General features: G+C 48.8%; 1 protein-coding gene across 1 annotated transcript; it reads left to right on the forward strand.

Moving 5' to 3' along the window:
• The first annotated feature begins 20,096 nt into the window (after positions 1 to 20,096).
• LOC103637620 (carotene epsilon-monooxygenase, chloroplastic) lies at positions 20,097 to 31,060 on the forward strand. Its single transcript, XM_008659899.4, has 10 exons — positions 20,097 to 20,782; positions 25,185 to 25,481; positions 25,604 to 25,801; positions 27,086 to 27,187; positions 27,304 to 27,444; positions 27,516 to 27,623; positions 28,117 to 28,199; positions 28,331 to 28,493; positions 30,100 to 30,158; positions 30,439 to 31,060. The coding sequence occupies exons 1-10, from the start codon at positions 20,276 to 20,278 to the stop codon at positions 30,449 to 30,451; spliced, it is 1,671 nt and encodes a 556-aa protein (XP_008658121.1). The 5' UTR covers positions 20,097 to 20,275; the 3' UTR covers positions 30,452 to 31,060.
• The last annotated feature ends 41,029 nt before the right edge of the window (positions 31,061 to 72,089 follow it).

Raw genomic sequence — 72,089 nt, forward strand, 5'->3', positions numbered from 1 at the left:
GGCATGCACTACATCCCTTGAAGAAAATGTCAAGAACTTGAGGATTGCCAAGAGGAAGAAACGAAAGATGAAAATCAACACCTCTTCCAACAGCCTCAACTATGCCTCCATGCAAGGTAACATCCAAGGTAATGATCAAGCCACACTTCACATTAAGAAAAATAAGAGGTGTAGTGAATTCTTTGAAAAGGGGCACTTGATTAGGTCATGTCCCTACATTAAAAATGGCTTGATTATTAACAAGAATGATAGACTTTGTTTTAAATGCTCAATGAATGGACACTTAATCAAATCTTGTCCCCATTTGAAACAAAGAGGCATAGGGTTAGAAAAGAAAGTTTTTACTAACCATGTAGCAAGCAACAAACAAGGAAAGAAGAAAGCTTCAAAACTTGAAAAACTCCTATGCTACACATGCCGAAAGAAGGGACATCAATGCAAGGACTGTCCCATTGGTAACAATCCCACTCCTAGCTTGTCAATTAATTCTCATGACACTAGGCAACCCAAAATTGCAACTTGTGCTAGAAAGGTAATGAGTTTACCTAATGCTAACACAAAGGACATTTGGGTTCCTAGATCTTTGTTGACTAACCTTGATGGATCCATCAAGCGATGGGTACCAAAACATGCTTGACAAGACTTGTAGGAGAAGGAGATGATATGAAGCTTTGGGGTGCTTGAGAGATTTAATTCAATTCTTATTAACTCAAGCTATCAATCTCCAATGATCTACATATTCAAGATTGACCCAAGGTTATTTCAAATTGTTATATCTAAAATTCATATCATCTCGGGAAGATATTGATGTTGTAGGAAATAAAGAATTGATCCTATGCCGAAAAGTCAAGACCTACAACATGGAGGAAAATGATGGTAACAATTATGCTTTTAAGTGCAAATGTTTTAAATTATCATTTCTTATATGTCTTGTGTAGTTACATAGAAAAGGAAGCACTTAAAATGTTCTTAAAATGATGTCACCATTCTTTGAAGATATTCCTCCCATATGGTAGATTGTATATTCTTCATTCCTATTCTATGGCAATCTACATGTTTTAAATTATCCATGGCATGTTTTACACTTATTATCATTATTGCCATGATTCTAGATATAGAGAGATATTCCAAGTTCCTAAAAGAATAAGGTGTCATGTAAGGAATTCAAATCCCTACGACACCTGCAAAAGGAAGATTCTCTCTATAACTAGAAAAGTGAAACTAATGCATTTATCTAAGTAACCCATATAGTCTCACTTGTAGAGAATATGTTTCTCTTTGGAGATGCATAATTTATCATAAAAAGGAAAAGTCAATCCAATGTTTTATGTTGTTTTGCATCTTGCTTATATTGGATATGACTCTTCTACATTTATCGCTCTCCATGTTATGAATTAGATTTATTCCCGTAATCTTAAAAGAACTAACTATGCTTGTTCCATAAGTTAAAACTAAGCATACTTCAAAGATTAATCTAGTTCATATTATAAAGTTTCCATGCTTTAGTAATCCACTTTTCATTTTTTATCAAAAATGATTACAAAATGGGAAACTAGTGCTTGTATTGCCATTAACATTTCTCTTAAGCTTCAAATGAAAATCTACAAGAAAGTAAGTGCAAGCTTAATGCCACAAGCCTCAAAGGGTTGATCTTCACCCAAAGGAAGAAAGGTAAAAAGCAAAGGTATGGGAACTCATCTTCTTAATCAATATAGTTCCCATCAATGGTTGTTTACTTTAATATATCATATTCTACCTATGTAATGGATGGATTCTTTATTGGACCAAAGTCGGATAAATGTGCATTCAATCTCATTCTAATAATATGCACTCATCCATTAGAATCTATTTCATGCCTTTGCTATATTTGTTCTCATATTGATTTGCTTCCAAGTAATGATTAATAAATTCAATATGAAGAAGTAAATTTCCTGTGATTGATCAAAATGTTTAAAGAGTGTATATTTCTTTTAATGTGCACTAATGTTAAGAAGTTTACTTCATGTATATGTGACTTATGGATGATGAATTGTTCTTATTTTCTATCTAAAGAAATCATCATTCATCATTTACTCCCTTGTGCTATTAACATCTTTTTGAGTATTTTCAATAAGTTTGGAAGGAAAAAGAAACAACTACAAAGGGAGGACACTAACATGAAAGAGAAAGACATTAAGTGAAACAACACCTACTTGGACAATAAGTTTGTCAAAAGCATCAATGGTGTGGTTGTGAGTATTCTAAATCTTTTTTCATTGTGAGAATACAAGGCTTAAGTTGTTTATTGCAAATCTTATAAGCCTTGATCAAAGATAAATAGTGCTTCTCCCTATTTGCCTTTAAAAAATGAGTGCATCCACCCAATTTTTTCATTCTTGATGCATATCTTTAAGGGGGGGGCTATTTCTATATCTTGATTATATTGAGACTAGCATGCTTTCTTAGTAATCTCATATAAGTCTCTTGTATGAGAACAAGTTTCTCATAAGGCATGCTACTACATTTCAATCCATCTTGGTAAAATAATGTCACCTTTATCAAGGATTGTAGCTTTCAATGTTAAAGTAGCATATTTATCGGATTCTCCTATTAATGAGCATGTTTGAAAATCTAATGCCTATGTTGTTCGTTTGATCGCATCTGTTGTATGATCATTGAATAACTTCAATTATCACTTATGCTTCTTAGTGCTTCATGCAATTTCAATTTGATTTCAATTGGTAATCGACATCTATCTTGATATGCACTAAGTTAAAAGGAAAATTCATGATTCATTTATGCAATTTGTGATCCATTTTGATATATGCTAAATAATGACTTAGAAAAGGATCACTAGTTGTAGAACTCTCTCTTGTGCAAAATACTTCCATACATTGTCTTGAGTACAGGTCTTAGGCAAATTCAATAAGACCAAAGACAAAGCACCATGAAGAGAGCATCACTATGTAAAGGTACATAAAGGGTAAAACTATTCAAGCTTATTCATACATGTACCTAAATCTTCCTACATTCCTTGCATATCTTGTATAAAAGGAAGAGAAAGCATGTTCATACATTAACCCTGCTTCATACCTAGGTTAACTTCTCAAACATTCATTCTTACATCTTTGTTTAAGCTGGGTGAAGTAATTTTATTGTCAAAGTGCTTAAAGCTTAACCTTGTAACGAGGATAAGCTGCCTTTGTTCCAAAGGTGGATGGTCCTTAAGCCTCTTTGAAATCCTTAAGGGTAAATGCTTGAGATATTTATAACATGCTTTCATAAGTGCATAAACTGTCATGAGCATCACACCTATACTATGACACAATGCACTTCACATTCTATATGATGTAGATATGTTCTCATTAACCTAAGTATGTGCAATTGGCATTTAAGGTCAAAATATGTATTCATCTCCATGCACATATTTAGGAGGAGCAATCTATATTGTATAGAACAATGATCATGCTTAATTGATATATCTTATGATCATATCTCTTTTCTGTCTATGACTAATGTGTTTTCAAGTGTATTCTCATGCTTAGTCATAGAATTGAAAGGGAAATGGAGTATTCGGCAAAGACGACGCTTCCACTCAACTCCATTGGTATTTGCCAGTATTCCGCATAGTCCTCCACTTCAGTATAATCTTCACTCATATATTATTTGCCCAAGGGGGAAAGAAAGTAACAAGGGCTTACATTTCACTCTAAGTATCCGTTTTTGGCAATTCATGCCAAAGGGGGAGAAAGTATTAGGCCCAAAGCAAAAGGACCACACCGCACCACCACCCTAATTTTACAACTAATGATTTTCACTTGGTAAATTTCAAATTGGTATCTTATTGTGTTCAAAAGGGGGAGAAAGTAGTATTTTCAAAATTGATATCTTAAAACCCTCTTGAACACTAAGAGGAGGATTTCATTGAGGGGGAGTTTTGTTTAGTCAAAGGAAAAGCATTTGAAACAGGGGGAGAAAATTTCAAATCTTGAAAATGCTTCTCAAAAATCTTATTCATTTACCTTTGACTATTTTGCAAAACACTTTGAAAAGAATTTCCAAAAGAGTTTGCAAAAACAAAACAATTGGTGCAAGCATGGTCTAAAACATTAAATATAAAGAAAGCATCCATGCATATCTCATGAAATGATAGATTGGTTTAATTCCAAGCAACCTTTGCACATATATTATGCAAACTAGTTCAATTATGCACTTATATATTTGCTTTGGTTTGTGTTGGCATCAATCACCAAAAAGGGGGAGATTGAAAGGGAAATAGGGTCAAACCTTTTCCTATTTAATTTTGGTGGTTGAATTGCCCAACACAAATAATTGGACTAACTAGTTTGTTCAAGATTATATTCTACAGGTGCAAAAGGTTCAACATAAACCAATCAAAAGAACAAGTTAGGTCTCAAGAGAAAGGAGCAAGAAGGAAACCGGAGGCTGCCCTGGTCTGGCGCACCGGACTGTCCGGTATGCCACCGGACAGTGTCCGGTGCACCACCGGACAATGTCCGGTGCACCAGGGTGCTTTAGCTCGAACTCTTCACCTTCGGGTTTCCCAGGCGCCGCTCCGCTATAATTCATCGGACATGTCCGGTGTAGCAGCGGAGCAACGGCTATCTGCGCTCAACGGTTGACTCTGCAAAGTGAACAATGCAAATCAGATGTCAGAGCAGACGGCCAGAGGGGCACCGGACTGTCCGGTGTCGCACCGGACTGTCCGGTGCCACATGAGGACAAAGCCTCCAACGGTCGACCAGCTCCAAGACCTAACGGGGGGATGACGTGGCGGCGCACCGGACACTGTCCGGTGGCGCACCGGACTGTCCGGTGCGCCCTTCGCCAGGAGACTTCATCAACGGCTAGTTTTTGGATGGTGGCTATAAATACCACCCCAACCGGCCACTTCAAGGAGAGGGAGCCCAAGCAACATTCCAAGTCATCTAGTTGACATACTCAAGCACTCCCAACCACATATATTCATTGATCCATCCTATGCACAAGATTTAGACCACTACAACCAACACAAGTGCCACAAAAGAGAGAGCAAGCAATTGAGAGCTACTCAATTGAGTTTAGCCCTAATGCCTTGTGAGATTCCTTGAGAGATAGTGTGTGCTACATCTTTGTGTTCATTTGCGCGTGGAGTATTGACTCCCATCCAACTTCCTCCAAAGTTTTGGAGACTTGTAAAAGCTAGCAAGAGACACCAAAGAGTGTGGTGATCCTTGCGGGATCGAGAGAGATCCTTGAAAAGAAGAAGAGCACGCCGATCCTTTGGTGATCGGTGGAGAGAGGGAAAGGGTTGAAAAAGACCCGTCCTTAAGTGGACTCCTCAACGGGGACTAGGCCTTCGAGGGCCGAACCTCGGTAAAACAAATCACCCGTGTCATTTGTGTTTATTGCTTGTGATTTGTTTGCTTTCCTTTATTCTAAGTTTTCTTGCCCTATTCTTTGACAATATCATTTGGTGTTGCTTCAAGTTAAATTCTCATTTAGTGAAGCAACACTTCGCAAGAAAGAACTTGACTTATTGCTCTTCCCATCTAAGCCTAGTTGCTTTATTATTCATACATTCATTAGTTGTATTGATTATTAATTCCACATTATTTTAAAGCAACATTCATTACAAGCAAAGGACTTAGTTTTTGTACTCCAATATTTATATATCTTGTTCTAACCACTAATCAAGGGATCTAGTTGGGGGATAAAGTTTTAATTTTCAGGTTTCGCCTATCCACCCCCCTCTAGGCGACTTTCAACCGCATTACCGATGATGCCAGGGCTAGGCTACCCCCAGCTTCTAGTGGGGTCGGCCAGAACCTGGCTGCAGCAGCGATACTACTCCGAGCGATGTCGGAACCATCCACCACCGAGGGGCGGCGAATCCAGGGAGAGCTCAAGAATCTCCTGGAAGATGTCGCGGTCCGACGGGCCGAAAGCTCTGCCTCCCGAAGGCAAGGGTACCCCCCGGAGGATCGCGCCGCGACTTCCCGATTCATGCGGGAAGCCTCGGTCCACACCGGGCGCACGCGGGACACAGCGCCTGCGGCCCCGGGACACCTCGGCAACGAGCACCACCGCCGCGACCGTCGAACCCACCTCGACGAAAAGGTGCGCCGAGGCTACCACCCCAGGCGTGGGGGACGCTACGACAGCGAGGAGGATCGGAGCCCCTCGCCCAAACCGCCCGGTCCGCAAGCTTTCAGCCGGGTCATACGACGGGCGTCGTTCCCGACCCGGTTCCGAACCCCGACTACCATCACCAAGTACTCGGGGGAGTCAAAGCCGGAACTGTGGCTCGCTGACTACCGGCTGGCCTGCCAGCTGGGTGGGACGGACGATGACAACCTCATCATCCGCAACCTTTCCCTGTTCCTCTCCGACGCCGCCCGAGCCTGGCTGGAGCATCTGCCTCCTGCGTAAATCTCCAACTGGGACGACCTGGTCAAAGCCTTTGCCGGCAACTTCTAGGGCACATACGTGCACCCTGGGAACTCCTGGGATCTCCGAAGCTGCCGCCAGCAGCCGGGAGAGTCCCTGCGGGACTACATCCGGCGATTTTCGAAGGAGCGCACCGAGCTGCCCAACATCACCGACTTGGATGTCATCAGCGCGTTCCTCGCCGGCACCACTTGCCGCAACCTGGTGAGCAAGCTGGGTCGCAAGACTCCCACCAGGGCGAGCGAGCTGATGGACATCGCCACCAAGTTCGCCTCTAGTCAGGAGGCGGTCGAGGCCATCTTCCGAAAGGACAAGCAGCCTCAGGGGCACCAGCCGGAAGACGTCCCCCAGGCGTCCGCTCAGCGCGGCGCGAGGAAGAAGGGCAAGAAGAAGTCGCAAGCGAAACGCGACGCTGCCGATGCAGACCTTGTCGCCGCCGCCGAGCACAGGAACCCTCGGAAGCCTCCCGGAGGCGCCAACCTGTTCGACAAGATGCTCAAGGAGTCGTGCCCCTACCATCAGGGTCCCGTCAAGCACACCCTTGAGGAGTGCGTCATGCTTCGGCGTTACTTCCACAAGGCCGGGCCACCGGCGGAAGGTGGCAGAGCCCATAACAACGACAAGAAGGAGGATCACAAGGCAGAGGAGTTCCCCAAGGTCCACGACTACTTCATGCTCTACGGTGGGCAAGTGGCGAACGCCTCGGCTCAGCACCGCAAGCAAGAGCGCTGGGAGGTCTGCTCAGTAAAGGTGGCGGCGCCAGTCTACCTAGACTGGTCCGACAAGCCCATCACCTTCGACCAGGGCGACCACCCCGACCGCGTGCCGAGCCCAGGAAAGTACCCGCTCGTTGTCGATCCCGTCATCGGCAACATCAGGCTTACCAAGGTCCTCATGGACGGAGGCAGCAGCCTCAACATCATCTACACCGAGACCCTCGGGCTCCTGCAGATCGATCTGTCCTCGATCCGGGCTGGCGCGACGCCCTTTCACGAGATCCCTGGGAAACGTGTCTAACCCCTTGGGCAACTCGATCTGCCCGTCTGCTTCGGGACTCCCTCCAACTTCCGAAAGGAAACCCTCACGTTCGAGGTGGTCGGGTTCCGGGGAACCTACCACGCAGTGCTGGGGAGACCATGCTACGCTAAGTTCATGGTCGTCCTGAACTACACCTACCTCAAGCTCAAGATGTCGGGCCCCAACGGGGTCATCACTGTCGGCTCCACGTACCGACACGCGTACGAATGCGACGTGGAGTGCGTGGAGTACGCCGAGGCCCTCGCTGAATCCGAGGCCCTCATCACCGACCTAGAGAGCCTCTCCAAGGAGGCACCAGATGTGAAGCGCCACGCTGGCAACTTTGAGCCAGCTGAGACGGTTAAGTCCGTCCCTCTCGACCCCAGCAACGACGCCTCCAAGCAGATCCGGATCGACTCCGAGCTCGACCCCAAATAGGAAGCAGTGCTCGTCGACTTTCTCCGCGCGAACATCGAAGTTTTTGCGTGGAGTCCCTCGGACATGCCTGACATACTGAGGGATGTCGCCGAGCACTCGCTGGATATCCGAGCTAGAGCCCGACCCGTGAAGCAGCCTCTTCGCCGATCCGACGAAGAAAAGCGCAGAGCCATAGGCGTGGAGATCCACAAGCTGATGGCTGCAAGGTTCATCAAAGAGGTATTCCATCCTGAATGGCTTGCCAACCCTGTTCTTGTGAGAAAGAAAGGAGGGAAATGGCGGATGTGTGTAGACTACACTGGTCTAAACAAAGCATGTCCGAAAGTTCCCTACCCTCTGCCTCGCATCGATCAAATCGTGGATTCCACTGCTAGGTGTGAAACCCTGTCTTTCCTCGATGCCTACTCAGGGTATCACCAAATCAGGATGAAAGAGTCTGACCAGCTCGCGACTTCTTTTGTCAGACCCTTTGGCATGTACTGCTACGTTACTATGCCATTCGGTTTGAGGAATGCGGGTGCGACTTACCAAAGGTGCATGAACCACGTGTTCGGAGAGCACATTGGTCGAACGGTCGAGGCTTATGTCGATGACATCGTAGTCAAGACGAGAAAGGCCTCCGACCTCCTCTCCGACCTTGAAACGACATTCAAGTGTCTCAAGGCGAAAGGCGTAAAACTCAATCCCAAGAAGTGTGTCTTCGGGGTCCCCCGAGGCATGCTCCTGGGATTCATCGTCTCCGAGCGGGGCATCGAGGCCAATCCGGAGAAAATCGCGGCCATCACCAACATGGGGCCCATCAAGGACTTGAAAGGAGTACAGAGGGTCATGGGATGCCTTGCGGCTCTGAGCCGCTTCATCTCGCGCCTCGGCGAAAGAGGCCTACCTCTGTACCGCCTCTTAAGGAAGACCGAGCACTTCACTTGGACCTCCGAGGCCGAGGAAGCCCTCGGGAACCTAAAGGCGCTCCTTACAAGCGCGCCCATCCTGGTGCCCCCCGCTGCCGGAGAAGCCCTCTTGATCTACGTCGCCGCTACCACTCAGGTGGTTAGCGCCGCGATCGTGGTCGAGAGACGAGAAGAGGGGCTCGCATTGCCCGTCCAGAGGCCGGTCTACTTCATCAGTGAGGTATTGTCCGAAACCAAAATCCGCTACCCGCAAATTCAGAAGCTACTATACGCGGTAATTCTGACGCGGCGAAAGTTGCGACACTACTTCGAGTCTCATCCGGTGACTGTGGTGTCATCCTTCCCCTGGGAGAGATCATCCAGTGCCGAGAGGCCTCGAGTAGGATTGCAAAGTGGGCGGTGGAGATCATGGGCAAGACAATCTCGTTCGCTCCTCGGAAGGCCATCAAGTCCCAAGTCTTGGCGGACTTTGTGGCTGAATGGGTCGACACCCAGCTTCCAGCAGCTCCGATCCAACCGGAACTCTGGACCATGTTTTTCAACGGGTCGTTGATGAAAACAGGAGCGGGCGCGGGCCTGCTCTTCATCTCACCCCTCGGGAAGCACCTCCGCTACGTACTGCGCCTTCATTTCCCGGCGTCCAACAACGTGGCCGAGTACGAGGCTCTGGTTAACGGGTTGCGCATCGCCATCGAGCTAGGGGTCCGACGCCTCGACGCTCGTGGCGACTCGCAGCTTGTCATCGACCAAGTCATGAAGAACTCCCATTGCCGCGACCTGAAGATGGAAGCCTACTGCGATGAGGTTCGGCGCCTGGAGGACAAGTTCTACGGGCTCGAGCTTAACCACATCGCCCGACGATACAACGAGACTGCGGACGAGCTGGCTAAGATAGCCTCGGGGTGGACAACGGTCCCTCCGGACGTCTTCTCCCGAGACCCACATCAACCCTCAGTCAAGACCGACGACACGCCCGAGCCCGAGAAGGTATCGGCCCTGCCCGAGGCGCCCTCGGCTTAGCCCGAGGCACCCTCAGCTCAACCCGAGGCACCCTCGGCCCTCGAGGGTGAGACACTGCGTGTCGAGGAAGAGCGGAATGGGGTCCCGCCTAATCGAAACTGGTAGACCCCATACCTGCAATATCCCCACCGAGGGGAGCTACCCCTCGATAGAGCCGAAGCTCGGCGACTGGCGCGGCGCGCCAAGTCGTTCGTCTTGCTGGGTGACGGAAAGGAGCTCTACCACCACAGCCCCTCAGGCATCCTCCAGCGATGCATATCCATCGCCGAAGGTCAGGAACTATTGCAAGAAATACACTCGGGGGCTTGCGGTCATCACGCAGCGCCTCGAGCCCTTGTTGGAAACGCCTTCCGACAGGGTTTCTACTGGCCAACCGCGGTGGCCGACGCCACTAGGATTGTACGCACCTGCCAAGGGTGTCAATTCTACGCAAGGCAGACGCACCTGCCCGCTCAGGCCCTGCAAACGATACCCATCACTTGGTCGTTTGCTGTGTGGGGTCTGGACCTCGTCGGTCCCTTGCAGAAGGCACTCGAGGGCTACACGCACCTGATGGTCGCTATCGACAAATTCTCCAAGTGGATCGAGGTCCGACCCCTAAACAGCATCAGGTCCGAACAGGCGGTGGCGTTCTTCACCAACATCATCCATCGCTTCGGGGTCCCAAACTCCATCATCACCGACAACGGCACCCAGTTCACTGGCAGAAAGTTCCTGGACTTCTGCGAGGACCACCACATCCGGGTGGACTGGGCCGCCGTAGCTCACCCCATGACAAATGGGCAGGTAGAGTGTGCCAACGACATGATTCTGCAAGGACTCAAGCCACGGATCTACAACGACCTCAACAAGTTCAGCAGGCGATGGATGAAAGAACTCCCCTCGGTGGTCTGGAGTCTGAGAACGACGCCAAGCCGAGCCACGGGCTTCACGCCGTTTTTTCTAGTCTATGGGGCTGAGGCTATCCTGCCCACAGACTTAGAATACGGTTCCCCGAGGACGAAGACGTACGACGACCAAAGCAATCGGACCAACCAAGAAGACTCACTGGACCAGCTGGAAGAGGCTCGGGACATGACCTTACTACACTCAGTGCGGTATCAGCAGTCCCTGCGACGCTACCACGCCCAAGGGGTTTGGTCCCGAGACCTCTAGGTGGGCCACTTGGTGCTTCGGCTACGGCAAGACGCCCGAGGGTGCCACAAGCTCACGCCTCCCAGGGAAGGGCCATTCATCATCGCCAAGATTTTGAAGCCCAGAACATACAAGCTGGCCAAAAGTCAAGGCGAGGTCTACAACAATGCTTGGAACATCCGACAGCTACGTCGCTTCTACCCTTAAGATGTTTTCAAGTCATTCATATACCTCGTTTACATACGCAAATAAAGTCTAACCATCAAGGAAGGGTCAGCCTTGCCTCGGCAAAGCCCGGCCCTCCCTCGGGGGCTAGAAGGGGGAACCCCCTCTGCGTCAAAATTTTCCTCGGAAAAAATCTTTCTGCCAGAACATCTTTCGTGCTTTTCGACTACTTCGATAGTGGGATCCTGAAAACGACGGAGTACACGTAAGCAGGCAAGGCCGACCGAGCCGAGGGACTCCTACGCCTCCGGGATACGGATACCTCACTCATCACCTTCTGCGATAAGTAACTCACGCTCGGATAAGCGATTCCGCTGGCCGAACAAGTCTTAACGTTCGAAAGCTTTTCTGCCGAAACGATTTTTCGTGCCTTCTCGACTATATCAATAACATAATCCAACGGACGAGTAAGAGTACACGTAAGCGGCAAGGCCGACCGAGCCGAGGGACTCCTACGCCTCCGTGATACGGATACCTCACTCGTCACCTTCCGTGAAAAGTAACTCTCGCTTGGACAAACAATTCTGTTACCGACAAATAAGTCCTGATACTCGAAACAAGGGGAAAAGAAACGCAGCTTTACAACATGACAACGGTATGTTTGGGCCTCGACGACCGCAAAAAACATACGCACACTACAGATAAACTGTTCCTGCAGGATCAGACATCAGCAGGGGGAGCAGCAGCACCCTCGGCGTCGATTCCACCTTCGGCGGAATCCGACCCGGCCTCGGACGATGACACGGTCGGAGGATCTCCGCCTCGAAGGAACCTATCAGCACCACGCCTGAGCCATCACCGCCAGGGCCTCCTCCAAGAACCCGGCCCGAGCAGACGGCTCGACCGGCTGCTCCGTAGCCTCAGCCAGCTGTCCCCCGAGGACATCAGCCCGGCTCATGGCCTCGGCAACCCGACTCCGGCGTCGGTCCCGCCAATGGACGGCCTGGCCAGGCTACGGCCGACGAAGCTTCTTTTTGAGCCAACTCTGCCTCTGTCCATGCTGACACCGCTGCCTCCGGCTCCGGCTCATCGCAGAGCGGCCGAGGGTTTCTTTAACTAAGCAAGAGAAGCCTCGGGTGGCAAGGCCGACCGAGCCGAGGGACTCCTACGCCTCCAGGATACAGATACCTCACTCGTCACCTTCCGCACGAGGCAACTCACACTTGGTTAAGCGATCCAGCTAGCCGACATGCGAGTCCTAGTGCTCGAAATGAGGAAAAAACATGGTATTACACCCAAAATACCTAGATGTTCAGGCCCCGACAGCCGCAATGAACAAGACACCGGCACTCAAGGTGCCATTACAAACGGAACTCCGGTTCCGCCCCCGCAGGTACAAACAACCCCCCACATTGGAGGGCCTGCGGGGCGACAAAATCCCTGGTGGCTCACTGCCGCTCGCTCCGGCAGCAGCGACAACGACCTCCGCTCCGGGCGGCCAAACAGTAGCAGCGATGACCTCAGGGCAGACGCTGCTGCGATAAGGCCCTCGCCCACACCTCCATTCGAGGGGCGAGGACAAGCTACCAAGGCCGTAGAGCCGGAGGTCAGTTCGCAGGTGGCACCGACTATCTCGTCGGCAGAGAAACCTCTTCCGGCTGCCTCGGTGGGAGGTGGCACCGGAAGCAGCGCCGGAGCCGCTGAGGCCAGAGAGCCAGACACGCGGCAGCTGCCAACGCCACGAACGGCGAACACCCTTTCCCCCGATCACTGAGGGAAGGAGCGGGCCGCTGCCCGCGCGGAGACAGGCCCCAACTCGGCTCAGCTCGCCCTCCGCCCCAGCAAGGATGATGAAGATCCTTGAAGCTGAGGGCGGGGCAGAGGCCGCAGCCCAGCTCGCTTCTCCCTACCATCAAACTGGTGGTCACCGTCTTGGGTGACCACCGACGAGGGGATGCAGCTGGGCTGCCTGATGAAAATCCTTGAAGCCGAGCCATGGCTGAAAGGTACCAACTTCCGTGAAGTTGCGTCCCTCCAACGACAGCAAGACGAAAGCAACGCAGGCGCTCCCCATCCAGGGGCTCGGAAGGTGGAAGTACGCGATGCATGAGGGGAGTGCGAAGGCATGACTGCCATCCAAGGGGGTCGCCCCCTTTTTAAAGGCGACTCTCCCCACTTGCGTCCTCAGCCGTCGCGGACTGAGTTTTCACCAACACGCTCCAAGGTCCTCCCCCTGCGACACGGGGGCTGGGTCCCGCGCGTCATGCAAGCTGGCCCAGGGCAGAAGAAGCCAAACCGCCTCGCGCAGAGCGCGTAACTGCCCAGCGGTTACAAGCACTCCTCCACTTTCGCCCAAACCAACGGGTGAAAGGGTGGACCGCCATGCAGGCGGCATGCAACTGCACCAAGGGGGCGCACCCTTTCGACTTCGACGCGTCCAGCATGGGGCCTAGGCCCACACGTCATGTAACCGGCGCGCCGGTTACTACGTGCGAGAAACTGCACCGCCACTTGCGCCAGTAGCGCGCCTTCTCGACTGCGGAACCGGTGCCGCGACTCGAGGCAACCCTGTGCATGGCCCAACAGTGCCAACCGAGCACATCGGTCACGGGTCAGTCAGCCGCGAGAGAAGGCACGACGGTCGATATGGCCAAAAGTGGGCCGCAGTAATGGCGGCGGCAGGCGGGCGGAAGCAGCAGTCAAGTCGTCTGCAGGCTCACGTCCCCTCCTGGGATAGCGAGAGAGCCCTCTCCCACAACGTGAAGACGACGCGCCCGTGTTCCATTCCTCGAACGGCTCGCGCACGCACAACGGCTGCCCCGCGAAACACTCGTCCTGTCGCATTAACTCTGCGGCAGGACAGGCGGCACCTTTGGCAGGCGACGCTTCACCTCCGCCATGATGACCGCGTCAAAAAAGGTACGCCACGTCGTTCGATTTCATATCCCTTTTTCTCTTCCCCTTTCTCTCTCTTGCTACAGGGACCGAGAAAGGGGATACCCCGAAAGGGATCCTTCTCCGCGAAGGAAGCGGGCCCCGAGCCCTCCTGCTGATCAGAGGTTCGAAGGCTGGCCCCTCGGAAGGGTTCGACAGCCGCCTCAGAGCACTCGGGCTCCGCGCCCACTACTGGTTAAAGGTTTGAAGGCTGGCCCCTCGGAAGGGTTCGACGGCCGCCTCAGGCCACTCGGGCTCCGCGCCCACTACTGATCAGGGGTTCGTAGGCTGGCCCCCGAAGGGTTCGACAACCGCCTCAGAACACGCAGAGCGAGGGATGACTCTGGGTACGTCCGATACATGGCCGAGGCTCGGGCTACGCTCCCGAGGTACCCTAGGACATTTCCGAGACCAGCAGGAGTGATTCTGTAACGGAATCCCATCAGAGGGAGGCATCGAGCCCTCAGACCCTATCAAACGGGACTGGGTCCGGCAAATCACCTGCAGGTACTTTTGGAGCGCGCCTCTAGGCCACTAGCCAAACCTTATCGAACGAGGCACGAGCGTCCACTCGGATCACCCGTTAGCAACTCACTAGAGACACCATGTTCGGCGCCCTCCGAGGGCAACATGGCGCTTTCCCCCCTCCTCCTTGCGGAAAGGCGACGCAGGGGCGTATGAAAAAAGCCGAGTCAGTCCTTGACCGTCCTCTCGCTCTGTGCGGAGGCTCGGGGGCTTCTCTCGCAAACCCGGCTCCGGCCAAACCGTTGACAGCGTCAACATACCAGCCCGAGAACTTGGAACCTTACTATGCACCCGGGCAACGACCAGTTCGCATGAGGGAACAACCAGACCGGCCGAAGCATCACGAAACGCGCTAAGACCTCGAAGGAGTCAAACCACTCCTCCGAGGCCTCGGGGGCTACACCCGGCGGGTGCGCTCGCGCGCACCCACCGGAACGAAACGCAACCGAGAAAGGTCGGTCCCCTTGCAAAAAAGTGCGACAAAGCCTCCAAGCGAGTACCAACACTCCCTTCGAGGCTCGGGGGCTACTGTCGGGGACCATAATTAGGGGTATCCCTAAGACTCCTAATCTCAGCTGGTAACCCCCATCAGCACAAAGCTGCAAAGGCCTGATGGGCGCGATTCAGGTCAAGGCTCTGTCCATTCAAGGGACACGATCTCGCCTCACCGGAGCCCAGCCGCGGGCAAAGGCAGCCGACCCAGGAGGATTCACGTCTCGCCCGAGGGTCCCCTCAAGCAACGGACGCACCTTCGACTCGCCCGAGGCCCAGCTCGAGCAGGCTTCGCGGAGAAGCAACCTTGGCCAGATCGACATGCCAACCGACCATATCGTAGGAGCATTTAATTAAAGGATCGACTGACACCTTATCCTGACGCGCGCTCCTTAGTCGACAGGGCCGAAGTGACCACACTCACTTCGCCGCTCCACTAACCGACCTGACAGGAAAACAGCGCCGCCTGCCCTGCTCCGACTGTTGTGCCACTCGACAGAGTGAGGCTGACAGTAGCTAAGTCCAGCCTCGGGCGCCATAGGAAGCTTTGCCTCACCCGACCCTAGAGCTCGGGCTCAACCTCGGCGCCGCACGACGGACTCCGCCTCGCCCGACCCTAGGGCTCGGACTCAGCCTCGACCTCGGAAGACGGACTCCGCCTCGCCCGACCCCAGGGCTCAGACTCAGCCTCGACCTTGGAAGACGGACTCCGTCTCGCTCAACCCCAGGGCTCGGACTCAGCCTCGACCTCGAACGACGGTCTCCGCCTCGCCCGACCCCCGGGCTCGGACTCAGCCTCGACCTCGGAGGAGCCTCCGCCTCGCCCGACCTCGGGCTCGGACCGACCACGTCACAGGGGGGCCATCATTACCCTACCCCTAGCTAGCTCAGGCTACGGGGAACAAGACTGGCGTCCCATCTGGCTCGCCCCGGTAAAACATGTAATGATGGCACCCCGCGTGCTCCATGACGACGGCGGTTCTCAGCCCCTTACGAAAGCAAGGAGACATCAGCAAGGACCCGACAGCTTCGACAGCTGTGCTCCTACAGGGCTCAAGCGCTCCTCTGACGGCCACGACATCACATGAACAAGGCGCCAAAACCTCTCTGACAGCCACGACGGCATGTACATAGGGCTCTGGCTCCCCTTTGCTAGACACGTTAGCACATTGCTACACCCCCCCATTGTACACCTGGGCCCTCTCCTTACATCTATAAAAGGAAGGTCCAGGGCTCTCGTACGAGAAGGTGGTCGCGCGGGAGAACGGGCCGACGCACAAGGCTCGCGCCCTCTCTCTCTCTCTCCCTCGCAAACGCTTGTAACCCCCTACTGCAAGTGCATCCGCCCTGGGCGTAGGACAACACGAAGGCCGCGGTTTCCCCTTACTGTTTTCCCCCCTTTGTGTTCCGTCTCGCGCCGACCCATCTGGGCTGGGACACGCAGCGACAATTTACTCGTCGGTCCAGGGACCCCCCGGGTCGAAACGCCGACAGCGGCCGAAGCAGCTATTTTGGCCGAAGCAGCAGCCTTCCTCTTCTTTCCCCGTCCTCGCAGCGGGTAGCAGTAGTCGGGGTAAACAAAACCAATGGCATCAAAAACTCTGTTTAATCTCTTTTTTCCCCGGCCCCCGAAGGATGTGGATAAGGCATTATCTTCTGCTTTGGAATACGACCCAAGCAGTTCATCACTTGTAGCTTCGATACATTTCAGCCAGTCATCATTCGGTTCATCAAATTTATCTCCATATCTGAAGGTGTATTTCAGTCGAACCAGCTCACCTTCGCCAGACTTGGTGACAGTCTCCTTCGGCATTTCCCAGTTCTCTACAAGTGGCCATACTCTGAAGGCTATATGCTCCTGGATTAAATCTTTTGTACCAATAAAAAAGCAGACCGTATCGAAAGCCTTTTGGCATGCTTCGGTGGCTTCGTCAATCTCAACCTTCGGCCTTCGGAGGCCGAAGCGGGACCAAATGGGGCGCATAATAACCTCCTTAACATCCTCCCTCGCTACCAAGTCGTTCTTCACATAAAACCATTCCTCCATCCAATTTCCTGGCCATCTTTTCCTAAATGTTGGTACTGGGTAGCTTGAGTTGGGACGGGCGATAAGTCCATAACAACTGAAGTTGTTGTGGTACTGTTCTTTACCCATGGCTTTTGTCTCTTATAAAAGTTCGTGCATACTACAGAGGCACTTTGCGCTCGGTTCTAGCCCCTGACTCCTTACTGCCTAGACAAAAATCCCCATCCTTAATATAGCTTCGGGGGTAATCTGATGGAGGAAGATCTGATAAATTTTCAACACTTCGACCACAAACCTGCTCGTGGGAACCGAAGCCCAGCTTTGAAGAAGCTTCAGAAAATCACAACTTCGTTCTCCTTAGGCGCAGGAACGTTGTTGTCTTCGCTAGCCCTCACAATAGACATGTCCCGAAAGTATCCTCCCCTCATATTTTCAAGGTGACTTTTCTTGATGGTCGATTTTCCGAAAATTGCATGACTTGGTCTCCAAGGTCGATTCTCAGAGTCTTCGCCTCCACTCTCTGCGTCATAACTGTCACTGTCACCAGTGTCTTCAGACAAGCCTTCCAGGATTTCCTTGGTAATCTTCTCTGTATTTGACTTTGCCATTGACTTGATAAACCCAGCTATATAAGGATTAGCAGCCTTCTTCTGCTCAAAGAGCTTCTCCTCTTCAGTGAGCTTCGTCTCAGCAGCAACTTTCTTGTCTTGAGACATCTTATCTTCGGAAATGACGAAAATGTGTCCTTCAAACCGAAGCTTAGAAAGCCTGAGAAACTAAGCAAGCGTTGGTGAGCAAGAGCTATAAAATTGAGCAAACAAAGCAAGTGGCACAAACAGTGTACCAAATCTAGTCAGGGTGAGTTCTTATCTATACGCTCGGCGCGCTCCAAATTAGAGGGTCCCGCCTATCATTGACTGTTGCTATTCTAGCAAAGGGAAGGTGTTTTTTCGGACCTTCTGCTTAAGGCCTTCGTCCATGTCGCAGTCTGAATTCGTTATCCTAAACAAATTAATACTGCGAGGGGCTACTGTTGGGGGCCTTCGTCCTCCGAAGGTCCTCAAAAACGTAATTTAACAATATCTTCCAAGCATGGCTTATGGACAGGTACCTTCAGACTCAAGATAAAAGCATACACGATGGGAAGAGCATAATCATGACGAAGGTCACCGTTGCTCCGAAGCTACGCGCAAGGGAGCTTCGGCTCAATCGCGAAAAAAGGAACCGACTTAAAGGGAAAATGCTATCTAGTCCTCATAGATTTGTCTATAAGTCAATAATAAGTGTAAAGGGCACGAGTGTAATTTCTCACAGGCTGCGCCCTGTGTCTATAAATAGATGAACAGTACACCCGTACTGTTCACGCTGACTGGTATTTGCTTTTGCGTCACGCTTGTACTCTTTTGCCTTCTGACAAGCCGAAGGTACTTTTGTAATTCAATATTGTTCCTGCTTTTCCATGATTATATAATAAGAGTGAATTAACAGTGTTATACGATCACTTATGATTGTTTCCTATATATCATACGCTTCTTCTTTTATTTAACACATATTGCGATGATGAAGGTATATCATTCATGACCTTCGTCTGAAGATCATTATATTCTAAGTGAAATAATGTTTTGTAGAACGAAGGGCATTAACGTTTAATATTTTGTGTTGCCTTGTTCTTAATTCATAGTATTTGAGAACAAGTCTCCAACACCGGTAGTAATTAAGTTATATTTACAGAGTTTAAGCCTTTTCATGTTTAGCAGCAACACAAAAATTTATGAATCATTAGCCAAGTTACTTATTAAAAAATAATTACTATTGTATATTAATCATTTTTGCGCAAAATAAAGAATGAATCAAATTTTGTGTCGGGTGTGGGTCACCCGCGGGTTGAAATAGAAACCCGCATCCACACCAAGGAAACTTCAAATCAAGTGCGGATTGCACCAGCGGGTCAGAATCTTCACCCGTACTCACACTCGTCAGATTTCAGATTTGTGAGTTAAATTGCCATCCTAGAAGAATTAGAGAAGAAGGGAAAAAGATATAAAAAGAAAGAAATACTAAAAAAAGAAAAGGAAAACAATCCACTGGTGCCTGGCAAACGGAATAGTCGAATAGACATCAACGCATGCAACATGCTTCTCTCTAATCTCTCGCCAAAATAAGAAAAAAAGTATTACTGATAACAGGCCACCATATTAAGGAATAACGTCTAGCAAAAAATTTAACAAGAGTGCTCGGCGGCTCGGCGCGTGATTTCGTCAGGCCGTTCGAACGGGAACATTTCGGCGCCTCGTCTCCGTTCGAACGGCGAGAATATTGCCGCTATACCTCCGCCGCAAGGATCGGAGGCTTTGGGTAAAAATGACGGGCAGGGCATCCTATGTTCAGAAAATCGCTGTCTCAGAAGTCAGAGTCTTTATGGATGAAAACTCTTTGGTTTTGCTGTCTAATATCTGTATCTTTCGTATTGGGCCGTATTGTATGCTGGGCTGCATCGTAGCCGACGCCGCGGCCTACGTGACACCGCACATCAGGAAGACTGCTAGTCCAAAGCCACTGCAAAATTTAACGGAAACTCACGGGCTCCACTCCATGAGACTAACTGCAAGTCTGCAACGCAGCCCCTACGCAGGCTCCTCCCCTTGCATGCCGCCTATAGGCACTCTACGACCGCAGCGGTGCCCCCTACAGCGTCCATATGCGTCGGCCCTCTTCTCTCTCCCCCAGATCTAGCGTGTCACTGTTCATCACTCTAAACACTATGCTGTGTGTCCACGAGTAATTGTTAGTAAAAAAAATTGATAATTGATATAGAAAATAATATTTTATAGTTGTAGTGGAGTATAGGGGAGTATTTAGGGGAAACCGCTGCGGGAGATTAAAAAATAGGAGAAAAAATAGAGGGAAAAATGATATTGAGGAAAAAATTTAGAGGTAACGGTTGCGAATAGCCTGACAACTGAACTGACACTTCCCTTTCCCAACCACTTCCTCGGGGGCCCACCACAACATATCCCCCAATTCCCCCTTCCCCTCCAACGGCCAACGGCTGCTCCTCCTCCTCTCAGGCTCTCACACCAATCCCCACTCTCCCTCCTTCCGTAATTGCGTCTCTCACCACCTCGGCAACTCCAATCCCAAACGGCCACACCCTAGCTGGTCTGGTGGCATCGGCCGGCACACGGCGATGCCTGCCACGGTCTTCGCCTCCCCCTCCATCGCCGCGTCGCCGTCGCCGTCGCTGTCTCCGTGGTCCCCACGTCCGCCTCCTCGTCGCGTCCACGTCCGTGTCCGCGTCCGCCCGCCCCCGCCGAGAAGCGGAAGCAGCGGGGGCGACGAGCCCTCTACTGCCACCCCGTGGGCGAGCCCCGACTGGCTCACGTCTCTCTCGCGCGCGGTCGGCCGGAGCGGCGGCGACGACTCGGGGATCCCCGTCGCGTCCGCCAAGCTCGATGATGTGCGGGACCTCCTCGGCGGCGCGCTCTTCCTGCCGCTCTTCAAGTGGTTCCGCGAGGAAGGGCCCGTGTACCGCCTTGCCGCGGGGCCACAGGACTTTGTCATCGTCAGCGACCCCGCCGTCGCCAGGCACGTGCTGCGTGGGTACGGCTCGCGCTACGCTAAGGGACTAGTCGCTGAAGTCTCCGAGTTCCTCTTCGGCTCCGGCTTCGCCATCGCAGAAGGCGACTTATGGACGGTGCGTTCTCTGTCTCTCTTCCTGCTCTATGCTTAGTTCAGTGACTTTCTTAGTTACTTACTAGTTAGTTGCCCGTGCGTTGCAACGGTATTTATATATCATATTTGACCGATCTATCTTTTGTATAACACAAAGAAACATGAGCTACAGAGGTAGAGGATGGGCACTCTGATCCAAACGACCACGATTTGATCCTAGCATCCTCCATTTTTTCAACAAAAATCACGCTTTAAAGGTATAGAGAGAGATAGTTGTTTCCTCAGTCTACACACACTCGATAAATCAGCCACTTGTTCAATACGAGAAGACCCCAAAAGAGGGTTGTCATCCTTCAAGCGAGCAACTGAAAAGAAACAGAGACATGTCGTCAGCAGCGAAAAAACAAGAAATAATTAAATTGGAAAGCATGGATATATATACCATAGCGTGCAATAGCATTACTCTAAAAAACATGGCCATTAGAGCAACTCCAAAAGTTCCCTTAAAAATTGTTCGCCAAAACTTGTGATTGGGGGCTGTTAGAAAAAAATTCCTAAAAAGATGTAAACCTACACCAGAATGTTAATAACTTCCCTGAAAATTTTTAAAACTAAAAACTGGGCTACAACAAGCTGTATTGGGCCACCGAAGGCTGTTCGGCTGACTCATTTCCCCAGCCCCTCCCCTTCTGTTGATTCAGTATCAGACAATAGGGATACAGGTACAAATGAACACACATGTTGCTAGGAAAACAAATGATAAGTGATTCTACAGATGCTTAAAGGTTGCCAGGAACACACAAGTTTCCAGGGAACACCTTATCAACAGTTCTAGCTGACGTTGAGTTAGCTCTAGCTCATCCTTCTATAGAACTTATATGCATTTTATCTATCTTCCCCTTTGTGTTGTAAGGGAAAAAAGAATTGTTCTTCCCATTAACGTAACAAAACAATTCTCAGGGCACAACTTAGTTGAAGGTTGAGATAAAGAACTGCATACTGTTGGCTGTGTGCTCCATTGCTACAGAAGAGAACACGGAAAGGTCCAGTTAGTTTCGATTCAAAGCCGACAATTAGGTTTTGGGATGCATTTTGGTCGCCTCTTGGAGGTGCTCTTAGGAGTCTCCAGAACAGGAACCTGAAGATAAATTGTTAGTTCGTGAACCAAAAGTATTCAAAGATCCTAAAAGAACTTGCTGATTTTAACGATTCTTAGAAAAAACTAATCAGAATTATTATCAATATGGTTGCTCAGACAGTCCCTACCGTTGTCATAATCAACCTTCTCACCTTTCATGGTTAAAAAATATAAATTCCCCCAAAACAAAAAATGTGCACATGAATCCACACTTTTACCCCACCCGAAAGAACCCAAAAGAGCAAAACTGAAAAAACAATAACCATAGACATAGCAATATGATGCCTGTCTTATTATTGTTCATGATAGCATTCCCGACGAGGTCCAGAACCTGTTCACAAAAGGAAACAAAGTGAATCGACACTCGAGAATTAATATCCCAAATTTGAACAATGGAAAGAGATCTGACTTTTCAGATCATCGATGGATAAGAGAGTTGGTCAAGTGAGAGTAGTTATCTCTAGAATTATTACCACAAATCATTGGATTTCCGGCCATGCTATATAGACAAACAATAAAATCAAAGTGTGACTACACAAACAGCAATCCTCTGCACGCGTACAAAACGCACCACACTTGCAAGCAAAACTCTATGGCATGGTGACTGTGAGCAGAAGACAACCCGCCGCCGTGAGAAGAACCACTCAGAAAAGGCCCCTCTAGATCAACACCGGGAATCCTAGATCGAGCAAGAAGCCCGGGCCTTTGCACGTGACCATGCTGGCCACGCCAGGGTTGGGCCACCTGATCCCGCTGGCGGAGCTGGCCAAGCTCCTGCGGTGCGGCGCGACATCCCGACCATGCTCATCAACTTTGCGTCCGCGGCGTCGGCCACGCAGCGCGAGTTGGTGTTGAATTGAATAGAACTGTGATAGGTTGGTATTTGTGTAGGAACTTTTCTTGAAAGAATTTACAAGGGTCGATTCCTGCAAGTATTTGTAACTTGACGAATTGAAAGAGTGCAGGTCTATCCAAAGGCATCAAACTTACCAAACCTAACAGCAGCCATTGTCATGCTTCAAAGACCACCATGCTCAAAAGAAATTTAATAGAGTGCTGCAGGTAAGGGCCAAGCTCAATAGATCAGGCTGTGCCACTTAATCCAATAGTCCCCAGCAACTCCTACATAAGTGAAATTAAAACAAAATATAAATGAAACTGTAACATCTTTAGACATGCGAACCAAATTTCACTGCAAGAAAATAGAAAACAATGAAATGATAGACTACACATGTTAAGAATTATTTGTAATAGATACTTGTTGTTTCCCAGGGAAGGGAATGGATTGGTAAATGCGGTGCTAGTATCACTGACATCAGAATAAACAGTTCTCGCGTCGTTGCCGCCGTCCGTCACCTCGTGGGTGATGCCGCCCGTCGACCTCTCCGAGACTCCGACCTGCCCCGCGCCGCCGCCTTCAAGACGCCCATGACATAGGAGTGCACGCGCTCACTCTCGATGCTCGCGGGCCTGCTCGTGGAGCTCCACGACACCACCCGCCTCGTCGCGTTCGTGACCGACCAGTTCGGGATAACCTTCTTCACCGCTGCACATGACGCCAGCGTGACCGCACGGTGCCTCTTCATGCCCATGAACCTCCATGCGCTCTCACTTGTCCTCCACCTCCCCGAGCAGGCCTCCTTCATGCCCGGCGAGTTTCGGGACCTTGCCGAGGCGGTGCGCCTGCCCGGCTGCGTGCCCATCCCGGGGCCCAACATCGTCTTGCCATTCCAGTCCCTGTGGACGCGGACAGGGCCGGGACTGCCCTCGACGCCGTCGGTGGCGGTCGAGACGCGGGCAGAGAGGGCCCGACGGAGGTGGAGCAGCGGAAGGGGCATGTGGGCATGAGCGGAAGGGCGAGGGCGCCCAGGGAGGCGTGGAGCACGGGCATCGGCCCCGACAGTATTCCGAGCATCGCGACGGCGGGGTGGGGGAATGGACCTATGCGGGGCGGTCGCAGAGTGTGGGCGAAGAAGGGGGTGGTTGTGGACGAGACGGAGCGACGGCGGGGTGGGGGAATGGACCTATGCGGATGCGGGGGGAGCGGGACGCGGCTGGGGGAGCGGGGCACGCGGGCTGCCATGGATTGGCGCAATTTGTGGGCTCGCGTCGCACAAGGAAAGGGGGAGTGGGGCGCGGGGGAAGCCGACGCTGTTTGGGGAGCGGGGCAAGGCTGCCACGCCGTCCCGCGATTTGTGGGCAATCTCGCCGATCTCGCGTCGCGCAAGGAAAGGGGAGCCGGGCGCGCGGGCAGCCATGGATGGAAGCTAGCGCTGCTCCCGCGGCTGGGGGAGCGGGGCACGCGGGCTGCCGGAGCGGGGGACTGGTTTGTGGGCTCGCGTCGCGCAGAAAGGCAGAATGCGATGCAAAGGCAGAACCGTGCACCAAAGAAAATGTGGACGTCTACACTACTGACTTATGTAGAAGGCGACTTATGGACGGTGCGTTCTCTGTCTCTCTTCCTGCTCTATGCTTAGTTCAGTGACTTTCTTAGTTACTTATTAATATTGTTTAGAGAATGGAATGTCTTAACACAGTCGTAAGGCTCTGTAACGGATTGGAAGAATTGTATGGTTGTAGATCAGTTCATAGATTGGGTCAAAACCAGCTAAACCGCCACCCAATCCAGACCAGACCAGATCAGCAGAAGTGGGGTTACTCGGTTTAGCTTATATGCAGTTTGAACCCGCACGATTTATAGACAGTTTAGGTTGAAGATGGGTCATTTCAATTTGCGACATGGGAGTGGATGCATAGAGCGCTTAGAGAGTGACGCGAGGGTACTTATGGGGTGTTTGGTTTGAAGAATGAGCTAGTCCATCATCTTCTCTCCTTTTTTTTGTTTAGTCCGTGGAATAGAATGAGCTGATCCATTATCACCTCATTACTAATATGAGAAATTTGGTCATCCCACCAAATTTGAGCAATAAATCCATGATTCACCATCTTATTTTGGATGGAGTGATTCCTCAAACCAAACAACCCCTTAGTTCCTCATGATATTCAATAATGTATAGGTTCCTGACGTATATTTGATAAATGGTACTAGTAATGCAATAAATTGGTAGGGCTGTATCTATTCTTTTGCTGCAGCTATATCTTGCATATTTTTCTCGAATACGCAAAAGAGCTGCGTATAATTATATTAAGAAGAAGAAAAAACAACAAAAGTTCTCGAACACACAGGATACCTTGCATATTTGCGGCACGATTGTAGTTTGGAGCTAAGTTCAATTGGACTGTAAGTTAATCCTTAATCTTACTGCAAAGCTGGTATGTATTTTAGGTGAGACGCAGAGCTGTTGTGCCTTCCCTGCACAAAAGATTTCTGTCCATTATCGTGGACAAGGTATTTTGTAAATGTGCTGAGAGACTAATAGACAAACTTGAGCCATATGCTTTGAGTGGGGAACCTGTCAATATGGAAGCGAGGTTTTCTCAGTTGACATTGGATGTGATTGGTTTATCATTGTTCAACTACAATTTTGATTCCCTCACAACAGATAGTCCTGTCATTGATGCTGTTTATACTGCACTCAAAGAAGCAGAGCTTCGTTCTACAGATCTTTTGCCATACTGGAAGGTTGGCTCCTCTTTAACTTCATTCTTCTATTTTTTTAGTCTCACCTATGTTTCCTAGTTAACTAGCGGAAATGAAACATCACCTGACTGATGTTTGATATGATCCTTGTTTATTTATCACAGGTTGGTTTCTTGTGCAAGATAATCCCAAGACAGATAAAAGCAGAGAATGCGGTTATGATTATAAGGAACACTGTTGAAGAGCTGATTATGAAGTGTAAAGAAATAGTGGAAGCTGAAAATGAACAGATTGAGGGTGAGGAATATGTAAACGAAGGGGATCCTAGCATTCTACGCTTCCTACTTGCTAGCCGAGATGAGGTGATGAACATATTCTTTTTTTTTTGCTTCTTTTACTTTGATTTCCACAATTTCTACTTATATGAAGCTGAATGTTCATCATGAAAATAATTTGACATTGACTGCTGTTGATGTTCCATAACATTTGCCTGATGATAGCTTTGATTATCGATTTATCCTTCTGCTGGTTCATGGAATTTTAACACCATGGATTTGTTTGCCCAGCTCATAAATGTTGCTTTATTAGCTCTGCTGCCTTGCCTGAAGTGTCAATTGTTGATTGGGATGCAGTTTGTAACCTGGTGTCATTCAGCTTAAAGTATCTTCAGGAAAAAAAAAGATATGTTTAGCATAGAACATATTACTGCATTCATCTAAATGAAAAACAGTGCAACTTGGTGTAGGACAAACGAGGGGATTTTTTTTAATCTCAACCTGAAATTCGCTCTCATGGGGGGTCGAACTCAGGATTTGAGGGGTACTACTTAGATCAGCTAGAGTGTCGTCACGTGGGCTGCAGTGCTACTATGTATGGGTGGGTCAGAAGTTCAGGGTCTTCTCGACCTGCATGAGAAAGTCTTGTCTTCGTATATAATGGACGGGGGCTACCCCCCCCCCCCCCCCCCCCCCCCCCCCCCCCCCCCCCCCCCCCCCCCCCCCCCCCCACACACACACACACACACAGTTTTTTTAGAAAACAGTGCAACTTTAGTGTATCACCTCCCCCTTCTGAATGTGCACTTAGGCTGTCTTCGGTAGATCGTGTAAAATATGGAACGCGATACTGTTGATGACACTGTTTGCAGCGTGAAATTTGAAAAAGGGATGTGATATGGGGAGCTGCTGGAGACGGCCTTAAAGTCTATATCAGCTGTTTCTCTCTATAAGTTTAGATGATGAGGCTTTACATACTAGAAGCAGCACATTATGCTTGCATATAAAGGTGATTGCTTGGAGTAGTTGGTCCTTTCTTTTCCATTGCTTTATGAAAAGCTGTGACAAAAGACTAAAACTGATGTGCAAAATTATATCTCTATTCTTGTTTTTTTTCCCCTCTAACACGCGAAAGATATGCGTATCATTTCACTACTAAGAGAGAAGATTCTGTTCTTGTGAGTCATGCTCTCTGCCATGTTTTGCTGAAGTTCGACAACGCAAAAATCTACTTGTGCTTCTGTTTCTAAACTTCTCATGCTCGGTTTGCATGCAGTGCCATATAGTGCTCCATTTCACCATTTTACAAAGCATGCATTTTGTTTATTGCAAGTTTGACCGCTTTAGTTGACATGCTTTTTGGTTGTCCAGGTAAGCAGTGTACAATTACGTGATGATCTCTTGTCAATGTTAGTTGCTGGTCATGAAACAACAGGCTCTGTACTGACGTGGACAATCTATCTTCTCAGTAAGGTACTCCTGTAGTGCTATATTGCTTGCAGTAACCATGTATCAACCGAAGTGACAAATAATGCGTTACGTAAATTGTCACTTTAATATGTTGACTGCTCAGTGTTACACTACTGAAGGATCCGACTGCACTGAGGAGAGCTCAAGATGAAGTAGATCGTGTTCTACAAGGTAGACTACCCAAATATGAGGATGTAAAGGAGCTGAAGTACTTGATGCGCTGTATAAATGAGTCTATGCGGCTGTATCCACACCCTCCTGTACATTTCTTGTGCTAGTGACATGCAACTTTATAATTGGTTTTGTTGACTCATGGACTAATTACTGATAGGTGCTGTTACGGCGTGCAATAGTTGATGATGTTCTTCCTGGAAACTATAAGGTTAAGGCTGGTCAAGATATTATGATATCTGTGTACAATATACACAGGTCCCCAGAGGTACTTCTCCATCTGAATATGAATCATGCACAATTAGCAGTATTTGAGCTCTTTAAAGTAAATGCTTTGCATTGTGAAATGTTGAATATGTGTGTCTGATTTTGTGAATTATATGGAGCATCCGTTTCCAAGTTGCTGTAGGCTTACTAAGAAAATTACAAATTATCGTATATTAGTCTATCTGTCAAATCTTGATGCTAGCTGCATTGTTCTATCAATTTCCCTGATAAGATTGTTTTACGAACATTAATTTTATTGCACTGAGTATACTATTTTGCTGTCATATAGGCCCTAAAAGACTGAACTTAGATGAATAGTTATATTATATAGTTATCATCATTTGCTACCATTTGAAGCATGCTTTGCTATGCCTATGCTTTTGTTATGGCTGGAGTCTGCTCATATGGTGTTGTCATCCATTGGTAGCAATGCCTAAACATGCACTTGGCAGATTTTTGCATTGTACTATTAATTATTTGTTCCTTCTGTAAAGGTTTGGGATAGAGCAGATGAGTTCATTCCAGAGAGGTTTGATTTAGAGGGACCTGTTCCAAATGAGTCAAACACAGATTTCAGGTCAGAATACAACTTTGTGAGATATCGTTTCTATCCTGTCGTTTCATATTTCCATTAAGCATCTGGTTAGTTTTTGTTGACTGGCAAATGTGACTGAACTGCGCCATGCTCCTGCTACATATTTTTCCCAGGTTTATTCCATTCAGTGGGGGTCCTCGGAAATGTGTTGGAGATCAATTTGCTCTCCTAGAAGCAATAGTGGCACTTGCAGTTGTGTTGCAGAAGATGGATATGCAGCTTGTGCCAGATCAAAAGATTAACATGACTACTGGAGCTACAATTCATACAACCAGTGTAAGGAAACATGCTATGCATATTTTCTACAATACTCTTGTTTTGTTCATAATCCAGTTGATATCAATTGGAGTTAAATAAAGAATTATAACAAAAGCTATGCTACTTAAGGGCACATTAGGAGGAAAGTAGAAGGAAGAGACCAAACTTACTGATGTTTTCTCTATACTACTCTCAACCATATATAACAGAGGCTAAAATTTGCACACTTATGAAAATTGTTTCAGTTTTGAAAGCTCGAAAGAGTACTATATTCTTGAGTTTCAATCATGTTTCCCCAAGAAAGTGGAAAGAACCAACTATCTTCCTAATATTAAAGCGCAATCCGTTTCTTTGCTCGTCGTCCACCTGCTCTTTTCCCCAATCCACCCACTCACCCTGTTGTTTGTCTGCGTTTTTTTCTGTCCGCCTGTCACCATCGCCCCAGTCTGTTTTTTTTACTGTTATGAGGATCTCCCATTCCAGTTTCTTATGTTTTTCCATAAATATAAAAAACAAAGAATAATTGCAGCATCATAGGCTTTTGAACCCTTGGCCCTTCCCTATGAAGCAAAGATTCCCACTACCATACGATCTTCCCTAAGAAACAAAGATTGCCACTATCATACCACTTTGCCCCATTGTTTGTCCGCATTTTTTCCGTTCAACTCACCCTTGTCGCCCGTCTATTTTTTTCCCCGTTCCAAGTACCTCCCATACCAATTTCTTATATTTTTTCCATAATGTCAAAAACAAAGAATAAATGCAACATCATAGGCCTTTGAACCCATGACCATTCTATAATATATATATATATATATATATATATATATATATATATATATATATATATATATATATATATATATATATATATATATATATATAACTAAGAAACAAAATTCGCACCAGTTGTTGATGCAGTTTTGATTTGATTAGGACAAAACTTATCTTATTAGAACCTGGTTAACCGATGGTCCAATTAATGAAACTGTAATCTGAAATCTTGAGTTGTTTGTTGTCCAGATTAATCTAAATAAACGTGCTTTCAAGCTGGCATATACTAGTGTAATCCCTGACATGTCTCTTAGAAAATCAAGAGAGGTCTCCCGTCGTAATCACCAGGGGGCAGATGACACGTCGGCAACTAACTCTTTGCTGTCTCTAATTAGAAATTTAAAATAAAGATTTTTATGGGTAAGGAAGTCAAGGAACTCCATTTTTAACTGTACTAATCCATGGGTAGTATGAAAACTAGAAGTTAAGAGGTCATTTAACAGTATATATTTCCACGTTTTCCAATGTCAGAAAAATTATATCATGGGCTTATTGATACATGTTTAATAAGACATTGTGGATGTCATAGTCATCATAAAATAAAGTATAGCTTTATTTTTTTTAGAAAAGATAAAACATAAATATATATGTACCATTCCTGTCTTGTTTTCCAATGTTGGATAGCTTTTTTTATTTAAATTATGTAACACATAGACATGTTTGCTAGTAGTAGATAAAATTTGAGCAAAAAAGCCCCTCGTTTCATTTCGGGTTTATTCTACCCCCAAACTTCTATTTCTAGTCTAATAGCTTATCTGAATGATTTCTTAAGATGAGCTTATTGCTGCAGGGACTATATATGAATGTAAGCCTGCGTAAAGTTCAGCAAGAAGCTGAGTTAGCGCTGAGGTAAATTCTTAATGCTCAATTGCTGAATACTTATTTTTTTACAAACCGATACAGAACTGCAGTTCGCTCCCCTAAAAAAAGGCTACAGAATCTTATATTTTCCCTCTCGTTCCGTCACAAAGATATTTTAGAATGAATTCATTATTCATTGATAATTTTGCGATCGGGTTGGTAAAGGGCACAGGATGTGTTCTCTTTATCTTTATTACTTATACCCAGAACGCGGGAAGCTTATGTTGTTTAAGTTTCAGCAAAACTTTGACTGTTTTCTTTTTTTCAGCGAATCGAAATAGATGGAAACGACTTCAGACAAGAATAGAGCTCCTGAACTGGATACAATCATACAAATATGAAATATGCTTCTCCAGTTTCTCGTTGAAAGCTCTACTGTACTATACTAGATGTCAATGCGTCGGCATACAGATTACAGATTCGCTTCTCTTGAAACATGAAAGGATCCTTCGCTGGCTGATTCGTTTGGCTATTCGTGAGTGTAAAATTTATCTTAGGCTTTATTTAGATACTCAAGTATTGACCTCAATCAACATGTGTTGATGTGGATTTGGATGTAATTAGTTCAAATTACACCTAAATCCATCTCAATACTCAATACATGTGGATTTAGGTCAATACTAGAATATCCAAACTAGGTCTTAGTGGTAATCCAAGACCGAACAGAAACATGTTTCTACTTAGCTGACGGCGGCACAAATATAGTATTAGTGCTAGTTTGGGAACTTAAATCCCCTCAGTGATTGGAGGGATTGAAAAAGAAATTAGTTTATTTTCCCCTAATCTTCTCTAATCATAGAGGAGATTTGAGTTTCCGAACTAGCCCTTACATACACATATTTTGTCTGGTTTTCTCCCCGAAACATAAATCCAGTTTTAAGCCTCATTCATTTATTTATACAGTTTCATGCATGCACCCACAGACGCACTCACACAAACCACACATGCATAAACAGTTGATTTATAACTTCACTTACAGTAGAAGACTCCTTTTAGGGAGCATCAAAAACAAAAACTGTAGATGATCAAATGGACTGATCACAATGGGCTGGCACATGCGCTTGTCATTGGGTGTTGTGCTTGGGCCGCAAGTTGGGTATGTCGTGTCAGCATGAGTACAACATAATTGATGAGATGGCATTATACTGGACGATATAGATGGCATTATACTGGCCGATATATCACGACAATGGATGTCCTTAAATAAATTAGACATTGAATCGTTGAACTCTCCGTAATGGACCGATGATCTAAAGAGTTATAGTCTGACGCTATTGTGATATAAATCAGTGTGACCGTATGGTCGAATGCTCTCATGGCGGATAGTTCGATGATTGCGTCTGATGCCATGTTCTTCACCGGTTAGGGTTGGCTTCAATAGTATGGTCCTGCACATCCCTCGGGACGATTCCACACCTCAGTCTAACACATATTAAACCATTTCTTCATTTTGTTTTTTCATGATCTTTGTGTCTTATTTGATTCTATCTTGTGTCTTGACTCTTACATATTATTGTAGATCTTCAATAAGCCTTCTAATATCTTTCTTAAGGTGTAGATCTTTTAGATCACTCTTTTGCCTTCATCTAAATTCACTTCGAATCATCTCAACTATAACAAAAAAATACTAGTAAATAATATTAGTCCAAATGGTTATGTTTGATCATCAAACACCAAAAACTTAACTATCAAATAAACCTTAGTCCATTTTCCTTACATGTGCCATATGACAATCTTCGTGCGAGGAGTGACGGCGTCGTGATGAGTTGTCACATCTGGATTTGTCCTTTAATCTAGATATGACAGAAGATGTATCAGAGCAATGTTGACTGTAGGACGTAGCCTAGATAGAATTGGATAAACATTTGCCTATTTACCTTTGCTACTCTGATCTTTTCTCATCGTGTGCTACTTATCCTCTGATATCACTTATGTCACACCTAGATGTAAAAACATATCCAGATGCATCTCATATATGTGTCAGGATCAAGTTTCACATATATGACGACTCAGTGTATAGAAACCAATGTCACAATCTTAATTATATAACGAAATATCTTTACAAAAATAATTAAATAAAATATATCGAGCTAAGATAATTTCTCCACAGGCGCAGTTGACAGAGAGACGATGACGTAGACCTCTCCGAACTCATCTTCATAATCCTCCTCTTGTTGTACATGCTCTTGACCTAGGTTGTGATTATAGCAAGGGTGAGCTCATATACGGTCATCGCTAAGCAAGTCTAGAGTAAAAATGTAGTGTAAGGCTTATCAAGAATGTGGCTGACGATGAGCATTATCTTTTAATTAAGTTGGTCAAATTTTTATTAGCAATTACTAAATATAAGTAAATACCATTCCAATTAAATAAATGATCATAAATGAAATTCCCACAATACAATGCATATTCGATTTAATTTAATTTCATCATTTAATCATGTGAGTGTCTGAGCCGTTCTTGACCGTGAGCACGACTGAAATACGAGAATGAACCACATATGAAGTATAGTCATTCTCACAGTGGGGTTGTCGGCGCTAGAACTGCACAAAAGTAGGGAAGTAGAAAGGCGGGAATGATGACGTCGGTGTGGAGGAAACAGACGAACAGCGAGCAATCGCGGCATCGCTTCCCAAAAACCTGATACGACCCCTACCCTGTGCAGGTACACGAGGGGACGTAGGCATCAGAGATCCTGCTCTCTCAACTCCAATGGCACGTCGACAGCGGGATGGAGAAGACGAAGGCAGTGCAACACGCTAATGTGAGGAGGAGAGAGTATGTATTGAGGACGACGTCTCGCCCTCAATTTGTACACATGACGTGGCAAAATAGACAAGTAATCAACCACATAATCACAACACTAACGTGACAATCAATCATAATTAATGCGAAAATAATTACTTACCAAAGCATGTCAGCGCAATTTTCTCCATGCATGCAAAAATACCAAGTAGCAAATGGAAGTCGTGCACCCGCAAGGTCGGAAGCGAGAAATCACCAACCATTCACGTGCATGTCATGCACCCGCACCCATTGCTCCGCCCCACTGGCCCGACCCAGTGAGGCGAGGCGAGAGTGCGTGCGCCCGTGGGTTCTCCCTTTTCCTCTCCTCAAAGGCTTCAACCAAGTGGAGACAACTCAATTATTTAAGTTGGCCTCACTCCACCTGGAGTAGCAAGGTGGTACTAAAGTTCCCACCATACCATGCATGTGTGAGTGGGACTTTGGGATTTATAGGAATTATTATTTGGGCCAAGCCTAAATTCTCTAACAATCCCCCACCAGATCCTAGAGGCACATTTCATCCTCCCTGTATCAAAGTATTGTTAATATATCGGATGTTCCGTGGAGACCGGCTAAGGTTGAACATTCACCTAGAATGACTATCTAGGCTCATCCACAACTGCACAATGGACTAAGCCTTGGATTGACAGTTTAGTGTGAACAAGTTTCACTTGACGTCTGAAATGATACTAGGCTACCAATTGCCTAGCCCGTGAGTGGAGCGTATAGGTCATACTCTTGTGTCTCTTCATGAGCTTCGTTAGGAATTCCCAAATCCGATGAATTGTGACCAACAATTGAGCTCACATAGGTGTGTTCTTACAAAAATACTCTATACGACAGTATCTTGCTATAAAGCCTCTGAACACATTAAGCCTAAGACAACCTTCCTTACATAAATGAGAGTACTATATCTCCAATGGAGTTGGTTAGAAGTAAGGTGTACTCTCTCGTTAACCAACAACTTATTCTTCTCATATTCTGATTCATCGGATCTCCGATCACATAGGTTGGGTTACCACTGAGGTTAACTCACATGGGTCTTAGTTCAATCTCCTTCAATGCATTATCGATCACAGTACGTGATAGTCCTTTGGTGAAGGGATATGCCAAGTTCTTAGTTGTTTGGATATAATCCATAGCTATTACTCTGGAGCTTTGCAATTTTCTGACAGACTTCAGTCTATGTTTTACATGTTTGTTGGACTTCATATTATCCTGACTATTCTTCACCTTCGTGGTCACCGTTTGATTTTCACAGTTTATGAGAATGGTAGGTATTGGTTTCTCAACCACAAGTAAGTCCATCAACAGTTCTCTTAACCACTCAGCTTCCGTAGAAGTTGTGTCCAGAGTCGCGGGCTCTGCCTCTGTGGTAGATTTTGTAAGTATTGTCTACTTACATGTTCTCCCAGAGATAGCCCCACCACCCAATGTGAATATATATATCCACTAGTGGCCTTCATCTCATCAGCATCTGTAATCCAATTTGAAACACTATATCCTTCAAGTACACTTGGGTACCCTGAATAGTGAATTCCATGACTCATTGTACCCTTCAGATAGCTCATTACACGATCAATACTACACCAATGATAATTTCCTGGATTAGCTGAGAAACCACTCAGCTTTCTTACAACAAATGAAATGTCAAGGTGAGTTGCGCTAGCTCGATACATCAAAGCGCTAATAATCTAGGAGTATCTCAGATGATCTTTTCCTACTATTTTATTCTTTCAAAGTACCAGACTAGGATCATAGGGTGTTGGAGAAGGCTTGCTATCCATTATCGCCCAAAAGGTTGTTAAATAGTTAAAGAGATGGATGACTAAAGCCTAAGTTCATGCTTTTGGCCTAAGTTTATACCGGGTATTTTACACCCACGGGTTAACGGGTATGGGTGAGGGCAGAACGTTCTAGTATTCGTTACTCATTGGGTGAAGGTTTTTGCCCAATAAGAGACCCATAGGTAGAACATTTAGGATATATACATACCCTAATAGAGTAAATAACCATCGAGTATTGGGTCACGAGTACCCATTGCCATCTCTACATACAAGTAATTAGCTGTGTAATCACATCACTAACATGACAATCAATCACAATTAATGCGAGAATAATTGCTTACCAAAGCAGGCCAGCGCAATTTTCTCCATGCATGCAAAAGTATCAAGTAGCAAAATGAAGTCACACACATGTAGGGTCGAAAGCGAGAAATCATCGGACCATTCACGCACATGTCGTGCACCCACGCCCATTGCCCCGCCTCACGAGGTGAGCGAGCACTCGCATCAATTCTCCCTTCTCCTCTCCCAAAGGCTTCAACCGGGTAGAGACATCTTAATTATTTAAGTTAGCCTCATTCCACCTACATTAGCAAGGTGGTAATAGCTTACATGTGTGAGTGAGCCTTTAAAATTTATAGAAATTATTATTTGGATCAACCTCAAATTCTCTAACACATGCTTGTGCTCAAACGGGCACACACATCGGTGCCGCCATCTTAGCACACAAGACCAGCACGCGGCTCTAATTCGGCAAGAAGGATGAAGAGTAGACGATTTTGGCGGTGGCCACTGATATGGGCAATTAAGCAAAAAATGGCTTCTTGAGGTTGTTCTCATCGGTGGACATAAATAGACGCGTAAAATATTGTTTCGAAACTACAGATACACTGTTAAAAAAGCAAAAAAAACATTTAAAATAGACAATGAAATAAAAGCCCTGCACTTACTAGAATAGTCTGACATGCCTAGTCGGTGTTTAATTATAGAGATTAAAATTTAGCTTGTGTCACATCATATGTTTGAATGACTATTTCGAATATTAAATATATTATAATTATAAAACTAATTATACAACTAAAGACTAAACATCAAGACAATTTTTAAGCCTAATTATTCTATGATTAATAAATGTTTATTGTAGCACTACGAAAGCGGATCATTGTCTAATTCGTTTAGTTCTCATCTTTATATTTAGTGTTATAATTAGACTATATTTAATATCTCTAACTAGCATCTAAACAACTTGTATGTGATCGTGGTTAAAATTTAGTCGCCGTGAGTGTCAGCCATGGTTTACAAAACCGGTGAAAACCAACGGTAAACCGGTCGGTTTACCGAAACCGACGGTGAGGTGCACATGCAATACACAAACACCAAACACACATATCGGTATGTTTTTTGCTTTGTGGATAAGTATTTATTTGTTGTTCTTGTTTTCTCGCTAATGTATCTCGTACCTTTTGTATAGACCTATCACTATCACTACGACGGATTGGAACAATATCACGATCCTTCCAACATGTGTAACGCCCTAAATTTGGGGGTATAATTTTTTCTTCTTTTTACTCACAGCAAATTCAGGCGTTACTCTCTTTTCTCTTCCTGTTTCGCTCCTTCTTCCCAATTTCAAAGCAATATAGCGACTGGTGTCTGTGTCATGTGTAAACAAAACCTAAGTTGACAAGAGTGTTGCATCATGTCGAATCATATTTCCTTGTCTGATTTCGTGCTTAATCGCGTCCGTTGCTTAGTTTTTGTTTCGGTTTCTGTTTCGCGAATTGATTTTCCGATCTGTGGTTGTGCGTGCCACGGGGTTTTGACCCGCAGTGCAACCCGACCCAGCCCGGCCCGGCCCGGCCCAGCTCGGCCCGCGCACCCCTGGCGCCCGTGCCCTCCCCATACGCGCCCCCTCCCCTGGTCTCTTTCTCTCATTTGATTTCTCCCGAGCAGCAACCTCTCTCCCTACTCTCTCTCTCTCCCCGTGGTGCCCTAGGTCTTGGAGACGGTGATCTCCGGAGTTTGGATCCCCGAGGTGAGCTCCCCTCTCCCTCTCTCCCTCTCTCTTCCCCTTCCCCTCCCCTTCTTCTTCCCCGCGTGGCCTCCCTGCCCGCGCCCCTGGCACCCCCTCGGCCGTGCCCCCGCGCCGCTCCCCGGAGGCCGTGCCCCACTGGCCGCACCCTCGCGCGCCCCTGCCCGCGCCCATGCCCGTGCCCGTGCCCCGGTGGCCCTCGCGCCCCGGAGGTCTCGCGCCCCGCGCGCCTACAAGGCTCGCGTGCCCCCGGCGCGCGCAGCGTGCTCTCGCGCGCACGACCGTAGTTGTGCGGCATTCGACTCTCAGTTTAATCCATTTTAATTTTAGTTTAGTCGATGTGCTGCGTCGCGCGCTTCGTCGCGTGACGATTCATTTTTAATTCATCCTTATTAATGTGATGTGTCACGCGCTTCGCCGCGTGACGATTCAATTTAAGTTCATCTTTGTTAATGATCTGTGTCGCGTGCTTCGCCGCGCGACATTTCGTTTTAAACTCAGTTCAGTTGACGTATGTCGTCGTGCGTTTCGTCGCACGACGCCTAACGTCTCTTTATAATTATTGCTAGTGTCTTGTTGAGCGCTCTGTCACTCGATGAGTCGTTTATTCCTTAATTCAGGTTAAATGTTGTGTCGCGCGTCTCGCCGCGCAACCATTTCCTTTAATTCACCTTCATCTGCTTATAATAATTTAATATGGAACATGACTTCACCCTATGCTTAACGCAATGGCCAAATTAATACCATTATGTTTACACGAGTAGTTTAATTTATAATTGGGTAACGTGATCGCTCTTCGACCGTAGCCTCGACCGTTACTTTCTCTTTCTCGCTTAGTCGTAAGTGCGAGCCCTGTGTCGATCGTCTGTTTATTTATTGCATTCCATTGTATGGTGTACTGTTCTTTTGTATTAAATGTGTGGAATGTATGTTTGAACTCGTATAGATAACGGTCAGTTGGTGGAGTCCGAAGGAGTTGCAGGTGAAGACCCTGAGCAGCAGTCGGTTGGTGAAGGCAAGTGTACCTTGACCCATCTATGTCCACAAATTCTTATAATTCACTCCCCGCATTTACACAGTTTATACCTAAGGATTGACTAACTTTTGTCTATCTTGTCCTTGTTTACCTATTCTGGTTGGGTTATTTCAGTTTAGCTTTATGCTAGTGCTTCGCATTAATCAATGAACATGATGAGATATCTATGATACGTTGTTTTCCCTTTTGATTATGATGATGGTACCTGTGGCCCTTAACGGGACTCGAGCTGTTTCTCGAGTGCCTCTCCATAAGGACCTGTTCGTTGGATGACCGCCCGGGAAAACAGTGCAACCATGAGGGTGGAGTGGGACGCCCTTAGCTGAGTAATTAGAGGAACTGGGGTGTAGTTCGCTTCGCCGTCGTACCGTTAATGGGGCTCGGTGTATGCGGCTCGCTCTGCCAAGGTTGGTTCGCCCCTTGGGGAGGAGTTCGGTGCATTTAGGAAACCTAACGGGCGGCTACAGCCCTAGGAAATCTTTATAAAGGCTACGTAGTGAGACCCTGCCTATTCACCTTGGTAGTGTTTAAGGGTTTGACCGGCCCAAGGCAAGAGGGAATCACAGTTTGTGGGTAAAGTGCGCAACCTCTGCAGAGTGTTATGAAACTGATATATCAGCCGTGCTCGCGGTTATGAGCGGCCAAGGGAGCTCCATTGATTAGAGATACTTGATCAGAGATGTATGGTTTACAGGTGGTGACGAGGATGATGGTTATGATTATGCTTATGGTACTGGTAAGTGGTATTCTTTCTGTTTGGAAAGGATACATCGGGTTAATAACTTGGGTTAATGCTAAAATCTGGCTTTCTACTAGTAAATAATAACCTGACTAATTAAAAGCAACTGCTTGACTTAACTCCACATAAAGCTAGTCCACTACAGCCAAACGGGACATTTTGCTGAGTATGTTGATGTGTACTCTCCCTTGCTTTACACACCAAACCCCCCAGGTTGTCAGCATTGCAACCACTGCTCAGGTGAAGATGAAGTCGTGGAGGAGGACTTCCAGGAGTTCCAAGAATACGATGAGTTCTAGGCGTGGGTTAGCGGCAAACCCCCAGTCGGCTCCCTGTGTAGGCCGTGTGTATCTACGTTTCTTTTCCGCACTTTGATTATTTTTAAAGACTATGTGGATGTCTCGGACATCATGATGTAATCGACTATTACCTTCTTTTATACTATTATTTGAGCACGGTGTGATGATGTCTAGTTATGTAACTGTTGTGTACGTGAATTGCTGATCCTAGCATATACATGGTTCGCGTTCGGTTTGCCTTCTAAAACCGGGTGTGATATAGGTGGTGTCAAAGTCGTGCTGACTGTAGAACCGCTAACCTAGAGTAGAATGGTCGTTCTAAGGATTATAGACCCCTATTATCACCTTGACTTTGGTATCCCTTCAAAAGTTGGTCACATTGACCAAACCTATGTTCTACTATATATTATTATAACTGGCTGAAAATTTTGTTTTACTCTAATTCCTCATTTATTTATGGTCTACTTGCTGGTCATATTAGTTCTGTTCTCACTCTTATGCTTACTGTGTCTTTTGTAGATGGCTCGCCTTAGACACACTGCACGGAAGTCTGTCATCCCCTTCTTACCCTCTCGTCTCGCGGAGCGTCCGCTTCGCCGTCCAGTGACTGGTCAGTCTAGCCACTTGGAGAGTCTGCACCACCGTCTGCACGAGGAGCAGGAGCGTCGACGATAGGAGCTGGAGAAGTAGGACTCTTCTTTCTCGCTTCAGCAGGAGATAGAGTCTGTGAGGAGCTGTTCCCCTGTGCTCCCGCTAGAGGCGCCCCCTGCACCACCACTGAGCGCCCCAGCCGCTGGAGTAGCTGCTGGAGGAGACCCAAACGACGGAGGTGGCGACAGCAGCTCGAGCCACGACACCGACCTTTCTGTCGACCAGGAGTTGGGAGGATGGGTTGCCCGACCCATCACTCGTGACGCTGCTCGCGGGTGTCACTTCCACGATGCGCTCGACACCCTACTACGCCAGGCACTCGACCGACGTACTTGGTCTATCGAGTATCGCTGTGTGGTCTTCCAGCACAGTCGCGGGATTTACCCGGACCGTTGGGAGGCGACCTGCTTGGTGCGCCGTCCGGAGAACAGTCTGCGGGGTGCGGAGGTCTGCTCAGAACACTATTCCATCTCTGAGCGGGACTCAGCCGAGGCGGCCATGCAAGATGTCGCACGGCGTGCGCTTTCGCACTACTGCTCAGTGCTCGGCGGGGTATCCGATGGTCTCAACCTGAAGTATTACCCCCACCGTCCATCTGGCAGCACAAGAGGCATGATTGTCTCACCTGTTGGTGAGGACAATCCTAAGTTGAGCAGCACAGTCAACCTAGCCGCCATGCTAAACACGGAGCTGGACCATGCACTAGACGAGCTGAGTAGGGCTTGTGCTGAGATCGCCTAGCTACGGGCTGAGCACGCGGAACGTCGTCACCTAGAGGATGGCTCCCCCGCTCCCGTCGGGACTCAGCACCCGTACCGCTCACCTCGGCGTGGACACTAGACTTATGCTGACCCCGACTGCAGGACCAGGATAAATTTAGAACCATAGACCGTAAGTGTCAGATCTTGTAATTAATACGAATATATATATAGAAGCTATAGTATTAGCATCAGTCTTACGCTTAGTTAGTCTTAGTTAGACAGGGTAGTTTGCTTATCCTATGCCTTTATGTTTGTCATGATGAACTATGCTGGATTTGGATCTTTGTAATGACTGTCGCCAGGGTGTAGGCATTCCCCTGCACTTTGGTTTACCTGTTAAGTGTTAATAAAATTAGTTACTTAGTTGGGAAGCCCTTTTATTCTACTTTCCTCTTTATTTGAGAAGCTATGTTGGTCTGTGTTGGAGATCAGTGAAGATGTTCATCTGTTCAGAATTGTCGAAGGATTCTATACTCTTTTCTTATGCTGCAAGGTTTGCAAGATCAGTTCTAATGTGTGATTGCATTCTGTAGATGTCAGAAAATAGGCGCAGAGGAGGAAGGCGTGCTTAGTAGGAGCGGCCAGCTCAGCAGGATGAGGCACCCCAGCAACAGCAACTGCCACCCCCACCCCTGATGACGATCAAGCAGATGTTCTTGATGCAGACTCAGGCAGTTCAAGCCATCGGTCAGACTCTGGCCGCCATTCAGCAGCAGCAGCAGCAGCCACCACCTCAGCCTTAGATGCCCTAGATGCCCAGGGACAAACGTGCTGAATTCATGAGAGGTCATTCCCCTAATGTTCGCTCATTCTTCTGACCCTATGGATGCTGAAGATTGGCTGCGCACTGTGGAGCGGGAGTTGCACACCGCTCAGTGCGATGACAGGGAGAAAGTTCTGTATGGTCCCCGTATGTTGAGAGGAGCAGCCTAGTCTTGGTGGGAGTCTTATCTCGCCACCCATGCCAACCCCGACACCATCACCTGGGAGGAATTTAGAGGCAATTTCCACCAGTATCATGTTCTCGCAGGTCTGATGACAGTGAAGAAGGAGGAGTGCCTGGCACTCAAGCAAGGGCCTATGTCTGTCAGTGAGTAACGAGACAAGTTTTTGCAGCTGTACCGCTATGCTCCTGAGGATGTCAACACAGATGCCAAGCGGCAGTATCGCTTCCTGAGAGGCTTAGTCGACCCTCTACAGTATCATCTGATGAATCATACCTTCCCCACATTTCAGCACCTGATTGACAGAGCGATCATGACAGAGAAGAAGCGCAAGGAGATGGAGGATCACAAGCGTAAGATCAGTGGACCTCAACCTGGAAGCAGCAATCGTCCTCGTTTCTCAGGCAACTCACCTCAGCAGTTCAGACAGAACCAGCGCTCACCTCAGCAGCAACAGTTTCATAGGCAGTACCCCCAACACCAGCAGCAGAATCGCCAGAACAACCAGTCAGGAGGAGGTCAGTTCCAGAGGCAGAATCAGCAGGCACCTCGTCTCCCTGCCCCAGCAAACCAGCAGAACAGTCAAGCAGCACCAGTTCAAGGCGGAACCAGGGCATGTTTCCACTATGGAGAGCAAGGCCATTGGGTGATGCAATGTCCGAAGAAGGCAGCCCAGCAGCAGTCAGGCCCTAGCGCCCCAGCAAAGCAGAATGTGTCTCAGCCTGGAGCAGGCAACCGCTCTCAGCCACGCTATAACCATGGGAGACTGAACCACTTGGAGGCTGAAGCAGTTCAGGAGACCCCTGGCATGACATTAGGTATGTTCCCAGTCGACTCCCATATTGCAGAAGTGTTATTTGATACTGGAGCAACGCATTCATTTATAACTACATCATGGGTAGAAGCACATAATCTTCCAATCACTACCATGTCAACCCCCATTCAAATTGACTCAGTCGGTGGTAGAATTCGAGCCGATAGCATTTGCTTGAATGTAAGCGTGGAAATAAGGGGGATAGTGTTTCCCGCTAATTTCATAGTAATGGGTACTCAGGGAATAGATGTCATCCTAGGGATGAATTGGCTAGATAAGTATCAGGCAGTTATCAGTTGTGATAAGAGGACAATTAAGTTGATGTCCCCACTAGGAAAGGAAGTGGTGACCGAGTTAGCCCCACCTGAGCCAAAGAAAGGAAGTTGTTATCAGATGGCTATTGATAGCAAGGAGCCAGATTCACTCGAGATTATCAAGGTTGTGTCAGAATTCCCAGATGTGTTCCCGAAAGACTTGCCAGGCATGCCACCAGAGCGGAAAGTTGAGTTTGCTATAGAGCTTCTTCCTGGCACCGCCCCCATTTCTAAAAGAGCCTATAGAGTTTCTAGACTAGAGTTAGTTGAACTCAAGAAGCAGATTAACGAGCTGTCAGAGAAAGGTTACATCTGGCCAAGCACCTCGCCTTGGGCCGCTCCTATCCTATTCGTGGAGAAGAAAGATGGCACCAGAAGGATGTGTATCGATTATCGAGCTCTGAATGAAGTCACAATCAAGAACAAGTACCCCTTGCCCAGAATCGAAGATCTGTTCGACCAGTTGAGAGGAGCCAGCGTGTTCTCAAAGATAGATCTGAGGTCAGGTTATCATCAGCTCAGGATTCAACCTTGAGACATTCCAAAGACGACATTCATTACCAAGTATGGATTGTATGAGTTCACTGTGATGTCTTTTGGCCTAACAAATGCACCAGCCTTCTTCATGAATCTGATGAACAGTGTATTCATGGATTACCTCGACAAGTTTGTGGTGGTATTTATTGATGACATTCTTATATATTCTCAAAGCGAAGAAGAGCATGAAGATCATTTGAGGATGGTATTGCAAAGATTGCGAGAGCACCAGTTGTATGCAAAGTTGAGAAAGTGTGAGTTCTGGATCAATGAAGTCCTGTTCTTGGGTCACATAATCAACAAAGAAGGATTGGTTGTGGATCCGAAGAAAGTGGCAGATATTCTGAACTGGAAAGCGCCAACAGATGCTCGAGGAATCAAGAGCTTTATTGGAATGGTCGGATATTATCGGCGATTCATTGAAGGGTTTTCGAAGATTGCGAAACCGATGACAACTTTGCTAGGCAACAAGATGGAGTTCTAGTGGACCCAGAAATGCCAAGAAGCCTTTGAAGCGCTGAAAGAGAAGTTGACTACAGTGCCTGTCTTAGTCTTGCCTAATGTGCATAAGCCCTTCTCGGTGTATTGCGACGCTTGTTACACTGGTTTGGGATGCGTGTTGATGCAAGAGGGAAGAGTTGTGGCTTACTTGTCCCGACAGCTGAAGGTTCATGAGAAGAATTATCTGATCCATGACCTAGAGTTGGCAGCAGTGGTTCACGCACTGAATACATGGAGGCACTATCTGTATGGGTAGAAATGTGATGTTTACACAGACCACAAGAGTCTGAAGTACATATTCACTCAGTCGGAGCTGAATATGAGGCAACGAAGATGGTTAGGGTTGATCAAAGACTATGAATTGGGGATTCATTACCATCCAGGCAAAGCGAATGTAGTGGCAGATGCTTTGAGCAGGAAGAGTCAGGTCAATCTAATGGTCGCACATCCGATGCCTTATGAGTTGGCTAAAGAGTTTGACAAATTGAGTCTCAGGTTTCTGAACAATATGCGAGGAGTAACAGTAGAGTTAGAACCCACCTTGGAGCGGGAAATCAAAGAAGCGCAGAAGAATGATGAGAAGATCAGTGAAATTCGACGACTAATTCTAGACGATAGAGGCAAAGATTTTCGGGAAGATGTAGAAGGTGTGATATGGTTCAAAGACTGCTTGTGTGTTCCCAATGTCTATTCGAGAGTTGATCCTCAAGGAAGCTCATGAGATAGCTTATTCTATACACCCTGGAAGTGAGAAGATGTATCAAGATCTGAAGTAGAAATTCTGGTGGTACGGAATGAAGAGGGAAATCGCAGAGCATGTGGCTATGTGTGATAGCTGTCGATGGATCAAGGCAGAGAATTAGAGGCCAGCTAGCACTGTGACACCCCAGTGTCACCTAGGGTTTCTGAGAGCACCTAGAGGGGGGTGAATAGGTGATCCTGTAAAACTTGAAACTTAATGCCACAAAACTTGATTAGGAGTAGGCACAAGAATGCCAAGTGGCTAGAGAAGAGTCTTTGCAACACACGATAACCACAAGAAGATCAATCACAGATAGACACAGTGGTTTATCCCATGGTTCGGCCAAGTTCAACACTTGCCTAGTCCGTGTTGTGGCGTCCCAAAGGACGAGGGTTGCAATCAACCCCTCTCAAGTGGTCCAAAGACTCACTTGAATACCATGGTGTTTTGCTTTGCTTTACTATATCCCGTTTGCGAGGAATCTCCACAACTTGGAGCCTCTCGCCCTTACACTTGATGTTCACAAAGAAGCACGGAGTAAGGGAGGAATGAGCAACACACACAAGACACAAAATCAGAGTGACAACACGCACACAAGTCGCAACAAGAGCTCACAACACAACCCGGTGAGTTCACAACTCAAATGGAGCTCTAGTTGCTATCACAAAGAATGAAATGCGCGGAATCGAAGTCTTGGTGCTTAGGAATGCTTAGAGAATGCTTGGTATACTCCTCCATGCGCCTAGGGGTCCCTTTTATAGCCCCAAGGCAGCTAGGAGCCGTTGAGTCCATTCCAGGAAGGCAATTCTTGCCTTCTGTCGCCTGGCGCACCGGACAGTCCGGTGCGGATTTCTTTCCTTCTTTGGCAAAGCCGACTGTTGGCGCTTTGGAGCCGTTGGTGCACCGGACACTGTCCGGTGCACACCGGACAGTCCGGTGCCCCCTTCCGACCGTTGGCTCCGCCACGTGTCTCGCGCGGATCGCACGGCCGACCGTTGGCCCGGCCGACCGTTGGCTCACCGGACAGTCTGGTGTACACCGGACAGTCCGGTGAATTATAGCCGTACGTCGTTAATCACTTCCCGAGAGCAGCAAGTTCACCTGAGCCAGCCTGGCGCACCGGACACTGTCCGGTGCACCACCAGACAGTCCGGTGCACCCAGACAGAGCTAACGTTGGCTGAACAAAGCCATCTTTAATTTCAACTTGATTTTTCCTGTTTCCAGCACTTAGACACAATACATTAGTCTCTAAAACAATGTACTAAGTCTGAGAAACATACCTTTATACTTGATTTGTACTTTGTCCACCATTTAACACTTAGGCACTTGTGTTGGACACTAAATCACCAAAATACTTAGAAATGGCCCAAGGGCACATTTCCCTTTCAATCTCCCCCTTTTTGGTGATTTATGCCAACACAACATAAAGCAAGTAGAACAAGTGCAAAATCAATCCAAATAAGAACTCAAAATTGTTTTGATTCAAATTTGACATATATGGATCATTCTTTGCCACCACTTGGTTTGTTTTTGTAAATCAACCTCAATTTTCTATCTCTAAGTCAAACACACATGTTGAAACGAGAAATTGATCAAAGAGTTCAAAAACTCCCCCTTTTTCCCATAATTAAGCCTTCTCCCCACAAGAGACCAACTTTTGACAATAAGAGGCAAACAAGAGTATTTTGACAACCAAAAACTCTAACTCTATTTTTTTAAAACTCTCAAGTAGTAGCTGATCCATTTCTTGCTTTGGCCTTATTTTCTCCCCCTTTGGCATCAAACACCAAAACAGGATCAATTTTGGCCCTTTAACCCCATTGCCTCACCAAAATCTTCAACTAAGAGTAAAAAGGCAATAAGAGTACAAAGATGAGCTTGGAAAAAGTTACTCTTTCATCGGAGTGCAGTGGAAGTCTTGCATGGTCCAAGTCCACCTTTTCCCTTTCAAACCTCCTTTGAGACTAAATTAAGCAAACTCAAGCACACAGTTAGTCTCAAAGGGTCAAGTTGTAGCACATCTCCCCCTAAATTTGTGCATCACTTGCAAATGGACTTGTAAGGTCCGGGGAGTGCTTGTACAACTTGAGCACCATAAACAACAATATGCTTAAGGAACATGATCAAGGCATAAAACACATGTATGCTATAAATCAATCCAAGTTCCACGAATCTAAGACATTTAGCTCACTACGCAACTTGCAGAAGGTCTGCTCATCTAAAGGCTTGGTAAAGATATCGGTAAGTTGGTTCTCGGAGCTAACATGAAACACTTCGATATCTCCCTTTTGCTGGTGGTCTCTCAAAAAGTGATGCCGGATGTCAATGTGCTTTGTGCGGCTGTGTTCAACAGGATTATCCGCCATGCGGATAGCACTCTCATTATCACATAGGAGTGGGACTTTGCTCAGATTGTAGCCAAAGTCCCTTAGGGTTTGCCTCATCCAAAGTAGTTGCGCGCAACACTATCCTGCGGCAACGTACTCGGCCTCAGCGGTGGATAGGGCAACAGAAGTTTGTTTTTTAGAACTCCATGACACCAGGGACCTTCCTAAGAATTGGCACGTCCCCGATGTACTCTTCCTATCGACCTTACATCCAGCATAGTCGGAGTCTGAATATCCAATCAAGTCAAAGGTAGACCCCTTTGGATACCAGATCCCGAAGCAAGGCGTAGCGACTAAATATCTAAGAATTCGCTTCACAGCCACTAAGTGACAATCCTTTGGATCGGATTGAAATCTAGCACACATGCATACGCTGAGCATAATATCCGGTCTACTAGCACATAAATAAAGTAAAGATCCTATCATAGACTGGTATGCCTTTTGATCAACGAACTTACCTCCTTTGTTGAGGTCGGTGTGTCCGTCGGTTCCCATTGGAGTCTTTGCGGGCTTGGCGTCCTTCATCCCAAACCTCTTGATCAAGTCTTGCGTGTACTTCGTTTGGGAGATGAAGGTTCCATCCTTGAGTTGCCTCACTTGGAACCCTAGGAAATAGCTTAACTCGCCCATCATCGACATCTCAAACTTTTGAGTCATCACCCTGCTAAACTCTTCACAAGACTTTTGGTTAGTAGAACCAAATATTATGTCATCGACATAAATTTGGCACACAAAAAGATCACCATCACATGTCTTAGTAAAAAGAGTTGGATCGGCTTTACCAACCTTGAAAGCATTAGCAATTAAAAAGTCTCTAAGGCATTCATACCATGCTCTTGGGGCTTGCTTAAGTCCATAGAGCGCCTTAGAGAGCTTACACACATGGTCGGGGTACCGTTCATCCTCAAAGCCAGGGGGTTGCTCCACGTACACCTCTTCCTTGATTGGCCCGTTGAGGAAGGCGCTCTTCACATCCATTTGGAACAACCTGAAAGAATGGTGAGCGGCATATGCTAGCAAAATACGAATGGACTCTAGCCTAGCCACGGGAGCAAAAGTCTCCTCAAAGTCCAAACCTACGACTTGGGCATAACCTTTTGCCACAAGCCGTGCCTTGTTCCTTGTCACCACTCCGTGCTCGTCTTGTTTGTTGCGGAACACCCACTTGGTTCCCACAACATTTTGCTTGGGACGAGGCACCAGTGTCCAAACTTCATTTCTCTTGAAGTTATTGAGCTCCTCTTGCATGGCCAACACCCAGTCCGGATCTAGCAAGGCCTCCTCTACCCTGAAAGGCTCAATAGAAGAGACAAAAGAGTAATGGTCACAAAAATTAACTAATCTAGAACGAGTAGTTACTCCCTTGCTAATGTCACCCAAAATCTAGTCGACGGGATGATTCCTTTGAATCATCGCTCGAACTTGGGTTGGAGGTGCCGGTTGTGCTTCTTCCTCCATTACATGATCATCTTGTGCTCCCCTTTGATTACACGCCTCCTCTTGATGAACCTGTTCATCGTCTTGAGTTGGGGGATGCACCATTGTTGAGGAAGAAGGTTGATCTTGCTCCTTTTGTTCCATTGGCCTCACATCTCCAATCACCATGGTGCGCATTGCGGCCGTTGGAACGTCTTCTTCATCTACATCATCAAGATCAACAACTTGCTCTCTTGGAGAGCCATTAGTCTCATCAAACACAACGTCGCTAGAGACTTCAACCAAACCCGATGATTTGTTGAAGACCCTATACGCCTTTGTATTTGAGTCATAACCTAACAAAAACCCTTCTATGGCTTTGGGAGCAAATTTGGAATTCCTACCTTTCTTCACTAGAATGTAGCATTTACTCCCAAAAACTTGGAAATACGAAACATTTGGGTTTGTTACCGGTTAGTAGCTCATACGAAGTCTTCTTGAGGAGGCGATGAAGGTAGACCCGGTTGATGGCGTGGCAAGCCGTGTTCACGGCTTCCGACCAAAAGCGCTCGGGGGTCTTGAACTCTCCAAGCATCGTCCTCGCCATGTCTATAAGCGTCATGTTCTTCCTCTCTACCACACCATTTTGCTGTGGAGTGTAGGGAGAGGAGAACTCGTGCTTGATTCCTTCCTCCTCAAGATACTCCTCCACTTGAAGGTTCTTGAATTCGGACCCATTGTCGCTCCTTATCTTCTTCACCTTGAGCTCAAACTTGTTTTGAGCTCTCCTTAGGAAGTGCTTGAGGGTCCCTTGGGTTTCAGATTTATCCTGCAAAAAGAATACCCAAGTGAAGCGGGAAAAATCATCAACTACACAAGACCATACTTACTTCCTCCTATGCTCAGATAGGCGACGGGTCCGAAGAGGTCCATATGAAGTAACTCCAGGAGTCTTGATGTTGTCATCACATTTTTGGCATGATGAGAGCTTCCCACCTGTTTCCCTGCTTGACAAGCTGCACAAGGTCTATCTTTTTCGAAGGTAACATTAGTTAGACCTATCACGTGTTCTCCCTTTAGAAGCTTGTGAAGGTTCTTCATCCCCACATGTGCTAAGCGGCGATGCCACAGCCAACCCATGCTAGTCTTAGCAATTAAGCATGCATCTAGACCAGCCTCCTCTTTTGCAAAATCAACTAAATAGAGTTTGCCGTCTAATACACCCTTAAAAGCTAATGAACCATCACTTCTTCTAAAGACAGACACATCTACATTTGTGAATAGACAATTATATCCCATATTACATAATTGACTCACAGACAACAAGTTATATCCAAGCGACTCAACTAAGAACACATTAGAAATAGAGTGCTCAGATGAAATAGCAATTTTTCCTAGCCCTTTCACCTTGCCTTGGTTCCCATCACCGAATATGATTGAATCTTGGGGATCCTTGTTCTTGACGTAGGAAGAGAACATCCTCTTTTCCCCCGTCATGTGGTTTGTGCATCCGCTGTCGATAATCCAGCTTGAGCCCCCGGATGCATAAACCTGCAAGGCAAATTTAGGCTTGGGTCTTAGGTACCCAACTCATGTTGGGTCCTACAAGGTTAGTCACAATAGTCTTAGGGACCCAAATGCAAGTCTTATCACCCTTGCATTTTGCCCATAGTTTCCTAGCAATCACTTTCCTATCCTTTCTACAAATTGCAAATGAAGCATTGCAAGCATGATAAATTGTAGAAGGTTCATTGTTTACTTTCCTAGTAACATGAACAACATTTCTTCTAGGCATAACATTTTTCCTAGTCAAATTTCTATCATGCATAATAGAAGAACTAGAAGAAATCATGGCATTTGAATTGTAAGCATTACAACTATGAACATTCCTAGAATATCTCCTATCATGGTATTTGCCATAGGGGCCTTTCCTTTCTCCTTGATGGGGATGGGAGCCTTATGGCTTGTCAAGTTCTTGGCTTCCCTCTTGAAGCCAAGCCCATCCTTAATTGAGGGGTGTCTACCAACCGTGTAGGCATCCCTAGCAAATTTTAGTTTATCAAAATCACTTTTGCTAGTCTTAAGTTGGACATTAAGACTAGCTACTTCATCATTTAATTTAGAGATGCAAACTAGGTGTTCACTACAAGCATCAACATTAAAATCTTTGCACCTATTGCAAATCTTAACATGTTCTACACAAGAGTTGGATTTATTTGCTATTTCTAGTTTAGCATTTAAATCACCTTTTAAAGTAGAAATGGTTTCATGACACGTAGATAGTTCACAAGCAAGCATTTCATTCCTTTTAATTTCTAGAGCAAGAGAATTTTGTGCACTAACAAATTTATCATGCTCTTCATACAAAAGATCCTCTTGCTTTTCTAATAACCTATTCTTATCATTCAAGGCATCAATTAATTCATTAATTTTATCAACCTTGGTTCTATCTAGGCCCTTGAATAAACATGAATAATCTATTTCATCATCATCACTAGATTCATCCTCACTTGAAGAAGCATAAGTACTAGTATTACGAGTGCTTACCTTCTTTTCCCTTGCCATGAGGCAAGTGTGATGCTCGTTGGGGAAGAGGGATGACTTATTGAAGGCGGTGGCGGCGAGTCCTTCGTTGTCGGAGTCGGACGAGGAGCAATCCGAATCCCACTCCTTTCCAAGATGTGCCTCGCCCTTCGCCTTCTTGTAGTTCTTCTTCTTTTCCCACTTTCCACTCTTCTTTTCCTGGTCACTATCATTATCGGGACAATTAGCGATAAAATGACCAACCTTACCACATTTGAAGCAGGAGCGCTTCCCCTTTGTCTTGTTCTTGTTGGGGTGCTCCTTGCGTCCCTTTAGCGCCGTCTTGAACCGCTTGATGATGAGGGCCATCTCTTCATCATTAAGCCCGGACGCCTCAACTTGCGCCACCTTGCTAGGTAGTGCCTCCTTGCTCCTTGTTGCCTTGAGAGCAATAGTTTGAGGCTCTTGGATTGGGCCATTTAATGCATCGTCGACGTATCTAGCCTCCTTGATCATCATCCGCCCGCTTACGAACTTTCCAAGGATCTCCTCGGGCGTCATCTTCGTGTACCTAGGATTCTCACGAATATTGTTCACAAGATGTGGATCAAGGACGGTAAAGGACCTTAGCATTAGGCGGACAACGTCATGGTCCGTCCATCGCGTGCTTCCATAGCTCCTTATCTTGTTGACGAGGGTTTTGAGCCTGTTGTACGTTTGGGTTGGCTCCTCCCCCCTTATCATTGCGAATCTCCCGAGTTCTCTAAAAGGGAAATGTGCCTTTGGGCCATTTCTAAGTATTTTGGTGATTTAGTGTCCAACACAAGTGCCTAAGTGTTAAATGGTGGACAAAGTACAAATCAAGTATAAAGGTATGTTTCTCAGACTTAGTACATTGTTTTAGAGACTAATGTATTGTGTCTAAGTGCTGGAAACAGGAAAAATCAAGTTGAAATTAAAGATGGCTTTGTTCAGCCAAAGTTAGCTCTGTCTGGGTGCACCAGACAGTGTCCGGTGCGCCAGGCTAGCTCAGGCGAACTTACTGCTCTCGGGAAGTGATTAACGACGTACGGCTAAAATTCACCGGACTGTTCGGTGAGCCAACGGTCGGCCGGGCCAACGGTCGGCCGCATGATCCGCGCGGGACACGTGGCCGAGCCAACGGCTAGAAGGGGGCACCGGACTATCCGGTGTGCACCGGACAGTGTCCGGTGCGCCAACGGCTTCAAGACTGCCAACGGTCGGCTTCACCAAATAAGAAAGGAGATCCGCACCGGACAGTGTCCGGTGGTGCACCGGACTGTCCGGTGCGCCAGGCGACAGAAGGCAAGAATTGCCTTCCTGGATTGCTCCCAACGGCTCCTAGCTGCCTTGGGGCTATAAAAGGGACCCCTAGGCGCATGGAGGAGAAAACCAAGCATTCCTTGAGCGTTGTTGATCACTCACACTTCATTCTTGTGCACTTGTTTGACATTCTTAGTGACTTGAGCTCCGTTCTAGTGTGAAACTCGTGATAGTCTCTTGAGCTCAAGTCTGGGTCTTGTGTGTGCGTATTTGCTGTGATCTTTGTGTCTTGTGTGAGTTGCTCATCCCTCCCTTACTCCGTGCTTCTTTGTGAACATCAAAGTGTAAGGGCGAGAGACTCCAAGTTGTGGAGATTCCTCGCGAACGGGATATAGAAAAGTAGAGCAAAACACCGTGGTATTCAAGTGGGTCTTTGGACCGCTTGAGAGGGGTTGATTGCAGCCCTTGTTCGTTGGGACGCCACAACGTGGAGTAGGCAAGCGTTGGACTTGGCCGAACCACGGGATAAACCACTGTGTCTATCTGTGTGATCTTCTTGTGGTTGTTGTGTTTTGCTAAGACTCCTCTCTAGCCACTTGGCATTATTCGTGCTAACGCTTAACCAAGTTTTTGTGGCATTAAGTTTCAAGTTTTACAGGATCACCTATTCACCCCCCCCTCTAGGTGCTCTCAATTGGTATCGGAGTCGTTCTCTTCACGAAAGGACTAATCGCCTAAAGAGATGGATCCTAAGGGCAAGGGGATTGTGATCAATGATAAGGAGAAGGAGTCCTTCGTCAACGAGCCGAAAGATGACAAGCCTACCGACTCGGGCTCGGGTCATAAACGAAGAGATGGGAAGAAGAAGAAGACGAGGCGCATTAAGGAGATCGTCTACTACGACGACAGCGACGAGTCCACTTCTTCCCAAAAGGACAACGACGACAACGACTACGACAAAAGAAAGACGGTTAATTCAAACTTTTCTTTCGATTACTCTCGTATTCCGCAAAGTACAAATACTCATTTGCTCTCCATTCCACTTGGCAAACCTCCTCACTTTGATGGAGATGACTACGGATTTTGGAGTCACAAAATGCGTAGTCACTTGTTCTCTCTCCATCCAAGCATATGGGAGATAGTAGAGAGTGGAATGAAATTTGATAGTACTGATAGTCCCATGTTCATTAACGAGCAAATTCACAAAAATGCACAAGCTACTACTGTTCTTCTAGCTTCATTGTGCAGGGACGAATACCATAAGGTGAGCGGCTTGGACAATGCCAAGCAGATCTGGGACACCCTCAAGATCTCACATGAGGGGAACGACGTCACCATGCTCACCAAGATGGAGTTGGTGGAAGGCGAACTCGGGAGATTCGCGATGATAAGAGGGGAGGAGCCAACCCAAACGTACAACAGGCTCAAGACCCTCATCAACAAGATAAGGAGCTATGGAAGCACACGATGGACGGACCACGACGTCGTCCGCCTAATGCTAAGGTCCTTTACCGTCCTTGATCCACATCTTGTGAACAATATTCGTGAGAATCCTAGGTACACGAAGATGACGCCCGAGGAGATCATTGGAAAGTTCGTAAGCGGGCGGATGATGATCAAGGAGGCGAGATACGTGGACGACGCGTTGAACGGTCCAATCCATGAGCCTCAACCCATTGCTCTCAAGGCAACGAGGAGCAAGGAGGCGCTACCTAGCAAGGTAGCGCAAGTTGAGGCGGTCGGGCTCAATGATGAAGAGATGGCCCTCATCATCAAGCGCTTCAAGACGGCGCTTAAGGAACGCAAGGGACAGCCTAACAAGAACAAGACGAAGGGGAAGCGCTCATGCTTCAAATGAGGTAAGGTTGGTCATTTTATCGCTAACTGTCCCGATAATGATAGTGACTAGGAACAAGGGAACAAGAGGGAAAAGAAGAAAGCTTACAAGAAGGCTAAGGGCGAGGCACACCTTGGCAAGGAGTGGGACTCGCCGCCACCGCCTTCAACAAATCGGCCCTCTTCCCCAACGAGCGTCATACATGCCTCATGGCAAGGGAGAAGAAAGTATGTACTCGAAATACTACTTATGCTTCTTCAAGTGAGGACGAGTCTAGTGACGATGATGAAATAGATTATTCATGTATGTTCAAGGGCCTAGATAGAACCAAGGTTGATAAAATTAATGAATTAATTGATGCCTTGAATGATAAGAATAGGTTATTAGAAAAGCAAGAGGATTTGTTGTATGAAGAACATGATAAATTTGTAGAGGCACAAAAATCTCATGCTTTAGAAGTTAAACGAAATGAAATGCTTTCTTGTGAACTATCTACTTGCCATGAGACAATTTCTAGCTTAAGGAGCATAAATGATGATTTGAATGCTAAGTTAGAAATAACTAGTAAATCAACATCTTGTGTAGAAAATGTTGTAACTTGCAATAGGTGTAAAGATTTTGATATTGATGCTTGTAGCAAACACCTAGCTTCAATTTCTAAATTAAATGATGAAGTGGCTAGTCTTAATGCACAACTTAAGACTAGCAAAAGTGAATTTGATAAGTTAAAATTTTCAAGGGATGCCTACACGATTGGTAGACACCCCTCAATTAAGGATGGACTTGGCTTCAAGAGGGAAGCCAAGAACTTAACAAGCCATAAGGCTCCCATCTCCGCCAAGGAGAAAGGGAAGGCCCCTATGGCTAGTAGTGCTAAAAAGAACCATGCTTTCATGTATCATGATAGGAGATATTCTAGAAATGCCTATAGAAGTTATGATACTTATGATTCATATGCTATGACTGCTTCTAGTTCCCATGTTGTGCATGATAGAGATATGTCTAGGAGAAATGTTGTTCATCATATGCCTAGGAGAAATGTTGTTAATGTTCCTAGGAAAATTAATGAACCTTCTACAATATATCATGCTTGCAATGCTTCCTTTGCTATTTGTAGAAAGGATAAGAAGGTAATTGCTAGGAAATTAGGGGCAAGATGCAAGGGATATAAAACTTGCATTTGGGTCCCTAAAACCATTGTGACTAACCTTGTAGGACCCAACAGGAGTTGGGTACCTAAAACCCAAGCCTAAATTTGCCTTGCAGGTTTATGCATCCGGGGGTTCAAGCTGGATTATCGACAGCGGATGCACAAACCACATGACGAGGGAGAAGAAGATGTTCACCTCCTACGTCAAGAACAAGGATTCCCAAGATTCAATCATATTCGGTGATGGGAACCAAGGCAAAGTGAAAGGGTTAGGGAAAATTGCTATTTCATCCGAGCACTCGATTTCTAATGTGTTTTTAGTTGAGTCTCTTGGATATAATTTGTTATCTGTTAGTCAATTGTGCAATATGGGATATAATTGTTTATTCACACATGTAGATGTGACTGTCTTTAGAAGGTGTGATGGTTCACTAGCTTTTAAGGGTGTACTAGACGACAAACTTTATTTAGTTGATTTTGCAAAAGAGGAGGCCGGTCTAGATGCATGCTTAATTGCTAAGACTTGCATGGGCTGGCTGTGGCATCGCCGTTTAGCACATGTGGGGATGAAGAACCTTCACAAGCTTCTAAAGGGAGAACACGTGATAGGTTTAACTAACGTGCATTTCGAAAAAGATAGACCTTGTGCAGCTTGTCAAGCAGGTAAACAAGTGGGAGGAGCGCATCATAGCAAAAATGTGATGACCACATCAAGACCCCTGGAGCTGCTACATATGGACCTCTTCGGACCCGTCGCCTATCTGAGCATAGGAGGAAGTAAGTATGGTCTAGTTATTGTTGATGACTTTTCCCGCTTCACTTGGGTATTCTTTTTGCAGGATAAATCTGAAACCCAAGGGACCCTCAAGCGCTTCCTAAGGAGAGCTCAAAACGAGTTTGATCTCAAGGTGAAGAAGATACGGAGCGACAATGGGTCCGAGTTCAAGAACCTTCAAGTGGAGGAGTACCTTGAGGAGGAAGGGATCAAGCACGAGTTCTCCGCTCCCTACACACCACAACAAAATGGTGTGGTAGAGAGGAAGAACAGGACGCTAATCGATATGGCGAGGACAATGCTTGGAGAGTTCAAGACCCCCGAGCGCTTTTGGTCGGAAGCCGTGAACACGGCTTGCCACGCCATCAACCGGGTGTATCTTCATCGCCTCCTCAAGAAGACTTCATATGAGCTTCTAACCGAGCAAGTTGTTGATCTTGATGATGTAGATGAAGAAGATGTTCCAACGGCCGCAATACAAACCATGGCGATTGGTGATATACGACCACAGGAACAAAAGGAGCAAGATCAACCTTCTTCCTCAACAATGGTGCATCCCCCAACTCAAGACGATGAACAGGATCATCGAGAGGAGGCGTGTGATCAAGGGGGAGCACAAGATGATCATGTGATGGAGGAAGAAGCGCAACCGGCACCTCTGACCCAAGTTCGAGCGACGATTCAAAGGGATCATCCCGTCGACCAAATTTTGGATGACATTAGCAAGGGAGTAACTACTCGGTCTCGATTAGTTAATTTTTGTGAGCATTACTCCTTTGTCTCTTCTATTGAGCCTTTCAGGGTAGAGGAGGCCTTGCTAGATCCGGACTGGGTGTTGGCCATGCAAGAGGAGCTCAACAACTTCAAGAGGAATGAAGTTTGGACACTAGTGCCTCGTCCTAAGCAAAATGTTGTGGGAACCAAGTGGGTGTTCCACAACAAACAAGACGAGCACGGGGTGGTGACAAGGAACAAGGCTTGACTTGTGGCAAAAGGTTATGCCCAAGTCGCAGGTTTGGACTTTGAGGAAACTTTTGCTCCTGTGGCTAGGCTAGAGTCCATTCGTATCTTGCTAGCATATGCCGCTCACCATTCTTTCAGGTTGTTCCAAATGGATGTGAAGAGCGCTTTCCTCAACGGGCCAATCAAGGAGGAGGTGTACGTAGAGCAACCCCCTGGCTTCGAGGATGAACGGTACCCCGACCACGTGTGTAAGCTCTCTAAGGCGCTCTATGGACTTAAGCAAGCCCCAAGAGCATGATATGAATGCCTTAGAGACTTTCTAATTGCTAATGCTTTCAAGGTTGGGAAAGCCGATCCAACTCTTTTCACTAAAACTTGTGATGGTGATCTTTTTGTGTGCCAAATTTATGTCGATGACATAATATTTGGTTCTACTAACCAAAAGTCTTGTGAAGAGTTTAGCAGGGTGATGACGCAGAAATTCGAGATGTCGATGATGGGCGAGTTGAACTACTTCCTTGGGTTCCAAGTGAAGCAACTCAAGGACGACACCTTCATCTCCCAAACGAAGTACACGCAAGACTTGTTGAAGCGGTTTGGGATGAAGGACGCCAAGCCCGCAAAGACTCCGATGGGGACCGACGGACACACCGACCTCAACAAAGGAGGTAAGTCCGTTGATCAAAAGGCATACCGGTCAATGATAGGGTCTTTACTTTATCTATGTGCTAGTAGACCGGATATTATGCTTAGCGTATGCATGTGTGCTAGATTTCAATCCGATCCTAAGGAGTGTCACTTTGTGGCTGTGAAGTGAATTCTTAGATATTTAGTCGCTACGCCTTGCTTCGGGCTCTGGTATCCAAAGGGGTCTATCTTTGACTTGATTGGATATTCAGATTTCGACTATGCTGGATGTAAGGTCGATAGGAAGAGTACATCGGGGACGTGCCAATTCTTAGGAAGGTCCCTGGTGTCATGGAATTCTAAGAAACAAACTTCCGTTGCCCTATCCACCGCTGAGGCCGAGTATGTTGCCGCAGGACAGTGTTGCGCGCAACTACTTTGGATGAGGCAAACCCTCAAGGACTTTGGCTACAATCTGAGCAAAGTCCCACTCCTATGTGATAATGAGAGTGCTATCCGCATGGCGGAAAATCCTGTTGAACACAGCCGCACAAAGCACATATATGTCAAATTGAGCTTGATTTGCAAAAACAAACCAAGTGGTGGCAAAGAATGATCCATATATGTCAAATTTGAATCAAAACAATTTTGAGTTCTTATTTGAATTGATTTTGCACTTGTTCTACTTGCTTTATGTTGTGTTGGCATAAATCACCAAAAAGGGGGAGATTGAAAGGGAAATGTGCCTTTGGGCCATTTCTAAGTATTTTGGTGATTTAGTGTCCAACACAAGTGCCTAAGTGTTAAATGGTGGACAAAGTACAAATCAAGTATAAAGGTATGTTTCTCAGACTTAGTACATTGTTTTAGAGACTAATGTATTGTGTCTAAGTGCTAGAAACAGGAAAAATCAAGTGGAAATTAAAGATGGCATTGTTCAGCCAAAGTCAGCTCTGTCTGGGTGCACCGGACTATCCGGTGGTGCACCGGTCAGTGTCCGGTGCGCCAGGCTGGCTCAGGCGAACTTGCTGCTCTCGGGAAGTGATTAACAACATATGGCTAAAATTCACCGGACTGTCCGGTGAGCCAACGGTCGGCCGCGTGATCCGCGCGGGACACGTGGCCGAGCCAACGGCTAGAAGGGGGCACCGGACTGTCCGGTGTGCACCGGACAGTGTCCGGTGCGCCAACGGCTCCAAGACTACCAACGGTCGGCTTCGCCAAATAAGGAAGGAGATCCGCACCGGACAGTGTCCGGTGGTGCACCGGACTGTCTGGTGCGCCAGGCGACAGAAGGCAAGAATTGCCTTCCTGGATTGCTCCCAACGGCTCCTAGCTGCCTTGGGGCTATAAAAGGGACCCCTAGGCGCATGGAGGAGAAAACCAAGCATTCCTTGAGCATTGTTGATCACTCACACTTCATTCTTGCGCACTTGTTCGACATTCTTAGTGACTTGAGCTCCGTTCTAGTGTGAAACTCGTGATAGTCTCTTGAGCTCAAGTCTGGGTCTTGTGTGTGCGTATTTGCTGTGATCTTTGTGTCTTGTGTGAGTTGCTCATCCCTCCCTTACTCCGTGCTTCTTTGTGAACATAACTGTTGGGGCGAAGGCAAAGACGCCACCCTTCGCTCGAGGCCTTCGCTGCAGCCGCTGGTCCGACAGAGACAAAGCGGGCAGGGACACCCTTCGCAGGACTCGGCACTTTGACGAAGGCCTGCGGCGACGTCCTCCCACGGCGCGTCCTCGTTCAGTCCCAAGGCCCACGTGCGATCTGGCCCATTGTAACGGGCCCCGCGTGGCCGCCTCTGTATTACGGGCCTAACTTGTAAAGGAATACTTGTAATTACAGTTTGTAACCCTGCTTTATGGGAATATTCTGGGGATAAAATAGGTGTCTGAGGGCACATGCGTCCTTAACACAAGACGCTGGGCACTCAGACACCTATAAATACCCCCGCACAGTGCCCGTGAGAGGCTAGATCAACAGAGCTATTGCCCCCGTGCACGTAACCCTGTTGTCACCACTGTTCACCCTTGTTGGCCTTCTTGTTGCTGAGAGCGAGTTCCAACATTTGGCGCCCACCGTTCGTGCTACGATAAAACCACCCGTGATGGCACCCAAGAGAGCTAACCCCAAGGCTGACGAGGCTGCGAAGGCAGCACTGCTGGCCGCAAGAAAGGGCAAGGCCCTCGTCCTCACCCAATCCACCCACCAAGAGCCTACTGAAGACAATGTTCCCCACACCGGCGAAGACGACACCTTCCGCACCTGCGGAACCGAAGGACAGTCACAGCCGCCCCCAGGCTTCGCTCCACTGGAAGGCGCGGACCTCACCGAGGACGGTGAGGTCCTCGGCGTCTCAACAGAAGAACAGCTGCAGCTGCGCGCCCTGCGCCTCAGGAACCGCAATCTCCAGAGGCAGAAAGAGATACTGGAGGCCAAGCGCCAGCGTGTGTCCGCATTAGCCAAAGTGCGGCAGATGATACGCGACGAGGAGCAGAAAGCCCAAGACCTCGAGCGCGAGATCGCGCTGATGCAGCGCGAAGGCCACCTCGGTCTACAGCAAGAGCCACCCCTCCAACAGCGCACACAACCGGAGGACACGCGCGAAGGCCACCTCGGCCGGCAGCATGGCCCACCCCTGCAGCACCGGGCGCAGCCGGAGAACCCGCGTTTCCCCCAGCATGACTACGTCTCCCAGCACGGCGCGCCATTCCAAGGGGTCAACTACCTCGACGAGCGAAGTCCCCTGGCGCCACACCTACAAGTGACGCCTTGGCCAGCTAACTTTCGAGCGGGGGCATACCCCAAGTACAACGGCAGCACCGACCCGGCGCAGTACATCATGAGTTATCAAGTCGCCGTTGCATCAGCCGGAGGAGACGACGCCACAATGGCGAAGTCTTTCATCATCGCACTAGAGGGCCCAACACTCACCTGGTTCACCAGATTGCCTCCGCTGTCCATTGATTCGTGGCGAAGTCTCAGGGACAAGTTCCTCCTCAACTTCCAAGGGTACCGTCCAGACACCGACGCTTTGGCCGAGCTCTCGCTTTGCAAACAGCTAGAAAAGGAGACTCTGCGGGAGTATTACCGCAAGTTCTTAACACTCAAGTCACAGCTGCCCTCTGTCGACGATCAGATTGCTATCCACTACGCCATCAATGGCCTTCGGGCTGGCGTCCTCTACAGCCATTGTATCAGAGATCCACCCAAGAGCTTGCAGGAGCTATATCAGCTCTTCGAAAAATATGCCAAATCCGAAGAGCTCCACCAGCGCAAGGTTGAGTCACAGCGGAAGCCCAAAGATGCCCCGCAGTCCAGCCGCACGTGGACGAGGACTCCGCAACCAGACTCCGGTCGAGATGGCCGCAGTCAACAGCAAGTGCACAACATCGTCAACCAACAGCCTGCTGCTGATCCCCCTCGCCGCCAGGAATATCCCCCCCAGGGCCGCGGAAATGGAACACGCGGCAGGGGTCGAGGGCGGGCGCAGCAGCCGCCGCGCCGATTCTATTGCCTTTTCCACGGCGAAGACTGCGCCCACCAGACCAAAGACTGCCCCGAGACGAAGGCCACCAGAGACAGAATGGCGCGGGCGCAGCCAGCCGACAATCCCAGAATTGTCGCGCATAATTACCAGCCACCCCCTCCACCATATATCCACGCTCTCGCTCCGCATCCACCGCACCACGCTTACCAACACCATCAGGAAGTACAAATCGTACCTCCTCCACCCCCACCACCACACCAGCAACATCAGAACATCCCCCATGCCCCAAAGCAGGAAGACTTCGCCGATCAACCATATCGCGGAGTCATTCACATGATAACATGGGGGTCTAGCACTGACTTCGACACCAAGCGGCAGAAGCGGGACCACTACCGCAGCATCAACCATGTCGCCGTCACTGGCCCAGTCGTGCAGACGAAGTGGTCCCACATACCGCTAACCTTCGACGCACGAGACGTCGACCTGCGCAGCGCCCCCCACATCGACGCTATGGTCATCAATTGCAGCGTGGCAGGCTGGGACTTACACAAAGTCCTGGTCGACAACGGCAGTCAGGCGGACATCATCTTCCTCCACGCCTTCGACCGCATGGGTATAAGCCACAGCTTGCTGAAGCCTTCGGACAACCCGTTGTATGGTTTCGGTGGCAAGGGCACCTTTCCAGTTGGCAAGATAGAGTTGCCCCTCTCCTTCGGTGTAGCGCCCAATGCCCGAAGTGAGCAAGTAACCTTCGACATTGTCGACATGGTATATCCATACAACGCCATCATGGGCCGGGGTTCCATCAACAAGTTCGAAGCTGCCATCCACGGGTTGTACCTATGTATGAAGATACCAGGCCCGCTAGGCGCCATCACAGTCTACGGCAACCAGCAGACGGCGCGCAACATTGAGCGGGACTTCGTGCCCGGTCAGAGAAACGTACACTGTCTCACGACCCAGCGCGAGGTCCCTGCGCCGGCCAGCCCAACCGACAAGCAGCACGACAAGGCACAGTTGCAGTGCCAAGACGGGACCAAGACTGTCCCCCTCGATCAGGCCACGCCCAAGCAGACAGTAACTATCAGCGAAGACCTCACCTCACTTGAAGAAGAGAAACTTCTCTGCTGCCTGGCCAAGAATAAAGATGTCTTCGCCTGGTCTGCCCTCGATCTGGTCGGAGTCAGCCGAGCCATAATTGAGCACAGCTTGGGGATTGACCCTTCGGTGCGACCCAAAAAGCAAAAGCTTCGCAAAATGTCAGACGAAAAGACAGAGGCCGCCAAGGCGGAGGTGCATCGCCTCCTGGAGGCTAAATTCATCGAGCCAGTGGCTTACCCCACGTGGCTCTCCAATGTCGTGATGGTGCAGAAAAAAAGCGGAAAATGGCGCATGTGCATAGACTTCACCAGTCTCAATAAGGCCTGCCCAAAGGACAATTTCCCGTTGCCGCGGATCGACAAAATAGTCGATAGCGCGGCCGGATGCGAGGTCATGTCCCTCCTCGACTGCTTCTCCGGCTATCACCAGATATACATGAAGGAGGAAGACAAGGCTAGCACCAGCTTTATAACACCCTTCGGCACTTATTGCTTTGTCAGAATGCCGGAGGGTCTCAAGAATGCCGGATCCACCTTCTCCAGACTCACCAAAACAGTGCTCGAGGGGCAGGTCGGCAGAAATATATTCACATATGTGGACGACATCGTCGTCGCCAGCAAGAATAAGGAGGACCATCTCGCCGACCTGGCAGAGACATTCGCGAACATGCGAGATGCACGACTCCGCCTAAACCCGGAAAAGTGCGTTTTCGGTGTTCGCCAGGGCAAGATATTGGGCTACCTGGTGTCCCGCCGCGGCATCGAGGCCAACCCAACCAAGATCCAGGCCATCGTCGATATGTCGCCTCCGCAGTCCGCCAGGGACGTCCAGCGCCTGACAGGCAGGATGGCCGCTCTCAACAGATTCATCTCCAGGTCCGCCGAGCGAAGTCTCCCCTTCCTCAAAACACTCCGCGGCGCAAAGGACTTCGCTTGGGGACCGGAGCAAGCAGCGGCCTTCGCCTCACTAAAACAGTACCTGTCGGAGCTGGCCATCCTCACGAGCCCCGACTCCTCGCTCCCCTTATTGCTCTATGTCGCGGCTTCGCCGCACGCAGTCAGCGCGGCACTGGTACAGGAGCAGACAGTCGAGGGCGCAGTCAGACAGTGCCCTGTCTACTATGTCTCCGAAGTCCTGACACCGTCCAAATGCAACATGACAGAGCTGGAGAAGATTGCCTACGCAGTTGTTATGTCCTCGCGCAAGCTGCGCCATTATTTTGAAGCATTCAAGGTCCGAGTCACCTCAGACAGGGGGCTCGGCGAACTATTCAGGAACCCGGAGGCATCAGTGAGGATTGCCAAGTGGGCAGCCGAACTCTCCGGCTACCACATCAGCTTCGAGCCCAGAACAACTATCAAGTCGCAAGTCCTGGCAGACTTCGTCGTCGACTGGACTGGGCCAGTAACACAGCCGGACCCATCCACAGAAAAGGTCTGGACTATCCATTGCGACGGTGCATGGTGTCATGCGGGGGCAGGCGTCGCTGCAGTCGTCACCTCGCCAGCCGGAGTCAAACACAGATATGCAGCACGCCTCAGCTTCGCTCTGGAATCCGACAAATGTACAAACAACATAGCAGAGTATGAAGCAGTCATCCTCGGCCTCCGCAAGCTAAGGGCCCTCGGAGTCACCACATGTATCATCAAAACAGACTCCAAGATAGTTGCCGGTCAGGTCGAGAAAGACTATGCAGCAAAAGACCCCGCCCTCATGCAATACCTCGCGGCTATCCGAAGTCTCGAGAGACAATTCAAGGGATTCACCCTGCAGCATGTGGATAGGGCCAAGAACGAGGAGGCCGATGCCTTAGCCAAGGCCGCCGCCAGGGGCGAGCCCCTGCCCTCCGACGTGTTTTTCCACACCATCGGCACTCCAGCTGTCCGGAGCCCCGAAGGGCTCCAGATAACTAATGATAGCGAAGGCCACCGTATAGTCAACCTAATCATGACAGAAGACTGGAGGGCACCAATAACCCTGTTCCTACAGGGGTACTATCATCCAGCCGACGTCAGTGAGGCAAAGCGCCTCAGACATCGAAGCCGGGACTTCGCTCTGATCGAGGGCCAACTGTACAAGAAAGGGGTCAGTCAGCCAATGCTCAAATGCGTCACCGAAACCGAAGGCATGCAGATCCTACGCGAAGTCCACAGTGGCACGTGCGGCTCGCACGCAGGGCCAAGGGCCCTGGCTGCCAAGGTGATCCGACAAGGGTTTTACTGGCCCGCAATGATCTGCGCCGCAAATCGGGTCACGAGGTCCTGCGAAGCCTGCCAGAAGGTCTCCCCTCGGTCAGGCAACCCCTCGCAATATACAAAGCTGATTGCCCATACATGGCCTCTCCAGCGCTGGGGCCTGGACATCGTCGGGCCCCTGCCCACCGCTCAGGGGAACCTTAAGTTCGCCTTCGTAGCTGTCGAATACTTCACCAAATGGATTGAAGCGAGGGCTGTTTCCACAATCACATCAAAGACTGCCCAAAAATTCTTCTGGCAGAACATCGTTTGCCGCTTCGGAGTACCGTCCGAGCTAACAGTTGACAACGGCAAGCAGTTCGACAGCCAAGATTTCAAGGATTTTTGTTTCTCCATCGGCACCAAGCTTGCCTTCGCTTCAGTCTATCATCCACAGTCCAACGGGGTCGTGGGGCGCGTCAATGGGAAAATATTCACAGCTGTCAAAAAGATGCTCCTCGATGAAAGAAAAGGCAGATGGACCGATTTATTACCAGAGGCAGTCTGGGCGCTAAACACAACCGAGTGCAGAGCGACCGGGTTCACTCCTTTCCGCCTTCTATACGGATCGGAGGCAATGACCCCGCAAGAAATAAAGCATGGATCCCCGCGTACAGTTCCGTCAGCCGTCCCCGACGTGGATGAGCCAACTTCAAAAGATCTCATTGACGGAGACCGGGTCTTCGCCCTACAGGCCCTAAGCAAATATCAGGCCCAGACCAAAGCATGGCGCGACCGCGCAGTCATCCCGAGGGAGTTCAGCGAGGGGGACCTCGTACTCATCCGAACAGCTCGGACGGAGTCCAAGGGCAAGTTGGAGCCCAGGTGGGAGGGCCCCTTCATAGTCAAGTCAAAAGCTTCCCCCAGTGCTTACAGGCTCACAACACCAAACGGCGAGGACCTAGAGCACTCCTGGAACGTCGACAACCTTCGCTAATTTTTTGTTTGACCCATTTAGGGCTGATTTCGCCCTTGTAATTCGCCGCAAACAATCTTGTACCGGCCCGCACTCTTTTCCTCCCGGGGGGTGAGGTTTTTAACGAGGCGGAGCCATGTAATATATGTGAGAAAAATCCCCCGCAAAAGCATGTGTCGAAAAAAGACCGCAACAACGGTCTTCGGCATTCGACCAATTCGAAGTCACCGCGAGGCTAAGCGCTAGCCACCCTCGCGTGCGACCAATCCGCGCAGAAGTCGCCTAAGGGTGCAGCCGGACTTAGCACAACAAGTGCGCAAAAATCCGAAGTCTATCGCGAAGACTATCCGCGCAGAAGTCGCCTAAGGGTGCAGCCGGACTTAGCACAACAAGTGCGCAAAAATCCGAAGTCTATCGCGAAGACTATCCGCGCAGAAGTCGCCTAAGGGTGCAGCCGGACTTAGCACAACAAGTGCGCAAAAATCCGAAGTCTATCGCGAAGACTATCCGCGCAGAAGTCGCCTAAGGGTGCAGCCGGACTAAGCACAACAAGTGCGCAAAAATCCGAAGTCTATCGCGAAGACTATCCGCGCAGAAGTCGCCTAAGGGTGCAGCCGGACTAAGCACAGCAAGTGCGCAAAAATCCAAAGTCTATCGCGAAGACTATCCGCGCAGAAGTCGCCTAAGGGTGCAGCCGGACTAAGCACAACAAGTGCGCAAAAATCCGAAGTCTATCGCGAAGACTATCCGTGCAGAAGTCGCCTAAGGGTGCAGCCGGACTAAGCACAACAAGTGCGCAAAAATCCGAAGGCTATCGCGAAGACTATCCGCGCAGAAGTCGCCGAAAGGTGCAGCCGGACTAAGCACAAGCGCGCAAAAATCCGAAGCCTATCGCAAAGACTTCGCGCAAGAGCCGCCTAAGGGCGCAGCCGACCCAGTACAACAAAAGCAGAAACAACACCAAGACCAATTATAATCATGCTGGCACAGCATAACCAATCACACCAGACAAAGTACACAGCCCTCGCAGGCACAGGCACGCGAGGGCACACAACTCCATTTTACAAGCCCTTACACATACACAAGCGAGGGCACCGCGCCCTACATCGGCTCAACCTTAGGAATAATCCCCATCTCTCTATAATTAAACAACATTATCCTAAGCTCCTCACCCGCAAAAAGGCTTCGCAGCTCCCCTTCCCCTGCACCAGCGGCGGCCGGCAAAGACAGCAGCTCCTGCCGACCAGCCCTGCTAACGCGAAGCCGGGCCCCTTCCTCCGCACTAATCCTACGCTTTGCAACCGCCCTTCGTCGACGGTGCCCGGTGCTAGGACCGGGCACGTCTGGCGCGTCTGCAGCGTGTGACGCAGCCTCCGCCGCAGCCACGTCCAAGGCCGCAAAATAATCCAAGTCCCCCTCCGAAGACTCCTCAGTCCACTCAACCGAGCTCCCAGAGTCAGTAAAATCAAAAAACTCAGAAACAGACCCACCATATTCATTTCCATCTTCCGCGGTCGAAGCCGCCAAAAACTCAGTAGTAGCGATTGTGTGCGCAGGCCCAAAATCTTGAACCTGCGCAGCAACCAAAATTCAGTACAACATCCAAAAATTCCTCAACCCTAAACACCACCTATGCCACCTGCGAAGGCCCTGCCGCTGCGGGAGCCTCCGCCGAGGCCTCCGCCGCTGCCTCCGCCCCCACCTCCGCTGGATCTTCAGCGCTCGGCACATCAGCTGCGGGGGCATCGGGCGCGCCTTCGGCCACCTTTGGGGGGAGGTCTTCGCCGGCCGCAGCAGGTGCAGGGGCGCCTGGTGCATCTTCCGCAGTCTCCGGGGTCGGTCCCGGGGCGACTCCAGTCGCGGCCTCCGCAGGGGTCGTCTTTGGGTCAGGCAGCGCGCTGTTCAGCGCCCCGAAGTCGTCCACCCGCTCGCCGCGCTCCGCCTAAGACAAAACACACAAAAATTCAGCAAACACACGCACAGACCGCATCCAGAAAACGCCGAGCAAACGACAACGTTACCTGAGCCCTCGCAGCCTCGGCCCGCGCCCGGACCACCTCACAACCGTATGAACCCCACATCCGGTCATAGAGGGCCCCGCCGGATTCCTTCACCACGGGGTCTTCGACCTCAAAGATATCTCGCCCAAAATCCTCATCCGCCTGGTCGAGGGCCTCAAAGTGCCGGCAGCCTTCGCGAGAGAGCGCGTTCATCGCTGCCTCGCAGGTGACCAGGGAGGTGAACGACATTAACCCCGCCAAGACAGTGGGGAGCTCCTGCAGTTCCTCCTGCACCCATTCCAGACAGCGAAGTCCGGCCTCTCGCTCCGGCACCTCGAAGTCACCCGTCCGCACACCCAGCTCGCGATATGCAGTCATGAGCTGCGTGCGCGTCCGTTCGGCCTCCGCTCGCATCGCGGCCTCGGCCCCCTCCGCGCGGCTCTCCAGGGCAGTAAGCCGCCGCTGCAGCTCTCCGGCGAGCTCCTTGGCGATATTGCCTTCCGCCCGCGCCAGCCTGGCCTCCGCCTGAGCAGCCTGCTCTTTGGCGATGGCTTCGTTGGCCTCCCTCCTCTCCCCCGCCAGCTGGCGCCGGAAGTCTGCCTTCTCCTTCTCCAGGGCGGCCACCTTCTCCGCCAGTTTGCGGCACTTGCTGTCGGAGGCCGACTTCTCACGGACAGCGTCAGCATGCTGCGTCCGAAGTCTCTCGACCTCGACAGACAAAGCTGCCGTAAGGGCCCCCGACGCGGTGCGGCTGGTGAAGTCAGCCACCTGCAGAACACACATAAGGCCGTTACGTGCAAAAAAAAATGTGTGTATATATTTAGCTCGGCGGAGAGGGCATAGCTCGGCGGACCTGACTCAGCGCCTCCGTCGCTCGACTCAACGCCTCCGTCGCTCCCTTCAGCCGGCGGGTCGCCACGCCCGCCTCGTCCCTGACCAGTGCGAGGGCAGACACCTCGCCTCCGGCGCCAAGGGCCTCTCCCCCCACCTTCGGCGCTGGCGCAGCCGTCGCGATCGCCGCGCCAGGCATAACTAGAGCAAGCGGGCCCTCGTCCGACCCTGCAACGCGTCAACAAATTAAAAAAAAATGTGTGTATATATTTATATAGACTTACCCCCAAGATAGTCCTCCACATTAATCTCGGTGTCGAAGTCGGCAACGCGTTTGCCGGGCGGCGGTAACGTTCGGGCCGCCTTCGCAGCCTCCGCCACTCCGCTGACAGACGGCACCACCTTCGTCAGCTTGGGGCCTCCGGCGCCCACCGTCACCTCCGGCGCCTTGCCGGGCGCAGAGGCGCCCACCTTCGCCGGCAGCGGCGGCTTGCCTCCGCCGGAGGCCTCAGCCTTCGCCGTTCCCCGCTGCCTTTTCGGCCGGGCTTCGTGAACCCTCACAGTCGCCTGGCGTTTTCGCGCCGCCCCTTGGCGATCCTTGTCCATCACTGCCCATACAACATGACCGATATTTCGCCCATAAGGAAAAACTCTCCACCGATGAACCATACGAGATGTAAAACAGTCCTCCTCAGCCGCGCAGGGGATAGGAATGTCTTTAGGCCAACAACCCCCGGTAACCCTCAGCATCCGAGCCGAAGACTCCCGGAGCTCGGGCGAAGACATCCTCTCCCCCGGGGCCGCACACGTCCTCATTAACTCTCTAGCGAAACTATCAGACACCCCAAGTCTTCCCATCGCAGTACCTAATTTTCTCTTTTTCGAGGAGGCGGCGGCCACCAGCGCAGGGTCGCCTCCAGTCTCCACCGCCGGTTTCTTCCCACGGCGGTCCGCTTCGTCTTGACCGGGGTAGCCGTCGTACGGCAGTTGATTTAATTCGAAGACCCTGTTCAAACGTTCATTTGACCCGCGGATGTCAAAGCTGCGCTGGCCTTCCGTCCTCGGCACATAACGCCCCACGAGCCGCACCGCCAAGTTCTCCGCATCACGCACAAAGGCGGCCGGGTCACAGTTTCGCAAATTCAGTGCGAAGGCAGGACTTCGCACCACCCTTCCTCCGTGAAAGGGCATCTGGCGAGGGCATACTTCGCCCAGCGCCCAGCCGTGCGCCAAGGGCCAGACCCCGTACGCCACGAACTCTTCAACTAAATCTCGACCGCTGCTCTGACCGGCGGCGCACCGAAGGGCCCCTTCGTCTGCATCCTCTTCTGCCACTTCATAAGGTGGATACGCAGAGTAATAGTGAGAGCACATTAAGGACACGGGGAGCCCTTCATGGCCTTCGACAGTAGCCTCAGCAACATAAAACCAAAATTCATTCCAATTGCCCCACTTGTTGTGGGCGCACGGGACCAACTCCACTACTGGCATTGTGGTCTTGCCGGTCTTCGGAGTGAATGTGCACGACCCGAACTGGGCAACTCCGTCCTCAACCATCCTTTTCTGCCAATGCAAACAATAATTCTTCGCAAAAACTTCAACTGACGGCTGTCCGCCGTACGAAGTCGTCGCCCAGACATACTTCGCCAGCGCCACTATGGCGTTCGGTGTCAGCTGATGTATTTGAACGCTGAATCTACGCAGGACTTCGCCGACAAACCGGTGCGCAGGCAAGCGGAGTCCGGCGACGAAGAACGCCTCGAAAACAACCAACTCGCCCTCCGGCTCGGGGACTTCCTCCGTCCCCGGAGCACGAGCGACTCCGCCGCCAAAGTAGCCCAACCGCTGCATATCTTCAATACGGGCTGACGTCATCCGTGACACACCAAATTCAACAGAGTCGCCGGCGCGCAACTCCTCCACCATCACGTTACTCAACGTCTCCTCAGACGAGGCGGCGGCCGGTGGCGGGGCGTCGGCGGAAGAAGAAGAGGATGGCATGGCTACGTACCGTCGTCGGCGGCGGGCGGTCTGCTTCACTCGAGCCAGAACGCCGGCGAGCAAAGGGAGCAGCGGAGGAAAAGGAGCAGCAAGACGGCGGGCGGCTAGGGTTTTACGGAGCACGGAAGGCAGAGTTCAAACAGCGCCGCCCCCGCCCCCTTTTATAGGCAGGGCGCAGCTCTTCGGGAAACCCGCAATTCGACAGGCCGCGACGCTTCGGGAAACCCGCAATCCAACAGTACGCCGTCCATCAACGGTCACATCAAAAACCCCCGCGGAACCACTTCGAGCGAGGGCAGCGTCTCCGCCATCTAGCGACGTCTTCGGCACCAGGTGACTTTGTCGAACTGGTCCCTCGGAGGGCAAATGTTGGGGCGAAGGCAAAGACGCCACCCTTCGCTCGAGGCCTTCGCTGCAGCCGCTGGTCCGACAGAGACAAAGCGGGCAGGGACACCCTTCGCAGGACTCGGCACTTTGACGAAGGCCTGCGGCGACGTCCTCCCACGGCGCGTCCTCGTTCAGTCCCAAGGCCCACGTGCGATCTGGCCCATTGTAACGGGCCCCGCGTGGCCGCCTCTGTATTACGGGCCTAACTTGTAAAGGAATACTTGTAATTACAGTTTGTAACCCTGCTTTATGGGAATATTCTGGGGATAAAATAGGTGTCTGAGGGCACATGCGTCCTTAACACAAGACGCTGGGCACTCAGACACCTATAAATACCCCCGCACAGTGCCCGTGAGAGGCTAGATCAACAGAGCTATTGCCCCCGTGCACGTAACCCTGTTGTCACCACTGTTCACCCTTGTTGGCCTTCTTGTTGCTGAGAGCGAGTTCCAACAATAACCATGTAAGGGCGAGAGACTCCAAGTTGTGGAGATTCCTCGCGAACGGGATATAGAAAAGTAAAGCAAAACACCGTGGTATTCAAGTGGGTCTTTGGACCGCTTGAGAGGGGTTGATTGCAACCCTTGTCCGTTGGGACGCCACAACGTGGAGTAGGCAAGCGTTGGACTTGGCCGAACAACGGGATAAACCACTGTGTCTATCTGTGTGATCTTCTTGTGGTTGTTGTGTTTTGCTAAGACTCCTCTCTAGCCACTTGGCATTATTCGTGCTAACGCTTAACCAAGTTTTTGTGGCATTAAGTTTCAAGTTTTACAGGATCACCTATTCACCCCCCCTCTAGGTGCTCTCATTCTCCCTCCACCAACTCCATCTTGGTGAGAATGGTGACGTCGTTCCCCTTATGTGAGATCTTGAGGGTATCCCAGATCTGCTTGGCGTTATCCAAGCCGCTCACCTTATGGTATTCGTCCCTGCACAAAGAAGCTAGAAGAACAGTAGTAGCTTGTGCATTTTTGTGGATTTGCTCATTAATGAACATGGGACTATCAGTGCTATCAAATTTCATTCCATTCTCGACTATCTCCCATATGCTTGGATGGAGAGAGAACAGGTGACTACGCATTTTGTGACTCCAAAATCCGTAGTCCTCTCCATCAAAATGAGGAGGTTTGCAAAAAGGAATGGAAAGCAAATGTGCATTTGAGCTATGCGGAATACGAGAATAATCGAAAGAGAAGTTTGAGTTAACCGTCTTCTTTTTCTCGTAGTCGTTGTCGTTGTCCTTTTGGGAAGAAGAGGACTCGTCGCTGTCGTCGTAGTAGACGATCTCCTTGATGCGCCTTGTCTTCTTCTTCTTTCCATCTTTTCGTTTTTGTCCCGAGCCCGAGTCGGTAGGCTTGTCATCTTTCGGCTCGTTGACGAAGGACTCCTTCTCCTTATCGATCACAATCCCCTTGCCCCTAGGATCCATCTCTTCGGGCGGTTAGTCCCTTTCTTGAAGAGAACGGCTCTGATACCAATTGAGAGCACCTAGAGGGGGGGGGTGAATAGGTGATCCTGTAAAACTTGAAACTTAATGCCACAAAACTTGATTAGGAGTTAGCACAAGAATGCCAAGTGGCTAGAGAAGAGTCTTTGCAACACACGATAACCACAAGAAGATCAATCACAGATAGACACATGGGTTTATCCCGTGGTTCGGCCAAGTTCAACACTTGCCTAGTCCACGTTGTGGCGTCCCAAAGGACGAGGGTTGCAATCAACCCCTCTCAAGCAGTCCAAAGACTCACTTGAATACCACGGTGTTTTGCTTTGCTTTACTATATCCCGTTTGCGAGGAATCTCCACAACTTGGAGCCTCTCGCCCTTACACTTGATGTTCACAAAGAAGCACAGAGTAAGGGAGGAATGAGCAATGCACACAAGACACAAAATCAGAGCGACAACACGCACACAAGTCGCAACAAGAGCTCACAACACAACCCGGCGAGTTCACAACTCAAATGGAGCTCTAGTTGCTATCACAAAGAATCAAATGCGTGGAATCGAAGTCTTGGTGCTTAGGAATGCTTAGAGAATGCTTGGTATAC

The sequence above is a fragment of the Zea mays genome, chromosome 1, assembly GCF_902167145.1.
Source record: "Zea mays cultivar B73 chromosome 1, Zm-B73-REFERENCE-NAM-5.0, whole genome shotgun sequence".
NCBI lineage: Eukaryota > Viridiplantae > Streptophyta > Magnoliopsida > Poales > Poaceae > Zea > Zea mays.

What these genes read in the sequence shown, in the direction of transcription:
- LOC103637620 (XM_008659899.4), top strand. Translation starts at nt 20,276, where the DNA reads ATGCCTGCCACGGTCTTCGCCTCCCCCTCCATCGCCGCGTCGCCGTCG. An exon ending in TACTTGCTAGCCGAGATGAG is followed by an intron (nt 25,802 to 27,085) that starts GTGATGAACATA and finishes TTGGTTGTCCAG; the next exon opens with GTAAGCAGTGTACAATTACG. An exon ending in GGCTGTATCCACACCCTCCT is followed by an intron (nt 27,445 to 27,515) that starts GTACATTTCTTG and finishes AATTACTGATAG; the next exon opens with GTGCTGTTACGGCGTGCAAT.